This window comes from Protopterus annectens, chromosome 11.part0, assembly GCF_019279795.1.
Source record: "Protopterus annectens isolate FY-2018-M chromosome 11.part0, PAN1.0, whole genome shotgun sequence".
NCBI classification, from domain to species: Eukaryota; Metazoa; Chordata; order Ceratodontiformes; family Protopteridae; genus Protopterus; species Protopterus annectens.
Genome location: NC_056745.1, coordinates 184254177 through 184326265, shown reverse-complemented (window position 1 = coordinate 184326265; position 72089 = coordinate 184254177).

Here is a 72089-nt window from a genome sequence, read left to right as displayed (position 1 = left end):
TTGAATTGCTAGTATTAGTTTCTTCACTCTGCTGTAGTTCACATCTACATTCCTCCTTCACTACTCTTTCATTGAATTGCTAGTATTAGTTTCTTCACTCTGCTGTAGTTCACATCTACATTCCTCCTTCACTGCTCTTTCATTGACTTGCTAGTATTAGTTTCTTCACTCTGCTGTAGTTCACATCTACATTCCTCCTTCACTGCTCTTTCATTGAATTGCTAGTATTAGTTTCTTCACTCTGCTGTAGTTCACATCTACATTCCTCCTTCACTGCTCTTTCATTGACTTGCTAGTATTAGTTTCTCACTCTGCTGTAGTTCACATCTACATTCCTCCTTCACTACTCTTTCATTGACTTGCTAGTATTAGTTTCTTCACTCTGCTGTAGTTCACATCTACATTCCTCCTTCACTGCTCTTTCATTGACTTGCTAGTATTAGTTTCTCACTCTGCTGTAGTTCACATCTACATTCCTCCTTCACTGCTCTTTCATTGACTTGCTAGTATTAGTTTCTCACTCTGCTGTAGTTCACATCTACATTCCTCCTTCACTGCTCTTTCATTGACTTGCTAGTATTAGTTTCTCACTCTGCTGTAGTTCACATCTACATTCCTCCTTCACTACTGCTCTTTCATTGACTTGCTAGTATTAGTTTCTCACTCTGCTGTAGTTCACATCTACATTCCTCCTTCACTACTCTTTCATTGACTTGCTAGTATTAGTTTCTTCACTCTGCTGTAGTTCACATCTACATTCCTCCTTCACTACTCTTTCATTGACTTGCTAGTATTAGTTTCTTCACTCTGCTGTAGTTCACATCTACATTCCTCCTTCACTGCTCTTTCATTGACTTGCTAGTATTAGTTTCTTCACTCTGCTGTAGTTCACATCTACATTCCTCCTTCACTACTCTTTCATTGACTTGCTAGTATTAGTTTCTTCACTCTGCTGTAGTTCACATCTACATTCCTCCTTCACTACTCTTTCATTGACTTGCTAGTATTAGTTTCTTCACTCTGCTGTAGTTCACATCTACATTCCTCCTTCACTGCTCTTTCATTGAATTGCTAGTATTAGTTTCTTCACTCTGCTGTAGTTCACATCTACATTCCTCCTTCACTACTCTTTCATTGAATTGCTAGTATTAGTTTCTTCACTCTGCTGTAGTTCACATCTACATTCCTCCTTCACTACTCTTTCATTGAATTGCTAGTATTAGTTTCTTCACTCTGCTGTAGTTCACATCTACATTCCTCCTTCACTGCTCTTTCATTGAATTGCTAGTATTAGTTTCTTCACTCTGCTGTAGTTCACATCTACATTCCTCCTTCACTGCTCTTTCATTGAATTGCTAGTATTAGTTTCTTCACTCTGCTGTAGTTCACATCTACATTCCTCCTTCACTGCTCTTTCATTGAATTGCTAGTATTAGTTTCTTCACTCTGCTGTAGTTCACATCTACATTCCTCCTTCACTACTCTTTCATTGAATTGCTAGTATTAGTTTCTTCACTCTGCTGTAGTTCACATCTACATTCCTCCTTCACTACTCTTTCATTGAATTGCTAGTATTAGTTTCTTCACTCTGCTGTAGTTCACATCTACATTCCTCCTTCACTACTCTTTCATTGACTTGCTAGTATTAGTTTCTTCACTCTGCTGTAGTTCACATCTACATTCCTCCTTCACTACTCTTTCATTGAATTGCTAGTATTAGTTTCTTCACTCTGCTGTAGTTCACATCTACATTCCTCCTTCACTACTCTTTCATTGAATTGCTAGTATTAGTTTCTTCACTCTGCTGTAGTTCACATCTACATTCCTCCTTCACTACTCTTTCATTGACTTGCTAGTATTAGTTTCTTCACTCTGCTGTAGTTCACATCTACATTCCTCCTTCACTACTCTTTCATTGAATTGCTAGTATTAGTTTCTTCACTCTGCTGTAGTTCACATCTACATTCCTCCTTCACTGCTCTTTCATTGACTTGCTAGTATTAGTTTCTTCACTCTGCTGTAGTTCACATCTACATTCCTCCTTCACTACTCTTTCATTGACTTGCTAGTATTAGTTTCTTCACTCTGCTGTAGTTCACATCTACATTCCTCCTTCACTACTCTTTCATTGAATTGCTAGTATTAGTTTCTTCACTCTGCTGTAGTTCACATCTACATTCCTCCTTCACTACTCTTTCATTGAATTGCTAGTATTAGTTTCTTCACTCTGCTGTAGTTCACATCTACATTCCTCCTTCACTACTCTTTCATTGAATTGCTAGTATTAGTTTCTTCACTCTGCTGTAGTTCACATCTACATTCCTCCTTCACTACTCTTTCATTGACTTGCTAGTATTAGTTTCTTCACTCACTGTTTGCTCTTTGTTTCTTAATGCTATCATCATCATCTACCTACGTCAAGCATGGACAGTGCTAAGATACTGGTACTCTTCATTGTTAGTATTCTCCCCACATACCTCTCAAATATCTAGAATTTCACAGAATGTCCACGTTTGCCTCATATTTTTGGTATGTTCCTCATAAAAGTTTTCTGACAAACCACTGAGGGATAAAGCCATTAAATTATGACAGACATTGAGTTTCAGACTTCATATCCTTCATAAAATGTATGCTAAAACAAATCCTGTTATTCTAGCAACTTTCTAAGTTTACAATAATATTTAAAATTTGTCCCTGTTTTGGGCCTTTGTTCCCCCATTGTTTTTGGCTTTGTCCAGATTTCTTGTGCTTAGAGGTTGAGAGGTATGATTCTCCATCATTGTTTACCTATCCTAAAAAAGCTACCCACCACATTCCTTTTTTACCACTATTATTCCTCACACCAATAATAGTATCATCTTTGCATACATTCAAACAAAGCCCTCTCTACTTGAACTTTCTCCCCAAATAAATTATCTTATAGCCACTCAATCAAACGTCTTAGTTTCATACCTTTCAACCTCTTAGCACAAGAAATCTGCACAGACGCTAAAATAATGATGTGACAAAGGCCCAAAACTAGGTACAGTTTTTAAATATTGCTCTTATAAACTATAGTTGCTAGAATAACATGATTTGTGTTAGCATATATTTTCTGAAAGACATAAATCCTGAAACTCAAATATATATTATTATTTAGCGACTTTAATTCTCTGTGATTTTCCAGAAAACCACAAATTTTATGAGGAACAGTCCAAAAATATGAGGCAAAAATCTGGACATTTGAGAGCTATACTTAGTTTATACTCCCCAATCTCATAATTGTATGTACAAATTATTGTAATAAATTTTCCCATTTTACATATGTTTTCCTTTATATATATATATATATATATATATATATATATATATATATATATATATATATATATATATATATATATATATATAATATGTTAGGCATTATTATTAAGCATTGTTGGAGCTTTTCTTCCCGGGTCTCCACTGAAAATGGGTTTCTGACACAGCCGGACTTTCCTGGTCACCAAATGTCAATAAAGAAATATATAAATAAATAAAAATAAAGTCATGAAGATAATGACTGTTTTCCTAGTCTTCTAAAAGCAAGTGATACAGAACAAACCCTAGCACAACACCTGAAACATTCAATCTCACCAGACCCCTTAAGACCCTCACTGTGACGTATATGAATGCAATCTGCATAAACAACAATTACATAATGCTGAATTAATTGTATTATAAAATGCTGGTTTAAGAATGACTTATGGCTACCTAATCGTTCATAGGTTCATACTAAGCTAACTGCCCTTGCAAGCCATTTTAAGCCTAGCCAATTATCCCTTGTGAGATTCAAACGCTGCACCTTGTGTTTGTAAGGCAAACACCTTAGTCATTAAGCCACCCTCCCAACCCCTATTCAAATTACATTTACAATATTTACTGGCACTAGTCCAGGCATAAGAAATGGAGGGAGAATTTGTTTGTTATCAGTAATAATGCAAACCTATACACCAAGATCATGGTATAAAGTAACAGCAAACCTTAAAAGATACTTACTCAAAATTTTACTTGGAAGTCACACAAAAATATTTATTGCAGTTGTTTGTATCTGATCCCCACTTCACTTAGTCAGACTCAGGTTATACTTAACATAGTATCTGAGTACTTCAGGCACAAAAAAAAGCAAAACTACTCTGATACCTACATGGTCTCTGACAGTACAAGAATAAATCCTACAACCAGTCATAGCTCCACCATAGTTGGCATCCTAACATACCAGGCAAGCTCAGTCTTTAAACATTCTTAACAATTCAGTAGGTGTCATTCTAACTAACAGCTTTTCAGCACTAGGAATGCATGAAAAGTTGCACAATAAGCGCAAATACAAACATAACAACAAATGATGCTAATGTATATTTGACAGTTCCAAACTTTAATCCTTAAACAACTCAGAAGTGAAGCTGAATACAGCACTAAACCAGTTTGGACTAAAGTATAGGCTTCCTCAGTAGTACTGTTAACATCCTCCCCAGTATAGTTAGTAACAGTCTCCCAAATTCAATTACTGGTCGTAACCCAATGTATTAGGTTGTCACTGAAAGCACCCTGGAATTCATTTAAGCTTATCACTGAGAACATCACAAAGGGTTATAAGATGTCCTACTTAGTGAAGTAAGTAAACTACAATAAATGGACTACAGTATACTATATGAATGAACTGACCCAACCTCAACTCTGTCCACATTTTACAACCTCACAACTCCAATACAAGACAATCTGTACCATTTAAAAAAACTTGGATTACAAGGTAAATAAATCCCATGGATCACCAAGGAAGTGGCCAATCTCATTAAATGTAAAGATCTTGTTTGGTATAACCGTAATATTGATCCTGATGATAATAACTCTTACTGCCAGGTAAAGAGACAGGCTAGAATTTATACTAATGTACCAAATGTTAAATATCTCCAACAACTCTAAACAACTTAGTTATGACAATCAGAGCAGCTTCTACACTGAACCAAAACTGTGTCTAACAGCAACATGTTCTAAAATGCTGTCAAAAAAACAACCTCTCAAAATCAGTTTTGAATGACATAAAATGCAATACCTTTTGTCCCACCCTCACACAACACAGTTTTTGTTAACACCACCCTTTATGTCACAGTTCTCTTATGCATAAACTATTTGAAAGCCCATCTTTATAGTTTAAAGCTATCAAGAAATCTCAAGGTAAAGAACTTACAGACAAGACTAATTACATTTTATAACCCTAACGTTCATACCATTCATCCAAAAATTCCACAACTAGGCCCAAAATGTTTTCCTAAAACGTTTTCTTCAGTATACATCCTCTGTCTAACTATTAAATCGGTACTTGACAGCTTTAAGCATACCCTTATTATTCCACTCCCCACTGCTACTTTCCAAGTTTATAAATGATGCCAAATCCATAGTTACCACTAGACAGGCAAAACTCAACATACCACTTCCAATGCACTATAGAATTATCTTTTTTTTCACAACTTGTATCTGCCCACCATAGGTTAGGTAATAGCTGCAAGAAAGTCCAGTATTTTATTTTATTTTAATCTATGCCATACTGAATGGTTAGCCAGTGCATCTAAAACGTTTACAAGCAGGTTCCCTCTTTTAAGATTTTTTTTTTTTTGTTGAAGGTAGTAATGTAGCTACAGGAGAATAAAAGTTACAGACCAATAATGGTTATTGTGGACATAAATATTCTAGATGAGCAGGTTCCTATCTTGACTATGAGATGAAGAAGAAGGTTACTGGCCTTGAGCGCAAAAGGTATTCATTTATTTAGGATGAGAATTCACCAGAAAGAACCAAATCCTAGATGTGGTAATAACCAAGCCTAAAGGTGATCTGATATGTTGAGACAAATGAAATCTTAGCCAGCAGACATCACGTCACTCTGTGGTTTAGAGTGGGGAAGAATATGAAGTCAAGGACAGAGACTTTATGTGGGTATCTGGCAAGCAAATTATGCAGAGCTAGGGAAACGAGTGTAAAGGGGCAAAGGTACCGAACGCAAACTGAACAAGCAGATAAGCTCTGTCCATAGGTTAGAGATGAAGTGCAAAGGGCTATAGGAGCAGGGCTGAAGAAACACGAAAAAGGAAGAAGAGAAGAGAAGAGAAACAATTTGGGTAGACAATTATGATAAAAGTGGGGTCATACAGGAAGGAAGGAAGGAGGAAATAAGGGGAATATTAAATGACGCATTCTGCAAGGAGGCAAGCAAAAGAGTTACAACAGAAGTGAAATCAGTAAAGGTGCAATTGTAATGGGAATGAATGGAAGTGCCAGGAAGGGGATTAATGACTTTTTAGGTATAGATCAGATAGACACAAGGAAGATACAGTCCTCAGTCAAAGTAAGGATAGAAAGCATGTCAGAAATCATGATGACACGAATGAGATGCTGAATGAATAGTTCATTTCAACATTCAACAAAAGGAAGGAAGATGCCTTTCGGGGGGGGGGTACAGCATAAGGAAAGCAGTAGGCAGAGAGAAGTAGAAGGGAGAACATGTGGATTGAGAACTGGCTGTCCTATGGAAGGGCAAGACACATGGACAGATGGACTTCCCTCTGAGATACTCAAACACAGCTGAATTGTTTTTCAATTATTTAATGGAGTGGCTCTTCAGGATAGTAAAAAACTGGACCGGAGCATTGGTGACTTCTCTAACAGATCTTTTCAACAGGTCACTCTCCAGTGGAAACAGCGAATGCTCTTATGTCGAACTGAAAAAATGAAACCACAAAATGTCGAATGCACGGAACAGCGATGTTTTTCCCATACACCCCCAACTTAAATATACCAACTCCAAGATCACACCACAGTGGAGGAAATGGCAAAGTCCCGAGAATGGCCCAGCGATTTTTTTGTCTAGGAAAAAAAATTGCTGTTCCGGCCGTTCGATATTATGTGGTTTTGCTTTGTTGTTTCAGCTTGACATAAGAGCGTTCGCTGTTTTCAGCTTTCACTCTTCTAATATAGACCCTGGAGAACAGCTATGAAACTGAAAGATGGTGCTTGTAGTTACCCTGCTTAAAGGAGTAAGTAAAGAGAACTCAGAAAACTACAGTTTAGAAAGTCTAATATTGATGGTTGTGAAGGTCATAGAAAAAATACACTAAGGGGAAATCAGTTCCTTTCTTGTAAGACATAAACCTTCAGGATAGCAACTATTATGGGTCAATGCCCAGAAGGAACTGTCAGTCAATCTTTATCCAGTTTTATTACTGGATGACAATGGAACTGTACAAGGAAGCACTTGACAAATTACTCTTTCTTTCTGGACTTCTTAGAGCCTTCAGCATGATTCTGCGTGGATGGAATTTAGACAAACTACAACAGGTGGGGCAGAAATTACAGCCACAGTAGAGGTTTTGCTGAAGAATAGAAAACAGATGATGGGGACTGGTGAGAATGGATAACTTCATGCCCAAGTGAGACTAGCAGTACAGTCCTACAGAGTCTATTCTGGGCTGTATGATCTTCATTCTGTTCATTTCAAAGATATCCAATGGGGAAAAAAGCAAACTAGACACCATTGCAGATGAGACAAAGACAGGGACCACAGCAGAGGAAGAGCAGTGAAGCATTAAGAAGACTTTGGAAAGAGTGGCCAGGTATGCAGAAACGTTCATCACAGGAAATGACCGCAACATCTTAGGCAAAATGTATCAGATGGGGAGTAGAACTAAAGGTGACGGAGAGGAAGAAGACAAACAGGTAAAGACTTGTCCATGATGAATAATGTGAGGTGATGTTAGCAAATAGGGCAGTGGGTATAATATCAGGGGGGCAGAGTCCAGAAGTAAGGAAGTAATACTCTCAGTCACCTTAGTGAAAACACACCTTGAATATTGCAGGCAGTTTTTCAGGTCTTGAAGTGAAGTTAGGCATATGAAAGGGATCACTATATGGGTTAGAGATATGAAGATAAAAAGCTATGAACAAGAACTAAGAAAGCTAAAACTATTTTTGTTTGAAACCATGTGAGGTAAAGGAGCCAATATATTGGTTTACAAAATAATGTCAAGGAGTTATGAAAGGAATCAACTGTGGTCACTTCCATGCTGTATCTGGCATAACAGAAACAACGTAAGGAGGTGCTAGTTTCAAAAATTCTTCCCATTGATGGAAATGATGCCATAAAGATACTTAATAACATTTCATCCTACTGAAGACCAAAAGACTGATTCATCTGTTACAAAGGACAGATTTTTTTCATTATTGTGACTATAAAAGGAATCGGCCACAAGAGTCTGTGCATGTATATGTGTCTGAACCAAGTTATGCAGCTAAAGACTACATTTACAGACTTGTAAGATGGATTGCTGATAGACAAAATACTCTGTGGAATAATAAATGAAAAAGAAGCAAATATTCCTCAAACTCTTGAGTTATCTTTTGAGAAAGCTGTGAATACATGTAGAGCATCAGAATAAAACAAACAAACAAACAAAAAACAAACAAGAGAGCTTGTAGAGGATCTAAATGTATATAAAATGAAAATGAAAATGAAATGAAAATCCAATAAAAGTAAGAATGAGTCTGCTGGGGCAAAGTAAAATATCAGGCAGACTGTAAGTCCCAGTCAAGAAAAAAGGACTAGTAAACTATTAGGTCATGATGGTGTTAAAAATAAAAGAGAACTAAGCAGAAGCCACATTGTTCTGGATGCGGTTACCTGCATGAGAGCAAGCTGTTTTCAACACAAAACAAGGAATGTAGAAATTGTGGACTGTCAATTCATCCAAAATGTGCAAGAATAATAGGATGAAGTAAAGGAAGAGAAAGGCTTTGCAAGGGACTGATGCAAATAAATACACTAACTGCTCAGTTGCTAACTCACACAAACCAGAGCAAAGGAAATAATTGCATCTGACTGTAATTGATCTGTTTGCTGTTTTTCCATTTCTACAGAAGGTATTGAAATAGAGTAGTGTTTTCATTTAAAGAAACACTTAACTGAGTGTCTGTCTATTAATGGCAAACATATTAGTTTTAAGCTTGATACCAGTGCATTGTGTAATGCCCTACACGAGACTGTATTCAGAGACCCTTGGACTTGAAAACCACTGAAAAAAGGCTATAAAGCTACACTTACAGCTTACTGTGGCCACAAATTAAAACTGTATTGTGATTAAACCAGCTGTTGCTGTATTGCCTATAGGGTCAGAACATAGATGATTATGAGAAAAGATATGCTTAGATAGAAAAAGAGCTTTTGGCTATCATTTATGGATGTGACAAAGCCTCCCTGCCCACCTTACTTGTGTGCTAACCTTAACTGTAACCCTAAACATACCTCTGCCCCTAATCTTAACCCTGCACATTACATTACTAAAAACACTTTCCATAACAGTATCACTAACAAGATGACACTTGATGTTAATTTTGGAGCTGGGGTTTACAGATATAAGGCTTTTTTTTAGTTGGAGAGAAGTATTCAATGTTTTTTACACTACAAGGCAGTGTGCAGTGAGTTAGATCACCACTTGCACATCTGCACAGGAAATAATTTGCAGATTAAATCAGACAATCTCTTACATGCTCATTAGACAAACAGTTCACACATCTGCAAGTCTTGATTCACACTTTCATAAAAACAGATTCATGAAGCACATAATTCAGACATTCATGTTTTATAGTCCATTATGACAATGAAGCAAAACTTGATGTGCAGTGATCCTGAAGAAATCAAATGAAAGCAAGGATGTCTAATGTTTCATTTCATATATTTGAGCAGAATACTAATTTGCTTACATGACCTTTTTTGTATTCTGGGTCAGTATAATATAAAAATATAGCTGGACATTTTACCAGTTATTAATTTACCAACACTAGTCCCAGCTGCCTTGAGACATAACACAGAGAAAAATAATGCAGTTTGGATAAGGGAATGTGAGCCAAGTACATGGGTGAAATGTATGGTGATAGTACTTATATCAGACAAGACCAGAATATGTATTGATCTACAAGACTTGAATAAACCATTTCTGAGACACCACTACTCACTCAGGACAGTTGGAGAAGTTGTGGCCTTGATTCCCAGAACAAAGTATTTCACAGTGCTTGATGTTAGATAGACTACAGGCAAATCAAATTTGACTCTGCTGTTTTAGAACTGTGTATATTTAATAATCCACTAGAAAGTTACAAATTGATGAGAATGTCATTTGGAATGTTATCAGCACCACAGTTTTTTTTTAGAGAGCTGTGACACAACTCTGAGGTATGGAAGTGTTTCTGAGATTAAAGAACCATGTACACTATGCTACTATAATGTGATTATACCAATTGTTGTATTGCATACAGGTTCAGAGCATTGACTGATTTTGAGAGGAGATATGCTCAGATAGAAAAATACTTTTTGGCTATTGTTTATGGATGTGACAAAGCCCCCTGCCCATCTTAACTCATGTGTGCCAACCCTAATTTTAACTCTAACCCCCACCTCTTCTTTTAGCCTTAACTCTACACATTACATTACTAAAAACCCTTTCCCTAACAGTATTACTACCACAGTGACACATGATCTCATTTTTGTAGCTGGGTTTACAGATATAGGGCTTCCTTAGTTGGAGAAAAGTATTCAATGTTTTGTGATTCTCTCTTATGAGTCAGTCAGTGTTTTGTGATTCACTTTGTTTTGCTCTACCATTTGTAATTCTTTCTTTTGAGATTTCTACTTTTCATGACATAGTATGTATATATATATATGGATTCACTTCATAACACTGAAACTTCAAAATACTGAAAATGTCCATATATATATGTATATATATATATATATATATATATATATATTTATTTATATTAATTTTGCTGTTGGTTATTTTACTTGTTTAATTCAGTTTTTATGCCAGTTATGTCCTCTTTGTTTCCTCTTTAATTATTTTGCCATTATTTTCACTAAATTGTGTTCTTTGCTCTTCCTTTTATTTAAATAAAAGAATCCATAGGATATATTTCAATGAAGTTAAAGTAAGTTATTATAAGAGTATTTATGAAATGAAATCTTACTAATTCATCAAAATAGTTTAAATATTGGTATGAACATACTGAAATTACCAGTCTTTTTACATAAAATTAAATCAAAACAGAACATTTTATTGTATCATTTCAAAGTCATTTTTAAGTCTGAGAATAATATATTTGTATAGACCTCAAATATTTTAACCTAGTATAACCATCATAATGGGAAACTAGTTAGTGTCCCAACTTTAAACAATTTTCTCTTATTTATCACTTAAAACCAATAACTATTTTGTCCCTAGATAGTTATATTCTTTTCATCTAAAACAAGCAGCTACCAATCATTTAATCATGTTATATCTGTACAATCTAAAAACAAACATAAAACTTTTCATTATTATATCTCACTGCAGCACTGCAGTCTACCATTTTTGCAAAGTGAAGTATTATACATCATATTATAAAGGTTTCTGTTGTTTTACACTTACAAATATCTGGGTGACTGCATTTGTTACATGTAGATTATTTACATATCTAGTCATATGGTTATGTGATTAACCATGGTATATCTCTTTATACTAGTTGGAAATAATAATGTGTGTAACTCCCCATATTACCCCTTACAGAAAAAAGGTGACATAAATATTAAAGAACTATGAAAAATACAGTTATTGAATAACTAGATTGTAATAATCTGCATATAATTTATACAGCACAAAATATGTGTAGAACATTAATATGTAGTTTATATTTTCAAACTAATGAAAAAAATGAAGAAATAAAGCATCTAGTATAAGTGTATTACTGAGATATTTTCTATTAATTTAATTAATTATCTCAAGTAAACACTTAATGAGCCTGAATGGTAAGCAGATGTTATTATCTTATCTGCTCATTTGCATACGTTTACTCAGGGGTTCAGTATTATAACACATTCATCTTAACTAACAAACACAGGAAGTTTATAATATCTCAGTTTCACCGTATTATTTAAGGCAATTAATTAACTTACTCCTCAAATCTATAAGAGTTCTTGCTGTTGTCTATTGCATTCTTCCTCCTCTTTCATTTTTTACTTACCTTATATTTTGCAGCTAGTTCTTATTCTGCATAACTGAGACAACTTTACAGTTACAGATCTGAATACACTATAAGAAAGACATTCCTGTAGGCATCAATAAATTGCATCGGCACACTGAACCGCAATTAAAATAAATGCCCTACATCTGTCCTCTTGAATCTTACAAATATGTCAAATCACTAAATATGGCAAAACTCCTGTAACATGTTCATTGTATCTAAACTAATGACATATTAAATGATTTGATAATCTTGCTATTCCAGTGGCAGTATATTTATGCTTCACCATACATTTTAAAGTACAATCACACTTCCTTTGAAGCACTACTCAGTTCTTTAATTCAAATTTCCAACTTCTGTTGCTCTAAGAGTAAATACAACTCAAAGAACAAATTTGTATGTGTAGAGCTATCCTCACATTCATGGATGCCAATAAATGTTTACAGTGTCTTCTACATCTGGCATCTAACATATAGAACATAACAAGAACCAGTCTTCCAGTAAAACAGGAATTCATGGTATTAAAAGTCAAGTTACTCGTTTACAAGGTTAATATACTTTCAACTCCGTACATGCTTTAGTCTATGTTATACAAGCCATAAGGCTTACCTTTCTTATAAATAGAAACTGAAGCTAAATTTTAATTAGTTCTCCCAACTGATTCAGCATCAGTTGCATTGTCTTCATATGTGCAGAGCCTTTCTTGCTTCTGTTCTCTAGATGAATGATATGCAGTATAGTTTGCATTTCTAACCATGCAAGCAAATAAAATCTTAACCTCCAGAGCACTTGGGTCACTCAATTATAATAGCTTGAGTATAAGATATAATTTAAGTCATAAGCTGACTTTGACAGGTAAAGGTTAACCCCTTCATAACTAAACCAAACAAAGAAAATATTACAATGAGCTCATAAATATTTAAAGAGGATTTAGTATTAACTCATTTTAAAGCAATGTACACTTAAGTCAATTTTGTTGACATATTTTTTTCTGAAATATGTTTTATGGAAAGCATTTTCTATAAAACATCATACATAATCATAAAAAATGTATGTGAACAACACACACTGTTGTGTAAGAATGAAAACACTGGATATATATCAATACAGAAATTTTATATTAGTAAGATATCTATCAGATTTAAACAATGATCAAGGAGAGGACTTTAATCAAATTGAACCCTGTAATAGAAACATGAACTAAGTACAATATCATATAGATAAGGATGAAAATTGCAGCAAGAATGTAGTTACTGTAACTACGTGAGCAATTGAATGAACAGTAACAGGAAACCAGTGATGTTTAAAATGAATCTTGGTGAGCTCTCAGTGATATTTAGCATATTGAACTAATTTAACAATTGTGTGTATTGAAATTATCATTTTTGTGGACAGAAGAGTGTTTGGTTGATAATTATAGTGGTATGGTATGCTAGAATGCATACCAATAAAGTTTTAAAAGTAAGAGTAAAGAAAACCAGAGGATAAGGTTCAAAATATGTGCTTAAATAAATAAAAGACAAACAATATAATATACCTCCTTTGTTTCTTAATAGCTATGCTCTAAAACCGACAAGAATTACTATGTAAATTAAAATGACAGCAATACATTTTCAATACAATTGTTGGAACTCCCAAAGACCCACGTATTGAATTAAATAGATAGTTTTATAAGTCTACATACAACAGAGGCAATCAATTAGTTGCCATAGGTGATGGCTAAGGATTCCCATAATAAAACCAGTATCTTCCACATATTTAGATATGATGATACCAATCTTCAATAAGATTGTTGCAACATTTTTATTTTCCATAGATTTCAAGAAGTGATAATGGCCTTCATTCTCAGCCCCCAATATAAGCAATTATGTGAATAGCAGTATATAATCCACAGACAATGACTGCAGTGTAGCCCCAGGCAAATGAGATAATTGTACATTAAATGCAGAACATTAGCAATGCAGTAGGGACAGCCAAACTAAAGTACATCTATTGGAAAGAACAGCTGATCAGAATGCCAGCAAATCTAGTACTAGAGTTGTGCCTGCAAGCTAATGTATCTCTAAGGAATAAAATCACTTCTGTGACTGAATCCAAAGTGAGTGCACATAAGGATGCCAGAAGAAAAAAAGAGACTTCAGGCAGAAAGAAGAAAATATTAGGAGATATGTTAATGTAAAGAGAAAAGACAAGGAACATTCCTTCCACGAAAGCAAACTGCTATGGTGAAGAATGCGTGTCAATGTAAACACAACACTTTATTTAATTGAGAACCCTAACTCAAAACAAATAGACACTGAGGTGTCGTTGATCAGAGGGAGTAATGGAAGGCATCACCAGGCAGTACTCATTTTTATAGTCTTAACATGGTACTGGTAGTAAAGAAAAGGAATGGGGCTTGTTACAGGATGTGAAACTTTCCCAGCAGCTGAAGGTGTTACTGAGGATTTGACTGGCTGACATATATTAATTTCTGAGATATCCTACAGGACAGCCTGTCAACTCACATATTTAAATTACTTTATGTGTGCACCTCTCACTTAAAAGAACAATTATGTTTTTATTCACTGGCATTTGACAAATGGAATATATACATGTACCTAAGTGGGAAAATGTTGTTCTCCTAATCTAATTGTTCAATTTACAGAATTAAGGAAGTTATGGGTATTGTGAAGTAAAGGTAAATGTGAGTTTGTGTTTATGTCATATTAGACAGACTATGATTAAAGCCATGAAAGTTTAGATCAGTAATGTACAATGCTTAACCAAGAATTGACATAGAACACCAAAAGTTTTTACCATATGGTTAAATTAAAATTCCCTGAGCTATGGAAAGTGTTGGTATACAATTTTCATTGGCTGAAGAATGGCCTAATGGTTAAGGTGCTTGCATTACAAATGCAAGGTGCTGGGTTTGAGTCTCACAAGGGATAATTTGCTAGGCTTGAAATGGCTCACAAGGGCAGTTAGCCTAGTTCTAATCTATGAACCTATAAAGTCTAGGAAGTTGGCTTGATGAATCATATATGAAGATGATATTGCATTTAATAATGTTAGCTTGGGTCTATATTATAACAGCGAATGATCAAAAGATTGAACGCTGTTATATCGAACCCAATACACTGGAAACTAAAAAGAGTGAACTAACAGAACAGCAATTTTTTTCTCAGGGAAAAAAAATCGCTGTTCCCCAAAAAAAAAAAAAAAAAAAAAAACACACACTAAGCATTATTTTAAGTGGGGGGCTTTGCCCCCACACCCCCCTACTTAAATATACCAACTCTGAGATCACACTACAGTGCTGAAAATGGCAAAGTGATGGAAGCGGGTAAGCAACTTCTTTCCCAGGAAAAGAATTTGCTTGTATGCCGCTTTGTCATTTTGCGTTTTCGATATTTGAAGTTCGACCAAGATACATTCAACAGAATGTGTCTTCGGTCTTCTGATAGGAACCCGTTAGCTTATTAAATAAATTATAATCTTTGGAAATGGCTGTAGAAAGATTTGAACCTAATGCCAATAATTAAAAAAGAAATAATGTAGTATGTTGAATGCAACTCAGAGACTCTACAGCTGACCCTTTAAGTATTTTCAAAAGGTGTGGTGTCTCAATCTCAAAAATAAAATCCTTTTTGAAACAGAAAAAAGTGACTCAGTACTCCATCTATGTCACCGGGGGGGGGGGGGATCTTCAGCTCATAACCCATCACCAGATACCCATACTGGATTACTTATGCAGGCAAAGTAGTTTTCCCCATAGACTTAAACTAGAATTCCCTGACTTATGGAATGTGTTGGTTCATAAAAATAGGTTCATAGATTACTACTCGGCTAACTAGCCTTGTGGGCCATTTTAAGCCTAACCAATTACCCCAAATAAGAGTATAACCTTGTACCTTGTGTCCATAAGGTAAACACCTTAACCATTATACAAAATCTGGTGTGTGATTGTCATTGGTCAAAGAACAAATCAGCATGTGAAGTCCAGGAAGTGGGCTTGATAAATTATACATGAATTTCATTATGCAGTTATTTTCTTTTCCATTGGCTAGGATATGTTCCATTTATGTATAGGTGAATTTGACCACAAAGATACCTTTTCAGTTATGACCTTCTCATAGGTTCATAGGGTCTATATTACATAGTTGAACAAGCAGAATTTCAACTAACTTTTAATCTACGCATATGTGTCGAAGCTGCATTTCAGTGAACGGCCAAATCATCGATTTCTTTCCAAGGGAAAGAAATGATTTGGCCATTCTTTTAAAGCTGGCCTTTTCCAACTGTAGTGTGATCTCAGAATTAGTATATTTAGTTAGGGGTATGTGTTGGGGCACTGCCCCCCCAAATTAGGAGGTGTGAGGGGCAAAGCCCCCCCACTTTATAGTCTTTGTTTTTATGTGGTGTGTGTGGTTGGCCTATCAATTTCTTTACCTTGGAAAGAAATCAATGATTTGGCCTTTCGATGACATGCAGCTTTGACACATATGTGTTGATTAAAGGTTAGTCGACATTCTGCTTGTTCAACTATGTAATATATACCCAGTTCATAGGTTCATAAGAGATTACTAGGCTGATGGTTTAGGAGCCCTTACAAGCTTAGCCAATATAACCCAATTTTACCTAATATATGGCCTCTAGGGGCAAGAGGATGTCATGGATTTGTGCCTATGCATTGAGTATCTTACAGATTGCCTCTATTAAATAAGGAGCATAGACAGTACCACTGGTGTGAATTTGTGATTCTCCATCCATTGATCCAAGCTGCATTTGAAGAAGGCCAGGGAGGGGCTCTGCTTAATGTGGATAGGAAGTCTGTTCAAAAAACAGGCAATCTCTGAGACACACATATGTATTTCCAGCATGTTTTGTTTGAGTTGCTGACTAAGTTTAGATCCCTAGATTTGGTGAATTTCATGCTCTTTGACTTGCAGATGGCATATGTCACCCCTTAATAGTCGGTAGGAGACAGAGTAAAAGGATAGGGTTTTTAGTTTGTCCACATAGGACATGTTGTTTACACCCTGTATTTTCTTTGTGAGGAAGCTCTGAGGTTGCTCTAGCTGCTGTAAGTGCCTAGTCAAGTACATGCCAAATGGGTGCTCTATACTAGATTATTGGCCTAATGAGGACTTGGTACAGTGGAACTATCATTTCCTTGGATCTGGATGCCATACCTTTACTTATAAGCTGTGTGACATAGAAGGACTTCCCCACCACTGTGGACACACGGCGGTCAAAGTTTAGGCTACTATCTATCTGTATACCTAGGTATCTCACCTTGGAGTCTATTCTTAGGAGTGTGCTATTGATGTTGTAATTTGCACAGGTATTTGACTTCTCAGAAAGTATGATAATGCATTTCTTTGCATTTAGCTTTATGGAATAACACTGGCACCAATCATTTATCTGATCTAGGCCTTCCTGAAGGGTATCTACATTGCTGGGGAATTCACTGATTGCCCCAAGCTTGCAGTCATCAGCAGAATGTGTCATCCAGAGGCCTTCTACATCAGTCTTGACTTCAGAGAAGTATACTCCAAACAGGAGTGGTCCCAGTACTGAGCCCTGTGACAAACCACTAGTAACTGGCCTGTTGCTGGATCTGGATTCACCCACTTTAACCACATGTGTCCTGTCCATGAGCCAACTGGATATCCTTCTGGTGACATAGAGATTTATAAGCAGTTTTGTGAGTTTATTTATAACACCTGAGTGAAGAATTGTGTCAAATGCCTTGGCCAGGTTGAGGCAGGCAGTATGTACTGTTTTACCCTCTACCATGGCCTTAGTGACTTTCTCAAAGAAATCCACCAGATTTGGAAGGCATGACCTGCCCTTGCCAAAGCTGAACTGGGTCGGGTCCAGTATTTGGAGATTTCCTATGTCATTATTTATTAGGTCCACGATTATTCTTTCCATGGTCTTACATATGAAACTAGTCAAACTTATGGGTCTGTAATTTCACAAGTTAATACATGGTCCTTCTTTATGTAGATGGATGACTTTTTCTGTCTTCCACTCTATTGGGATACAGCCAGTCCAGAGGCTTTGGTTAAACAGAGGTCCTAAGGAGCCTGATTAGTTCTGATTTAAGCTTTTTGCATCAAAATAAATAAAACAAAAATTCTGATATAATTATCATAATTCACATTAGAATGGTATTAGGATTATATAGTCAGTTTATTCCTCAGTTCCCAATGCCTTTGAATTTGAAATTGCCTATAAGACATATGCTGCACATTGATCTTAGACCAAGCTGGGTAAAGAGATGAAACAAAAATGTCTACACGAATTATGATTCCATAGTATAGCAGCTAAATTCTTCTTCTTCCCTAATAAACTTTTTTTAAAACTTTGTTGTGACCTGTTAGGGATACAAGGTATTTAAGAGAATACCATAGTTGTGGTTTTAAAACGGTGAAAGTCCTGGATGTAGACTGAAGAGAGAGGTGAGGAATGTTAAAATTATAAACAGATGAGCCTCTTCATCTTAAAGAACTGAAGGCTGATTTTGATTTTAATCCCCGTTTAATTTCTGCAAGTCTTTTTAGGTTTCTAATACCTTGACAGAAATGGACTCCATTTTTAAGTCAAAGTATGATAAAAGTTCATAAAATTAGTATCATTTCAATGTTTGATATTAGACAAAAATGCTCTTTGCAGCACCCACAATGTGCCCAGAAGTGACTCCTTTGGCAATTCATACAGAATTACATGTATTGGTAACATATTTAAAATAAAACTGTAAATTATTTTTATGAGACCCATTCCTCCTACTACTAGTGGAACTGTCTGTGTATCCTTCTTCCACTCCACCCTCATTTCTGCCTACAAATCCTGGTATTTTATGATTTTTGTATCTCTGTACATAAGACGCTGTAATCACTGGTTATAGCAATGTTAATGATCAAGGCTACTTTTGTCTTCTTTTTGTCCATTTTTTGAACTGTTGGTAATGAGTAATCCCATGTAATATAAACTTCAGCATTCTCTACAATGTTTTGTGGTATATGTTTCCAATACTTCTCAGTTACTTCAGTGGTGCAAAGATTGCACACTCCCCAGTGCAACAGTACTTCTACATTATTTAAGTAATAACCCATGCCTGGGTGTGGGTAATGCTGGATTTACCCACGGTTGGTGTGGTTTGGTCATGAGGGCGAAGCCCGAGTGGCCAAAAGGTAACGTGTAAATCCAGCATTACCCACAAAGATTGTTTGCTTATATTATATCTGACATTAATCAAGAAGCATTTTTCTTGGTTTCCTGTCTGTCTGATCCAGTAGTGTTTAGGACTAGTCAATGACCCCCAAAGTGTAAGTTAGAACAGGAAGAGAAAATTGGTTTATAGCTTGGACTTTGTTCTTAGACGTAAGGTCTGTTTTCAGTATTAATTTTAGTCTTATAAAATATTCCTTACTGAGTTTTGTTTACATTTGTTCATGTTTTATTGTTGATCCTTCATCAATTCACAGATATTTATACACGTCCTCCTGCTTAAGTTCCTTTGTATCACATTCCTGTCCCAGACTGATATTTTCTTGGTGCTGAAGCTTTCCTGCTTTAAATGTTGTTTTTGCACATTTATCAAGACCAAATGATGGATATCATCTGAGAAAGTTTTGAACACTTCCAGTTGTGCTTTCAGCTCACATCCCTCAACTTCATAGCACAATAAATCTGGACTAAGCCTAAAATAATGGGGTGACAAAGGCCCAAAAATAGGGACAGATATTAAATATTGCTCTTATAAACTAAGAGAAAGATGTTAAAATAACAGGACTTGTGTTAGCATACATTTTTTTGAAAGAAATGAAGTCTGAAACTTAAATGTAGGTAGTTATTAGTGAATTCAGTCTTCAGTGATTTGCCAGAAAACCATTAATTTCATAAGAAACAGACCAAAACTATCAGGGAAAAATCTGGACTTTCTGTGAAAATCTGGACAGCTGAGAGGTATATTTCAGTTTCTCATCTGATGAACTGGATCATTTTAAATCATCCACAAAAATAAGATGAGAAATCTTTACACTTTGCTGTTGTCTGGGAGCCAAATTGTAACCATGACCTAATCTATTAAGTGGACAACTTAATGGGTTAAGTGCAAGACAAAAGAGCAGCTGTGGAAAAGAGTTAGCCTGGAATATCCGAATTTTAATTTTTATCCCTGGGATAATAATTTGTCCTTTATCATGGCTTAGCTGCAGAGTGGTTTGCTGCTGTTTCATGGTCACTGTAATGTAAATGATCAATGTAGGATATATCTTATACATCTGTAAGCACTCCTTTATCCATAAGTGTAGGTTGCTGTGAAAAGCTTTTTTGCAATCTATCCATGCCATGCTTAGATTCTTCCACTTTTTACAATTCTCCATCATGACTTTATTTAACAACAAATGATCCTTTGTTCCATATGACTTTCTTTTGCTACCCTTTTGTTCTATGGCTATGACTGAGTTTTCTTCTAAATGGCTATAAACTCTGTTAGCATCAATTCCAGTATATAGTTTATAAATTGTCAGAGGACAAGTTATTGGTGTATAATTTTTAGGATAGCTTGCAGGTTCACTGTTGGAGAAGTATTATTTTTCCTGTTGTTAACCAGGTTGATGTCTGCTCTTAGTATCCATATAAATAGTTCTTATGCAGGGCTAAATCTTCATGTAAAGATGTTAATAATTTTAGGCAGAAGTTAGGTACTGCATTTAGGCCTCAGTTTAACAGTTAAGAGCTTTTCTTAATTTTGTTTCAAATTCTTTGACCATTACTTCATCCCATATCGTATCCTGTACATTTGAACCTCTTTTCTTTTGCTTCTTCTATCCACTCAGCATCTTTGTTATGCTCCACATGGTCTTCATAGATATTTCTCCAAAATGTGCCTTTTTCTTTTTTGATGGTGTTTCTATTCCTTTTGCTTTGTTTCTCAATTCTGTATAAAACTTTTTGGGTCATCAATGAGTTGCTTATTTGCCAACTGCTTATAAAGAGTGTTACAATGTTCATGTCTCCTGATCAGATTAAAGTGGCCTTGAATAAAATAAAGATGATTACTTCAATGAGCCCCAGTCACATCTTCTGTGCTATAAAATCTAATCTAGTAAACACATTTTGCATCCTGTTAAATAAAAGTTTCCCCACAGGCTCTATCCAAACCTATGGAAAGGCAGTGATGGGCCTCCAAGGATCATCCTCAAGAGAAGATCTGTAGCTGAGCCGGGAAATTACATGGTCATCTATCTCACCGGTATATTGTCTGTGGTTATGAAGAGGATCAAATTATGGAATTTATTCAGATAAGCAATCTTCTGCTTCTGGATATGAATCAGATGTTAAGACAGGGGCACAGTAAACTAATCTATTATATATAAGGACCTTCACAACTATGAAACTATTAAAGGAAAGCCATGCCTACAACAATTTGTGACTTTGTTGCAGCTGCCCTGCAGGAGGGCTTAAGTGAATACAACATATGGCCCTCAACAGTATCTCTCTATAAAGGATTTACAAATAAACTCAAATAACTCTTTGTCAATGCTTATACAGTTGACTGGATTAAGCACTGGCTTTCATGTCGAACCCATATGGTAAAAATAAAAGATCACCTCTATTCAGTGGTTAAAGCTACTAGTGAGGTGCTGTATGGCATTTCTCTTCATCATCTTCAATAGCCATTGATTCACTGAGTTTGCTAATGATTAAGAATTGGGAAGCATTTTCCTCTCCCCTCATATGCAACAGTGCACCAAGAAGAGTTGGACACAGCCTATAACTGAGAGAAAAATAAGGCCTGGTTGCTAATGTTAAAACATTCAGTAGTCTGACTTTTGGAAAGCAGGTAATCTCTGCTACAAGCTGTATTGAAGAAAACCACTTAATACAGTTCCTATACTAAGGGCCCACTTACAATCATCAATGTTTATTTCATTCACTGTTTGCTAACCTGATAAGTGCAGGAGACATACTGATTTTTTTTAACCAAAGCCAATTACAGTGGCATACCACTGCAGTTTTTTGTTTTTGTTATTGATAATGTGTTTGACACTCGGTTTCTCTGTTTCTTTTGGTGATGAATACAGTAACTTAATAGAAATGACATCCTTCAACATGACATAAATTAAATAATAAATTGGTAACAACAATCTCATTCAATATAATACTTACAGTTCAGGAAAATTTTTAAGTACTGACAATAATATGCACATGGTACAATTGCACATTTACAACATTGTGCAGTTCAGGTGATTAAAAAAGCAGAGCAGTTATTTAGGTTAAATTTTGCTAGCAGGTATGAAGATAGGTAGCAATTAGCCAATGCCCCTAAAACATATTAATTCATTTTGATTGCATAGGCATGTCACATTTGATAATCAGATTGCTGTGGTTGTTATAAAGGCCTGCATTGTGACCATATGATACTTAGATGTTTTAGTAGTCATTCCAAGGCAGGCCACACTTAATTCAAATAATCATACCACATAAAACCACTATCTAGCCTCCTGATCATATATCTGGTTTAGTTGGTGGACAGTCAGAGGTTTCTCATTAAGAAAATACTACGCTGACTAACTTTAAGGCTAATTTTGATGATTGGATAAGTAGGCACATATTTACACCGCTACTGTCATGTACAGCCCTACTCAGTTTGGGAAGTAAGCCCTGTTAAGTGCCTGAAAGGGAGGCACAACCTTTCAAGTGTGTCCACATGAGGGTGTTTTTGGCTAGGCATCTTATGATCATAGTTTTTATTTGCTTGGTATTTGAGGTGTGCCACAACTGGGGATTATAGCCATTGACACAGTTACTAGATTGCATGTAATGTTTTTTCTTAATGCTTTGTCTCTGAAAGTGGATATGACTGCATATGTTTTATCTAAAAAATTAGACAAGGTATTAAAAACCAATGCCTTCAATCATAATCACACTAACACTCCACAGACCGTTGATCCAGTTAGCAGGTACCTTAAAAATGCAAAAAAGTGGCCCAGCAGACACTAAAGTGATAGGTGAACAAAAACCAGAGTAAGCCAAGTACCGGTATGAAAAGCTGAGAATAAAACAAGGGCAATGATAGACCATACTGATGAGGAGCGTTACCTGATCTAGAAATAAATTGTCATGCTAGTGTCTTGGATAGCCTGAAACAAAGATAGTCAGTAATGTACACATTATGGTGGAGAAAAGAGTGCAAAATATAATGACTATGCGATGTTTGAGACTCAGCCTGGAAACCATGTAACTGTTTCCAGGGCAGCTCCATTGTTCAAACACCCATACTGTCACTGAGATCAAGAATGAAGACTTTTTTATTTTTTCTGGACTATCCACTCCCCATGTGAACTCAGGTTCTGAGTGTTCATCCCATCTGCTGAAGAGTTCATCCTGCTGCAGTCATCTTAGTTGCCACAGAGCACTGAGGCTTGAGCTGTCCTGATGGAGAGGAAGATTCCTGATGCTGATAAGTGAGGATGGAAGGAATCATGGGCTCCAGAATATCATGAGGCCATCATATGCAGAATAAGGTATGAGTGTTCAGTAATGCCTTATCTGCCCTACCAAGGTCAGGATACACCAAATGTACAAAGTGAGCCATATAGGAAGCTTAATGCATACACAGTGACACACACACACACACGCACACACGCACACACGCACACACGCACACACACACACACACACACACACACACACACACACACACACACACACACACACACACACACAAAAACAAAAAAGACAAACAGCCCATCCCTGGTTGCTTTCACTGTGATCAAATGACAGTAAGTCAGTTGCTTCAGAAAGAGACTCACCCCAAGTTCATAGGTGTATGCTAGGTTAATCACCACTGGGACCTTTATAAGCCTAGTCATGCTAAAAGAGCCTTAAACTGAAGGGAGAGCCCTCTCTTATCTTTAATTTAATTATACATCATATGTTGAGAAAGTCAGTTCCACCTACCACTACAGTCATGTATACACTCAAATACGCGAGTCATTGCTGAATTCGAACAGTTATTTAAGTACACAATCTAGAGAACATTGTATTAGCTGCACACATCACAAGAGAAGTCTTAAATGATTCTTATAGGTTCATAGGTAAGTACTAGTCTAGCTGCCTTATGGGCCAATTTAAACTTAGACAATTTCTCTTTCAAAGGTAAGAATCAAACCCTATACCTTGTGCCTGTGAGTCAATTACCTTAACCATTATACCAACCCCCAATCCAAAATATTTCTAATGTGGATTCAAACCCTACACTACTTGTGCTGTGCTTCAGAACTTACTGCATCAATGTAATGAACCACTGACATACTTCTCAACTGTACCGAATTCCTCAGAATTTCCGAGTTTTGAGACTAAAATAAGGGGGGGGTGCCACAAATTCCTGACAGGCCCCTTCAAATCACATTTTTTTTTCTTTTTATTTACAATTTTTTCAATAATACTGATGTTATAAATGTGCAGGGGGTGTGCACAATGATGTCAGCATCATGAGACCGTGCCTGACCCCTGACTTCTGTTTAAGAGAGAATGGTTTGTGCCTTTGGAGAGAATAGCCAATGTATTTGAGAACTTGGATTTTCTAATCTAGATGCTCTTTCTGACATCCATCAGCAGATTAATTCTTTAATAGTTTAAGACACATAATATCAGACCGCTAATAGTAATAATCGGTTGTGCAGAAGTGGCATGTCTTTACTTCACTTTCCGATATCAATGGATATGGCTTATTTTCTTTAAGAAAACTTGCTAGTTGTGTCCTTTTTAAAGAATGGATGGATGCTAAAAAGACAAGTACTTAAAAATAAGCTTTTGACACTGTTCAAATGAATGTTAATATTGTATGTTATGATTAACATTATTTAACTTTTTCAGTATTATTGATTTACTTTGCAATACTTTTGCTTCCTTTAATATTAAATGTTTTTTTTTCACAATATATAATGTGTGTTTTTATACTATAATTCTTTCCTGGATTTTTATACATTTGGTTCAGTATGTATTTACCATACGTTGAGCAGCTATCTTAAGTACTTCCTGATTATGAGTCATGTGGTCCCACTTTCTGACAATGCAGTGGGAGGGGGCAACTTATTGTGGGGTTGATTTGCTTTCTTTTTTTTTCTAAATGTTTTTATTAATTTTTTTAAATAAATAACATAGAAATAAATAATAAAAAATTACATATGTAGAAAGCAGATATAAACAATTATAATCCAACAAACAAAAACTAACATGATAACTATTTGCAAGGTGTCTACCCATTAATCTAATAAATCAGAACAGTTACGTAAAAATTTTCTGAAAGAAAAGGAAATCAACTTGTTGTTTTCTTGTTCAGTAGTCTCCCAAGTTTCATCCATGAATTTAATGTAGAGTTCTGTCTAGTAGTTCTTTATTTCTTTGATTGTTAGACTCTCCATCTGACAAGTTTCAATTGCAATGTTGTAAAATTCTCTCAGAGTTGGGCTTGTATTACTTTTCCTGTTTCTTTTTATCACTTTTCTTGCAATTGTTAAGAGGGACCAAAGAAGAGGGAAATCAATTTTCTTAACACGTGAAGGAATTGGGCTGTTAAACAAGATCAATTAATTACTTAAATGGAAATTATCATTGAAAAGGACCTGTAGGAAAGAATTAATATTATTCCAAAAGGGTTTAATTACATTACATTCACAAATTATATATTGCCAATTGGCTTTGACATTTAAATTACATCTCCAACAAACATTTTTTCCCTGTTATCACTTCCATTTTATGCGGTGTAATAAAAAGCTTTGTGCAAGAATTTCCAGGAAAAAAATTTCCATCTTAATGATCTTGTGGTTTGAAAAGAAGATGTAAGTATTATTTTTTTCTCAAATTCACTTGGAGGACAGTCATTTATTGTTATGAAATAATTCCAATAATTATCCTGACAGAAAACTGTTTTAATTTTTATAATTTTATAAATGTTAGATAAATAATTTCTCTCAGGAGGATTATGATGTATTGATAATATCAAATATTCTATAAGCTTTGGAATATTTTTAATAGAATCTTGCATCAAGGATAATCTACTCTCTATAGCAAATCTGCAGTTCTGTAAGTCTATCCATAGTTTTCTGCTTAAGTTAAATTTATTTACTATAAACTCAAGTGAGTGTATATTTTCTTTTTCCATTAGTTGGAATCAGAATACTAATTGCTTTTCTTTAAATTTGTCCATTGTAAATATATTAAATGTGCTAATATTATTTGTGTGTATGTGAAAGGAAATATTATAAAGATCCAAGCTCAGTATTCAGGATCTTTAAAACAAGATTTTTAATCTAGTAAGTATCATTGTGATATATGATACATTTGCTGTTACATTTAGAGATCCTAGCAAACACTCCTTTAATAGCCATATAAAAGTATTATTGTTTATTTTGTTATAAGGTGTGTAATTTATTTGACTATTCTCCATGATTATGTACCTTTGTATATCTTTCCACTTGGCTGAATAATATTTATTGATCCATAAAATAACTATCTTTATAATAGCTGAGGTGGAATATGTTTCAATATTAGGTATATCTATTCCTCCACTGGACCAGCTGCATTGATGATGTTTAATTGCTAATCTAGGTCTATTAGGATACCAAAAATATCTAAGTATCAGAGTATTAAATTTTTTTGAAGTGATTTGGAATAGGGAGAGCTAGAGATTGGACTGTATATAATATTTTAGGTAATATAACCATTTTTATAATTATATATCTTTCTTCAATTATATAAAAGAACTTGTTCCAACGATTTGTAAGTTTTTTGATGTTTTCTAAAACTTTACTTAAGTTTACATTGATTATATCCTTAATATTTTAGTTACCTCAATTCCAATATATTTTATTTTATCGTCAACAACTAGATATTTGAAATATTGTTGTGGTACATTAACAGGGTTAGAATTAATACATAGAATATTTGTTTTATCTTTGTTAAATGTAAGGCCTGATTTAGACTGAAATGTTTTAATGGCCTTAAATAAGAAGCTGAGGGTATTATTATCTGTTAATGTTAGTAAAATATCATCTGCAAACAAAAGTATTTTGGAATTTAAAGTATGTCCCAACTGAACTCCTTTAATATCTAGATTTACTCTTATGTAATTTGCAAAAGGTTACATGAACAAAGTAAATAATAATGGGTTAAGAGGGCAACCTTGTTTTGTACACTTAGTAACTGGAATTGATTGTGAAATATAACAGCCTATTTTTACGTAAGCTAAAGAGTTCTCATATAAGTTAGTTATTAGCAGTATGAAATCGACTGGAAAAATCACACTCCTGTAATGCTAGTGATAGATGATCCCAACTGACTGTATCAAACACACTATTAATATCCAAGCTTACCAATGTTAATTGATCATTTATTTTTTTGGCATAATCCATTATTGTTAAGTTTCTTTTGATATTATCAAACATATTCCTGTTTTTATCAAAACCAGTTTGATCATTATTAATTTAATGTGGTAGAAATTGTTGAAGTCTATTAGCTAAGATGGATATGAATAATTTATAATCAACATTTAATAATGATCTAGGTCTATAGGATATACATTTTCTTGGGTCTTTATCAGATTTCAAAATTGGTGAGACTAATGTATACTTCCATGATGGGGGGATAATCATTAAGTTTTTGGCAGATTGAAATGTATATAATAAAATGTTTAAAGCATTTTTAGGCATCAGTTTATATAATTCTGATATTATCCCATCATTTCCTGGGGCCTTATTGTTTTTTAGTTTATGTATTTGCATTGTAAGCTCCATCATAGATATAGGTTTATTAATTAATTCTAAATGTTGTTCTGTCAATCTGTAATTTGTATCTTTGTTAAGAAAATTTTTATTGCTTCTTTCGAGTCCGTTATTGGATTAGAATTAATAATTTTAGTATAATGTATTTTGAACTTATTGAGTATGTCTTCTATTGCAGTGAATTTTTTTCTTTTTATTCTCACTATATATTTCCCTGATATGATTGGACTTAATTATCATATTGGTTCTAGAATATATTTTACTTAGATTTCTCAGGTTTATTGAATAACTAATTAATTTTATTTTCTCCATATTTATTTTGACTTTATGATTTAGTATTTATAGATATTTGTTTTGCAAGTCAGTTATTGTTTGTAATTAAGTCTTATTGTTGTTTTTTCCCTTTTTTGATATCCAAGTTTTAATATATCAATTTTTTCTTGTAGTTCTTTTAAGTCTTTATCCCACTGTTTTCTTTTTTGTGAGAACCAATTTATAATTCTCCCATAAAGATAAGATTTGAAAGTATCCCAAATGTATGCTATTGATATGTCCTTTGTATTATTAAATTCTAATTATATTTGTATCTCTTTATCAAAAAACTCTTTAAAATCGTTCATATTTATGATGTATGCTGGTATTCTTTTAATATGTGTATAATTATTATGTGTCAGAAAAAGATCAAATAAAATGGCATTATGATCTGAAATTGGACATGAAGTTATTTTAACTTTATCCAAGTATGTGACTATATCATTAGATATAAGAACTCTATCAATTAGAGATTGACTAACAAACCTATTTGAAAAATGAGTAAAATGAAATATTTTAACTAAAAAATTGATTAGTGTCTTTAATGTTAAGTATGTTCATGAACTTTTTTAGTGCTTTTGCAGGTGCTGTTATTTTGCATTTTCCTTTTGAGTTAGTGTTCTCTTCATTTAGTATACAATTAAAGTCTCCAGCTATAATTAAAGCTCCTTTAGAGTGTTGAAGTATTTGGTCTAAATGTTTTTTGGCTGTTTTTGCTCCTAAAGCAGGGATCCAATATATATTTACTAATGAATATACTTTTTATTAATTAGGATATTAACCAGACAAAACAAACCCGTATCATCATTGTAAGTACTTAATATATGTGGTATAGGTAATATATTTTTCCACAAGATAACTATTCTTCTTTTTTGGTTAAATTGAGAATGACCTATCACTGTATATTGTTTATTATTGATTCTGTCTAAATCTTTTGCTAATTAATGTGTTTCCTGAACAAAAACAAACCGTGGTGATAATAGATTTATAAATTTACTAAAACTAGCTTTTTTTACAACTAATATTCAGCCCATTTATATTGATTGATAGACAATTTAGATTAACCATTTATTAAAAGTTAATCATTGAATCATATATGTTTTGTCTTTCATTTCTGACTTGACAGAGAGAAGTAAATGTAAAAAACACTAGAAGCAAGTATTAATGAAAAAGACATTTTTTTAATATTAATGTTAGATAGAAATAATTTATCTGTAGACACCAACTTAAAGACATTTAAAACAAGAACTATATTACATATTAAATTTCTAACCCACTTAGCCCTCATGGAGTAAACAACTCTAGATTCAGATAATATTTCAATCTAAGTCTTACTTTCTGTCTAACAAGCAGAATGTATTCATCTCTACCGTTCAGAACTTAAGTTTTATGTATATGTTTCATTCGTGTCTGTGTTTAAGACAATTTCAACTATGCTAAATTAACTCTCCTATAAGCTTCCCACCAAAATAGTCTGGTCAATTAAGTTACATATAATTTCTATTTCATGTGTTTTAAAATGACCTCATCTTGAAAAATATATTTGAATTAGGTATGCAGGATATCAGTGGCAAATAGTTTTTAGTTATTTGATTCTTATCCAAAGACATGCATCTGGAGCATTTCTCCCCGGGCCTCCGCTGAAAACAGGCTCTGTGGAACCTAGTCGGACATTCCCGGTCAACAAATGTTAAATAAAAATAAAATAAATTATCGTTTATCCTAAAGGAACAGTATGCCAAAAGTGTTTTGAATGTGAAGAGAGTGTCTGCTAGAGTGATGTTTATGAAGCTGGAAATTGATGGTGTAATGATGAATGTTGTTAGTGCATATGCTCCACAAGTTGTGTGTGCGATGGATGAGAAAGAGAAATTTTGGAGTGAGTTGGATGATGTGGCGGTGAGTGTACCCAAAGGTGAGAGACTAGTGATTGGAGCGGACTTTAATGGGCATGTTGGTGAAGTGAACAGAGGGGATGAGGAAGTGATGGGTAGGTATGGTGTTAAGGAGAGAAATGCAGAGGGTCAGATGATTGTGAATTTTGCAAAAAGGATGGACATGGCTGTGGTGAATACGTATTTTAAGAAGAGAGAGGAGCATAGGGTGACGTACAAGAGTGGAGGAAGATGCACACAGGTGGATTATATCCTATGTAGGAGGGCCAGTCTGAAGGAGATTGGAGACTTTAAAGTGGTGGCAGGGGAAAGTGTAGTTAAGCAGCATAGAATGGTGGTCTGTAGGATGACATTGGTGATCAAGAAGAGGAGGAGGAGCGTGAAAGCAGTGCCAAGAATTAAATGGTGGAAGTTAAAAAAGGGTGATTGTGAGGTGGAGTTCAGGGAAGAGTTAAGACAGGCACTGGGAGGCAGTGGAGAGTTACTGAATAGCTGGGTAACTACAGCAGAACTAGTAAGGGAGACTGCTAGAAAGGTGCTTGGTGTGACATCTGGACAGAGGAAGGAAGACAAAGAGACCTGGAGGTGGAATGAGGAAGTACAGGAGAGTATACAGAGGAAGAGTCTGGTGAAGAAGAAGTGGGATTGTCAAAGAGATGAAGAAAGTAGACATGAGTATAAGGAGATGAGGCACATGGCAAAGAGAGAGGTGGCGAAGGCTAAGGATAAGGCGTATGGAGAGTTGTATGAGAGATTGGACACTAAAGAGGGAGAAAAGGACCTGTACCAATTGGCTAGACAGAGGGACAGAGCTGGGAAAGATGTCCAGCAGGTAAGGGTGATAAAGGATAGTGAGGGAAATGTACTCACAAGAGAGGAGAATGTGCTGCGTAGATGGAAAGAGTACTTTGAGAGGCTGATGAATGAAGAGAATGAGAGAGAGAGAAGGTTGGATGATGTGGGGATAGTGAATCAGGAAGTGAAATAGATTAGCAAAGAGGAAGTAAGGACAGCAATGAAGAGGATGAAGACTGGAAAGGCTGTTGGCCCAGATGACATACCGATGGAAGCATGGAGGTGCTTAGGAGAAATGGCAGTGGAATTTTTAACTACATTGTTTAATCAAATTTTGGAAAGTCAGAGGATGCCTGAGGAGTGGAGAAAAAGTGTTTTGGTACCTATCTTTAAGAATAAGGGTGATGTGCAGAGCTGCAGTAACTACAGAGGGATAAAACTGATCAGTCACAGCTTGAAGTTATGGGAAAGAGTAGCAGAAGCTAGGTTAAGAAGGGAGGTGATGATTAGTGATCAGCAGTATGGTTTCATGCCAGGAAAGAGCACTCCAGATGCAATGTTTGCTCTAAGAGTGTTGTTGGAGAAATACAGAGAAGGTCAGAAGGAGTTGCATTGTGTCTTCGTGGACTTGGAGAAAGTATATGACAGAGTGCCTAGAGAGGAGTTGTGGCATTGTATGAGGAAGTCGGGAGTGCCAGAGAAGTATGTAAGAGTGGTACAGGATATGTACAAGGGTAGTGTGACAGTGGTGAGGACTGCAGTGAGAGTGACAGATCCATTTAAGGTGGAGGTGGGATTACATCAAGGATCAGCTCTGAGCCCTTTCGTATTTGCAGTGGTGATGGACAGGTTGACAGATGAGATCAGACAGGAGGCCCCGTGGACTATGATGTTTGCAGATGACATTGTGATCTGTAGTGAGAGTAGGGATCAGGCTGAGGAGATACTGGAGAGGTGGAGATATGCTCTAGAGAGGAGAGGAATGAAGGTCAGCAGGGCTAAGACAGAATATATGTGTGTAAGTGAGAGGGAGGGTAGAGGAATGGTGAGGATGCAGGGAGTAGAGTTGGTAAAGGTGGACAAGTTTAAGTACTTGGGATCAACAGTTCAGAGTAATGGTGAGTGTGGAAGAGAGGTGAAGAAGAGAGTACCGGCAGGGTGGAATGGGTGGAGAAGAGTTTTAGGAGTGATTTGTATTAGACGGGTACCAGTAAGAGTAAAAGGGAAGGTTTACAAGAGAGGAGTGAGATCAGCTATGTTATATGGGTTGGAGACAGTGGCACTGGCAAAAAGGCAGGAGTCAGAGCTGGATGTGGCAGAGTTAAAGATGTTAAGATTTTCACTCGGTGTGACTAGGCTGGACAGGATTAGGAATCAGTATATTAGAGAGTCAGCTCAGGTTGGACAGTTTGGAGACAAAGCAAGAGAGGCAAGATTGCGTTGGTTTGGAAATGTGCTGCGGAGGGATGATGGGTATATTGGGAAAAATATGCTAAGGATGGAGCTGCCAGGTAAGAGGAAAAGTGGAAGGCCTAAGATAAGGTTTATGGATGTGGTGAGAGAGGACACGCAGGTGGTTGGTGTGACAGAGCAAGATGCAGAAGATAGGAAGAAATGGAAAGAGATGATGCGTTGTGGCGACCCGTAATGGGAACAGATGAAAGATGATGATGATCATCATCATCATTAAAGATAAGGACATGAACATTTTATTTATCACTATTATATGTGATGATAATGTATGATTATACAAAGCATAAACTGGATCAATAACACACTGTTTTATGCTAAATAATAAAAATATATAATGTTGATATGTTTAACACTAACATTACTTACTAAAATGCAATGTAGTTAAACTTTTTTGCCAGTATGAATAAGAACAAATATCACATCTTCCCTTTTCATATATTACAGTGATGTATTAGTTTATCCAAATATATTTAGTCAACAAAAACTAAATACAAGAGAATGGTACACACTCATATCTATTCATTTACAGATATAGATTGACTTATTGCATGCACTGTCCACTGAGTAACAATTTTGTGTCTGTGCAAGCATTGGTAACAATAACAGATAAATAAGGCACAAAAAAAGTTTATATTGCGTTGTGTTCGATTCCTTGTTTGTAAATTAATTTTGTCTATATTTACCCAGCTGCCAGAGTAATTCCCAATTCTTAACAGCATCTATTAAAGGAATACCCGGTTATTGAAAGCATTCACATGTCAGGGCTACTTGTTATCTGACTGGCACTCATATGACATGTCCACCAATGCATTCCATTAACAGCCTTGTATATTTAACAATACGTCAAGAATCATGTCTTTGCATAATCCATATCTCCTTTACATATATCAGTCTATTCATTTTGTACATGTGTATGTATATGTAAACATATGTGTGTATGCGCAATGAGAATTTTACATTAAACGGCATCTGATCATTTTCAGACATCAGAAACTAAAACGTAGGTAAAAAACAGATCACAAAGTATACTTCTGTTCTTTACAAGATACTTAGATTCATATTGTACCAGGCACAATATCAATATAAAGTCTTTATGTCATAATGATATCACAGGACAGTATGCAACTATCCTCTAGCATGAATAATGGTAAATGTAATTTATACACGTACAATTGTTAAACAAATGTTCTGCATTTGATTATAAACATTGTCATATGTTGACATCTAGAACTTCCTTTCTACTTTTAGTATAAAGGGCAGCTGTGAAGAAGAGAAAAGAATTCTGATTTTATTGCATAAAATGATGTTGCAGTCTATTTCTTTTGTTTAACATAAAATGGGTGGTTGTTCTAAAAGCATAGTAAATAGGTGTTGCTAATACTCAAATTATATGTTTATGCACTTTCAACTCTATCATACTATTTGCAATTTACATGTTTCATTAATGATTGACTTACCGTATCAGAACAATCCTGATGATAATGCCAGTGTCACAGATTAGATTGATTGTGATTACAACTTACAACATGGCATTGAATAACATAATGGAGGCATTTCTGATATGCAACATAGGCAAGAGTATTTACATCTATGTGTTCTGCCTTAGTTGTATCTTTTGGGTACACGAGCTCACACTCATATACCAACCACTGTTAAGAGTAAGAGTTTGAACCTTCCTGTCTAATACAACATCTAGTCTGTATGCCAGCAATAGTGTAAAAACATCTATTACACGAGAAAGCTGTATAAGAGTCTGATGTCAGCATGAGTCCTGGGTAATCACTGGTGTATATGTGATATTAATATCCAAACAGCAGATGTGTGGATCAATCATGTTGATGTAAATAACTATGTATGAATTATTTTAAATTTATTGTGTATGGTCCTTGATACAAATGAGAACATGAACTAGATTTGCTGTGATCTGTTAGTCCAGTGGAATTCTACTGGGACTAGGACCTGTGATAGAATATTGTCCCTATAGGTGCTATCATATGACATAGTATGACTATCATCCTATCTATATCCACTAGTTTTGTAGTCTATGACTAATAGATTACATATGTTGAGGGAAAAAAGTGTGGGGGGTTATTATTTTTCTACAATTGTTAAAAATAAAGCTTTATCAATACAGTTAATCATATAGATTTGTTGTACATATATACATATGTGCATCCCTATTAAAGCTTTAAGATTTGTGTTTATATTCTTAACACATTTGAGACATAGAATGCACATATACAAATGTCTCTAGACATGTATCAGGTGATAGCTTCCAATGTTCAATGGCATATCACTGGGAATAGCATCTGAATATAGCATCACATTGAATTATAAGCGAGCTTCTGCCAAGAAAATTGTGAGTTTTATTAAATGCACTATTCTTTTCCTGTTCCAAATCTTATTATTCTTTGACAAGTTATTCAAACATAAGATATACCAGAAGAAAGGGAGTAATGATGAGTGTATTAATATAGAAATTATGGCATGTCAAATTGGGCAGTGCAGTAAATGTAAATTAGGACTATTTGTGATGTCTCTTGCATATGCTGCCAGGCTAGTCAACTGTAGGGCAAAAGCTCAGTAGAGTACTTGTCTTTTCTTTTCCACTTGTTCAAGTTATGCTCTAATAAAGAGCATCTGCTTTAAAATTAGTGTGCCGGATCAAATTATTTAATAGTTCAGAAGTGTGCCTATTCTATCATCTGGCCACGCCCCTCATCTAGCATAACCATGGGAATGATCCCCTAAGAAAAAAAAAAGAAAACAAGAGAACTCCCTCTCATCTTGTTTCAAGGTGGGAAAATGTTTAAATAAGCTAAAGCAGCTCGAGCTGCCAGAGAGATTTTCCTTCTAATACAAAATAGCCCTCACCACTCTATATTAACTATCAAGTCTCTTTTGTTCATCACCAAACATGCATATCTTCGAAAAATCCATCTCCACATCAGGCTGAGTTAAACCAAACCCAGAACAGCCAGTAGCAACACAAGAAACACCCACCTAGTTCAAACCCAAGAAAAAAGATCATGATCGATCTTTGTAACAGACTCACAACCAAATCATCACAAAACTATTCCCAAGGCCACATTTACCTTTCCAATGCTTAGTTCATCACCACGATAATTGTAACACATCAGACAGATTCGGAATATCCAGACATGCCAAGCATTTTATATCCTGTTATGTTAGCAATAAAAAATCACATTTTTAACTCAATACAAGTTCCGTTTGAGGCAGAAAGGAGACATTTAAAGAACAATAAAAAAGTAGCTGCCTTTAAACATGACAGTATTTCTATAAAATTAATAGCCTTTATAGTCATTCAGTGAGAGGTTCTGAGATTATGAAACAGCTGTATTACTCTTCTCCTATATGCACCAGTATTTTAAAAGGCAGTGATTAAATAATTTGTACTCGTATTGCAAGAGACACCACAACCACTGGCAATATAAACAAATGAAACTGGTAGTAGGTTGTCATATTAAGTGTGGCTTGCTAAATTAATAACCACAATATAGTTATTTTGAGAGCTGACAAAGGAGGTGCTGTGGTGGTACAAGATTGGAAGCAATATGATTTCTATCTCGTTTATCTTTCTGATATAAAAATGCATTTGAGCAGTTTTGCGCATAGCACAGCGGCGGTTACCAGCTCCACAGAGTCTGTTCTTCAGTTTTTCCCTTAGTATTAGAAAGTTATTCCAGTTTTAGCACTCAAATCAACACTTTCAGACTAGCACTTGCTCAAAAAAGAGACAAAAGCAGAAATAAACTGTAGTACTCGATCCCCAACATTTGTTTGTAGGGAACAGTCAAATTATTCTCCCCCACCAGCTCAACAAGAAAAAAGTTCCTCAACCCATTCAGGCATGTCCAAATGCCAGTTCCCAGTGTATTCTCCTGTACACCTGATGAATCTGGGCATCCTGAGGCAATGTCACAAATGCCTCATGTACACAGACAACCCTCTCCTCCCACCACATGACACCAAAATCTGCAAGAGATGCACTTACACAGTCAAACTTGAGGCAAAGCTCTCTCCAGCCATGACTGGAATAGACAGTCAAGAGGAGAAGGTAACAACCTGCAACATCTCACTCACCACACCTAGCCCCACCACACCTGCAACTGCAAATCCCACACATAGATACACAAAGACATACTCGGAGGCTCTAAATAAAAATCTGCAGAAACAACAATGACCTCCAAAGCAGACACGCAAGCAACCTCCACCCTCAAACACACCGCAACCAACACATAACCTCCAAAACCAGTGTGTCACACAACCACAGCCCATAAGGCATAACATCATACCTAACACACTTGTAATAGGGCACTCCATAGTCAGGCACACTGATGTCCCACTCACCAGGTTGGACAAAGAGAAGGTTACTGTCAGCTGCTTGTCGGGTGCCAGAATCTGCCACATCACGCAGGCACTCAAGTCACTCCATAACAAGTACAAATATGACTCTGTCATTGTCCATGTTGATGTGAATGACCTGAGATGCACCTCCCTGGATTACATAAAAAGAGACATAGAAGAGCTCTCTGATCTTGTAACCAAGGCAGGTATGACCCTAGCCTTGAGGAGCATCTTATCTTCACCAAGAATGAATCCTCAGTACAAGGAAAAAATGATACATTTCAACAATTGGCTAAGCTTCTGGTGTCATTCAAAGGGGATCCAGTATCTGTCTGCCTGGAATGACATGCTCGACAAGCCACAGTGCTTCATCAGAGATGGCTTGCACCTCTCACCCCTGGGATTCAGGATACTGGCCAAGGCTCTTGCCATCCTATATTGCCTTTTTTAGGCAAGGCTCAAAAGACATACCCACCAGTGTAATAAGTACCAGTGACAAAAACTGAGGGTAATGCTGCTCAACACCAGGAGTTTAAACCTCAAAATGCACTCACTCGAGGCCCTTCTCAAAATGGAGAACATCAGTATCTGTGCAGTAACTGAGACCTGGTTCAAGGCTCAAGGGAGCAGCCCAGCGATTCCAGGCTATACCTCATACCACACATTTCGGCCACAAAACCTGGACCGAAACACCAAGGGAGGAGGCGTATCCATATTCATCAGTTATAACCATGCCTCCAGACTAGTTGCAAAGAATGATGCCTCAGAGATCATCCAAGTGCAACTGACAATGGGCAAAACTGCAATCCAGATTGTAGCTTGCTACATATCACCATCCCTGCCCCAAGATCCCCACTCCTCATTCCTCAAGGTACTGAAAAACATCAGGGTCCAACCAAACACACTAATACTGTGTGATTTCAATTATCCAAACATCAACTGGGAAAACTACTCAAGCACTAATACCTTTGCTCAACGCTTCCTGGAATATATTAACTCAAATGCCCTGGACCAGCTTATCAATACTCCTACATGGGGCAACAATATACTGGACCTGGTCATTATCAACATGGGGGACAAGTGCTCCACACCCGAGGCAAATTCCTCGTTGGTTAGATCAGACCATAAACTCATCACCCTCGATATCTACACTAACCCCCCCAGGAAACCACAGTGAATAATTTCTCCAAAGCAAACTTTATGCTGCTTAAAACAGAGGTGGCAAACTTCGGCACAATGCAGAATTACAACTTGGTTGAATCTGCTGTAGCCTACACAAAAGCACTCTACAAGCACATACATGAGTGCATGGACCGTGCTATTCCAAACAAAACCAAGACCAATTCCTCCAAAAAAAGAAAACCAGTCTGGTGGACTCTGGCCATAAACAAGCTCTATAATAAAAGGAAGAAATTATTACAAAAAAGAGTAAAAACCCAGGAGTGGAGGAGCACCCTGACCAACCTTAGCAAAAAGCTAAGATCCCTTATAAAATCCTCAAAGGCGAGCTTTGAAAGAAAAATCGCAAAGGACACCAAAGACAACCACAAGGCATTTTTTCGCTATGTCAAGAACCTAAATGGCAACTCACAGATCTGCTCTGAGCTACAGCATAATGGGTCAAAATTCACGGAACCAACTAATATAGCCAATATACTGACAGATAGATTCAGTGCAAACCTTACCCCATGGCAACAGTTGTCCTACTTTGCAAAGGAGAAGCCACCACTGACCCCAGGAACTATTTCCCTATAAGCCTGATGAGCCTCATCTTTAAGGCCATGGAGAAACTCATAAACAACATTGGGAACCTACAAACCCTAGACCCTACCCAGTTTGGTTTTGTAAAGGGCAGGTCATGTCTCCTAAACCTCGTTGACTTCTTTGAGATGGTCACCAAAGCAATCGATGAGGGAAAGGTAGTCCACACAGCATACCTTGACCTTGCAAAAGCCTTTGATACTATTCCCCATTTGGGAATTATGGACAAACTCATCAATCTAAATATAAACCCCTACATTACAAGATGGGCTGCTATCTGGCTTACAGACAGAACCCATACAGTGAAAATAGGAAGCTCTAGGTCCGACTCCAAACCTGTGACAAGTGGAGTACCCTAGGGCTTAGTCTTGGGACCTCTCCTGTTCAGTATTTACTTCTCTGAGCTGCAAGCAAGCACAGAGGGACTATGGCTAACAAAGTTCGCAGATGACTGAAACTGGGTGCCATAATTGAGACTCCTACTGATGTCGATATCCTTCAAAAGAGGCTCACTGAAACAGATACATGGTGCCAAAATTATGGCCTCAAGCTAAATGCCAAAAAATGCATTGTCATCCCCTTCTGGAAAAAAAACAAGTACCTACAAATTACCACATAGGTGGTAGCTCACTTAACACAGAGAGTGTGAGAAGAGACCTAGGGACCAAGGTGGATAGTAACCTCTCCTTCGATAACCACATCGCTAAAGTGGTTAGAAAATCCTTCTACATGGCCCACCTTATCACAAAAGGATTTGCATCTAGAAAAAAGGAAGTTATTGTCCCCCTCTACTCATCACTCATTAGACCCATTATTGAGTATGATGCCCCATTCGGGATGTACCTTACTAGACACCTGCAACAACTGGAGAGGCCTCAAAAATACCTCACCAAGAGGATAACAGGCCTAAAACATATGCCCTATGCCACCAGGCTAAAAAAACTTCAACTGTACTTGGTTGCATACTGGCTACTCAGAGGTGATCTGTGCCTGACATACAAGGCTATGTCTAACCCCGAATTGCTGGAAATGCTCCACCTAAGGAAAACCCAATTTACCTGAGCTACACGCTCTATGGACCTAAACCTGACCTCAACAATAAACAGGACTTGCTGGAGGGACAGATTCTTTTCCCAGAGACTCCCCTTGCTCTGGAAAAAGATCCCCATATATTTGTGGCAGAGCTCCTCATTAGCACTCTTCAAGACAAATCTTGATGAGTGGATGGGGAACAGGAAATTCACCCCGGGAATCACTTCTGTGGCTCTGCTCAACAGAGGTGCAGGTAACTAAACCATGTGGGAGGCGCAAGCCGGCACAGTTTGGCTAGGCTTAATTATGCCCTAGGGCCAATAGCCTAGTACCTACCTATGAACCTGTGGACATATAGTAATCAGTAAATCAAAGTGAAAAACTAGATCCATGTTATATTCTCACAATTAAGTATATTGTAGAGTTAGCAAAGCAAATTGTACGAAATAATAACAAAGAAATACTGTTCAGAAAGACATGTATATAAATAGAATAAAGAAAACTTTAAAATAATTATTAAAGCATTAATCTACAGAACAACGTATATTCCAGTGTGTCAGACTCGGGTCCTTAGATAGGTATTATGTAAAATTTGATATTAATAGCAGTTTGATTAAATGAATAGAAGAAATAAATATTATATATTTACCTTGTTATGGTTGTTAACTGGATCCTTTCATGTGACTTAAGATATCTTGTGGATATATAATAATGAAGAAAAACAAATGAGAATAAGAAGTAGTAATAGTTAAGTTAGAAAGACTATTTAAAATCACATATCTTCCCAATCAATCCTAATGCTCACAAATCTTTCTATTTTCCTGAGTCTTCTTTCCAAATAACATATAACATTAAATATCTAGGTATCCACTTTGAACATAACCAAGCTTCCATGCTTCAAAACAACCTACTTAAAACATGGTCTATTATACAACAAGATTTACAAAGGTGGAAACTTCTGAATTTAGCTTTCTTGTCCAAAGTAGCAATAGTGAAAATGAATGTCCTACCCAGACTTCTATATCAATTCAATGCTTCAGATATGTTAGTCCCTAATAACTTTTTCTCCAAAATTAACAAAGACTTAGCTAAGTTCATCTGGTTCCCTAAGTCAGTTAGGATTTCTTACTCAAAATTAATCTACCCCAAGGAGAAAGGGGGGCTAGGCCTTCCAAACTTTCAACTGTACTACAAGATTATTTGCTCTAATAGAGTCTGGTCTATTTCAAACTTTAACAGCAAAACCCAAATACACTCTCCATCCTGGTTAAAATTTGGTATCATCATATTATCTCTAACAAAATTAACCCACAGGCTATACCCTTTTATCCACTATTTCTATGAACAACTGTAATCTAGCGCAGTCCCTGAAACATAAAATTAGGCTTTTCAAAGCCTTATTAAAGACATCAAACTTGAAAATATTTTACCTTCTCCAACCACTTCATCATAATCCAAATCTCAAGATCAATAATGAAATGCTTGACCTCACTAAATTCTCTCATCAAGGATCTTAATGTTTGGGATATCCTCAAATATAGGTCAAAACCCTTCCCGAGTTCGGTTAATTCTTGGGACCAATAATAAATACACAGTTATTCTCGACAATTAAGAGAGATTATACTTGCACAACCTTTTAATTTCTCTCCTAATCTTCAGGAAATCAATAAACTAGTCAAATTATCTCTGTAATCTCGAGCACTAAAAACAACTTCATCCTCTTACAAAATATTGAATACCTTGTTATATAACTCAAATTGTCTTTTCTCCAATTATTGGAATAACCTTGGCTCTCCTATTACACAGGATCAAAACTCTTAGCCATAAAATCTACCTTAGAACTCTCTTTAAGAAACTCTTATATACTCAACTGATGCTAAACAATAACTCCTACTACACTCCTGTAATACTTAATAAATTTAACCCCAACTCATCCCCCTCTTGTACTTGTTGTCCTTATCCGAGAGCGGATCTATTACACATTATGTGGTATTGCAGCCACTCTCACAAACTCTGGTGCTCTCTAAAAGTCCGTCTGCAAAAAATGGGTTATTACACCTCCACACTTTCGTGGGAAACAGCCATTCTTCATATTCCTACCTCCAAATTGTCTAAATTACAACTCCACATATTAATTATTCTTTGTTCACTTATTAAACTATACATCACTAATAACTGGTTGGATCGCACCAGACTTTGTTGGAAAGGTTTCAAAGAGATGGCTTATAAACACATTTCAGCTCATAAATTCATTATAAAGGGTCCCAAAAAAAGAGCCTATTTTAGTAAATTATGGAAATATCTTATAGATTTAATCCTCAGTGAATAACTCCCTATCCATGCATTTAGTGCAATATGTATCCTTACTCCTGTTAATTAATGGAGATCCACTGTCAACTCAACCAATGTTATTTTCCTACTTCATGTAATACTCCTGTAGAGATTTGGTAGCATATTATTTTGTAAATATTGTATATAAGTGTTTTTGGCTAGATTGAGTACAATGCTTTCCTTGTGTTTTTCTTTTTCTTCTTTCATGTACCACATTTAAACTGTTTTGATACTCACATTATTCTGTAACAAATCAACGTATTATTTTAATGTTCTTAACTGCAATGTTTTCCATTTTTCTGTATGCATTGTTTCATATTATGGAAAATAAAAGAATTATTTGAAAAAAAAGTTAGAAAGACTATTTAAGCATCATAAATGTATTTTTGCTTGTTTGTAGTGAGGGTTTAGATAAATTAAAAATAAGAAATAGGAGGAAAGTCACGTTTCTTTCAACTTCTTCTTCTTTTCTTGTATCTTCCATCCATTTCTCTCAGCCAATCTTTTCATTGTACTGTTGCTCCAATCCATTTCTTAAGTTTGATCTATTATTTTTTTGTTTTGTTGTTAAGAAGGAAAGGGCAGTGTCTGTGTCTTCAAAATTTTTTGTTTCAACTTGTAGAAATATCTTCAGTCTACCTGGGAAAAGTAGGTGCACTTTGATTTGTTTTTCCTTCAGTTATTTGATAATGGGCAAAAATTATTTTCTTTTAGAAATAACAGTAGGAGAATAGTCATTATCAAACCTAATTATTTTCCCATCCAGTTTGATAAGAGATTTTGCCCACACTGTCTTAAGAATGAGTTCCTTGTCTAAAGACGAGAAAATCTAATAATTACAGATCTCAGGGTAATACTTTTATCTGAAGGAGGCATTGTGAGAGATCTATGTGCTCTCTCAATTCTGAAAGACATAGCTTCACTCAAGTTAAGTATGCTAGGGAGCCAGGAATTGCAAGTTTAATAGGTTATTCACTTCAGTTTTCTCTGGAATCCCGAATATTCTTATATTGTTTCTTCATGATCTGTTCTCCAGATCATCAAGTTTGGCTAAGAGAAGTGTATTCTGTTTTAATAAAAATTCTGTGTTGTGTTCATCTTCTGTCAGTCTTTTATCTATATCATTTAAGGATTCCTCCATTCCGGCAATTTGAAGTTTTTGTTGATTGAGTGTCTCTTGAAGTAATTCCATTTATTGTTAACGAAGATAATGACTTGGACTATTAACTGGTAAAAATAAAAAAATAATAAGATATGAATAAAATTTCCTGTCAAGAATATATCAAGAACAGCAGAGCTGAAGAATTCTGCTTCTATCCCTTCAGCATGCAGGCCACGCCCTGGTTGATTTGCTTTCTGAAGTCAGATTACAACACATAGACTGAGGCACAGCCAGTTGTATCGTCCATCAGACAATCAGCAGTAAATTAATAAATAAAAATCATATAAATTATAATAATTACATTAAAATATAAATGCATTTACAGTTAAATAAAATATAAAAGCAAAGTGGAGCAGAACAGGATCCATAATGAAAGGTACAGAGAGCATGGATTGTAATAACACAGTTATAACACTATGATAAATAGTTGTTCATTGTAGGATGATCACCTTTAGGAATAAAAAGAATAAAACTGTGGGTACCTAAATCGTCTCAGTGATGGCCTGCAAAGCATTAAACTGTGTTTGTGTTTGACCTATGTAGCATTGTGGACTGGAAATACTATTGTACTCTGACTTGTAGTCAGAAAAAAAATTGGTAACAAAAGTGCAAATTTTAAATATGCACAGCCGAGTTGTGCAATCAGCAAACAGACAGTCAATCAGTTGTTTACAAAATATCTGCCACCACACATCAAACTGTCCAGATGGGGTTCTGACATCTTTGATAAGTGTCCTGGTAAACTGTTTTGCTCTGGAGAGACCAGAAAAACAAAAGTTGGAGTTGTAAAAGCTATACTGCCTGCACAAGGCACACATTAGATGCAATGGTAAGTTATAACTTATATGTAGTCCTTCTGATATTTTAGTTTTGTGGTGTTCACATTAGCAGTCCAGTTTAGCTATGACTAAGGAACTGATTGGTATTTTTAACAATATGTAGAGGCTTACCAAAATTATTTAATATTGAACATATTCTTCCTTTTAAAAATACAGTATGTTGCCACTTAGTGATGGCCGTACTTTAGTGCATATCTGTCAAAGTAATGTAGGGAAGAAATGTGGTCTGTGGAGCAACCTACAAGGTAACATATTTTTTTTTTTATTTTTAAATAACCTATTACAACTGATGATGCTGATTGTGTAGCTGAAGAGTGGTCAGTGTGAGCGGGGATCAAGTAGCGGGATTTCTGCATGAAAATACTGTATTGGTCCTTGCTGTTGCAAGATTTCTTTGAATTGGTCCTTGCTGTTGCAAGATTTCTTTGAATTGGTCCTTGCTGTTGCAAGATTTCTTTGAATTGGTGCTTGCTGTTGCAAGATTTCTTTGAATTGGTCCTTGCTGTTGCAAGATTTCTTTGAAGCTGTGTGTGTTGTATGTCCAATTTAAAAGAAAAAGAAAAGGACTGGATATTATATGGTTGACATGCAGCCTGATCGTGGAGGGAGCATTTTTCTTTGGTGTAAGTGTGAATACCTTGCCAGTAAACAGCTGCATCACTTTTCTTGCTGCACTGACCTGCAGTTGTTTTATATAAATAGTCTTAACTCTAAACTATACTGTTATTGCTTTCATTTCAGTATTTTTAGTAAATGTTTTCTATTTCATCTAGGCTGAGCCGGAAATTAGTAAATATTGATCAGAGCAGGAACAAGCGGCATGGTATTTACAGATTGTGTTGCATCTCTTGTATTGTTAGAAATATGGCTGGGAACTAGTCGAGTTGTGTGAGGTGAAGTAGTTCGGGTAATGGTAAGGGTGAAGATTAGGTGTTGGTGGTGAATGCATGCCAAAGCCAAGTAACACGTGAAATCCAAATACAAAAATCACCCAGAAGAGCGAAAACTGTGGTATAAAAGTACTTTTCCTTTTCAAACTTAATGCTTGCGTGTTAATGTTCTCTTGTTTGTCATGAAAAAAACAGTTTAGGTGCCTGGTAAACAATCTTAAGTTAGTAAGAACCTTAGCCACATCTTGTTTAAATTTCAGTACAAATGAAAAGCCTTTAGTAAATAAAGACATATGTACGTCATTAATAGTCATTTGTAAAAATTGTGCACATTAAACCCTTCTTTTGTGATTATTGTACATGCTGTATGATCATCAAAGTCCATTTCCATTGTAGTGACTTCACTTTCTAAAGTATGACTCATCAGTGATAACTCATTAAATTCTATCTCTTCCCTTGATGGTATTGGTAAAAGGAATTCCTCCCTTGTCTGTCCCTCCAGTGTCTCTGATTCTTGTTCTTGATTCTCTGTGACCTTCTGGGGAGTTGAGGTGATTCTAAATAATCCCCGTTTTATGTCTCAATGACAGGTTCATTGTCCCTTCTTGTTTCAAAATCCTGACCAGAATCTGTACTGTTCCGTTTCCCAGCTCCCTCTGTTCTGGGTAAGGGATATATTGCCTTGTTACGTTAATCTTTTGAATCTCTTTCTAATTCCTTTAGTTTAGTTTTGTTATTTGTTCTTCTATAACATTTAACTTCAGTTTGTTCTCTCTCAGTATTATATGTACCAAATCCAATCCTGTACGGTCAAAAAGTTTGAGGAGGTCCCCATGCATAATAGAGCCAACCTCAGTACCATTTGGATATTTCCAAATTCGCAGGCCCTTTGGGACTTGCTGGAGTTCTAATAGGTTCATAGGTTCATAGGTAGACACTAGGCTATCTGCCCTAGGGCATTTATAAGCCTAGCCAGAGTGTATTGGCTTCCGCCTCCCTATTAGATTAGCCTACTGTACCTCTGTAAAGTAGGTCACAGAAGGTACCCTTTTAAGATTAGTTTACTGTGCCTCTGTCTAGCAGGGACACAGAAGAGATCCCAGGGGTGAATTTGCGATTTCCCATCCACGCGTCCAGATTTTGCTTGAAGAGGGTCAGCGAGGGTCTATGTCTAACATGAATTGGGATTCTATTCCAGAGAGAGGGGAGCCTCTGGGAAATGAATCTGTCCCTCCAGCATGTCCTATTTATTTTTGTGCTGAGGTTTAGGTCCCTGGAGCGTGTAGCTCTAAGGGACTTGGATTTTTTGAGGTGGAACATGTTCATTAATTCTGGGTTTGACATGGCTTTGTACGTCAGGCATAGATCGCCTCTGAGTAGGTGGTAAGCAACTGAGTAGAGCTGGAGTTTCTTTAGTCAAGCTGCATAGGACACGTGTTTGTAGCCCATGATCCTCTTGGTGAGGTACTTTTGGGGTCTCTCCAGTTGCTGCAGGTGTCGGGTAAGGTACATCCCAAAAGGGGCATTGTATTCAATTTTGGGCCTGATGAGTGACGAGTAGAGGGGCACAATGACCTCTCTTGATCTAGATGTGAACCCTTTCGTGATAAGGTGGGCTATATAGAAGGTCTTTCTAACCACTTTGGCAACGTGATTATCAAAGGAGAGATTACTATCTACGTTTGTCCCCAAATCTCTAATTACTTCTTCCGTACTTAATGGATTACCACCTATGTGGTAATTTGTGGGCACCTTGTTTTTCCCAAAGGGGATGACTATGCACTTTTAGCATTTAGTTTGAGGCCGTGGCTCTGGCACCAAGCATCCATCTCTGTGAGACCCTTTTGGAGGATGCTTGTGTCAGCTGGAGATTCGATTATGGCCCCCAGTTTGCAGTCATCTGTAAACTTTGTCAGCCATAATCCCCCAGTGTTAGCCTGAACCTCAGAGAAGTATATATTGAACAAGAGAGGTCCCAGGACTGAGCCCTGTGGGACGCCACTTGTAACTGGTTTGGATTCTGACCATGTGGGTTCTATCTCTGAGCCAATTTGCAACCCATCTTGTGATATAGGGGTTGATATTTAAGCTGGTAAACTTATTTATGATGCCTGAGTGGGGCATTGTGTCAAAGGCTTTTGCGAGGTCCTGGTAGGCTGTGTGGACTACCTTACCCTCATCTATGGCTTTGGTAACTGTTTCAAAGAAATCAACTAGGTTTAAGAGGCAAGATCTGCCCCTAACAAAGCCGAATTGGGTAGGGTTCAGTGTCTGGAGGCTCCCAATGTCTTTGTTTATGAGTTCCATGAGAATACGCTCCATAGCTTTACAGACCAGACTAGTCAGGCTTATGGGGTGATAGTTTCCAGGGTCCATTGTGGCACCACCTTTGTGGAGTGGGACCACTGTAGCTGTACGCCATTCTTTGGGTACATATCCTGTAGAAAGGCTAAGTTTGAACAGTGACTTAATGTGAGGGTTCAGTTCTTCTTGGAGCTCGTGTAAGACACAGCCTGAGACACCGTCCGGTCCCATAGATGCTGTGTTTTTTGCTTTGGAGAGGGCAGCTTTCACCTGTGCATCTCTGATGTCAGGGAGGTTACATTCAGTTGGGATAGGCATTTGCTCCTTTGGGGGAGAAGGGGGGAGAAGTTTGCACTGAATCTGTCTGCCAGGATGTTGGCTATGTCTGTAGGTTCGGTATATTTTGCACTGTTATGCAACAATTCAGAGCATATGTGGGAGTTTCCGCCCGTGTTCCTGACATAACTAAAGAAGGCCTTGTGATTATCTTTAGTGTCTAGGGCAATTTTTCTTTCAAAGCTGGCCTTTGATGATTTTATGAGGGATCGAAGTTTCTTGCTAATACTGATCAGAGATGCCTTCCCTTTTTGGGATTTTGCTCTGTCATGTAGTATCTTCCTCCTTCTGTTGTATAGCTTATTTATGGCCGGGGTCCACCAGACCAGTCTCCTGTTTTTGGAGGAGTGAGTCTTGGTTTTATTTGAGATAGCATGATCCATGCATTCCTGCAGGTGCTCATAGAATGCATTTGTAAAGGATTCTGCGGATTGGGCTGTATTATCCTCTGGCCCAGGGGCTTTGAAGGATTCTACCTCAGTCTTGAGAAGTGCAAAGTTGGCTTTTGAGAAATTCTTTACAGTGATTTCCTTGGCTGGGGGTGGGGACGGGATATGGATGTCCAGGGTTATTTGTTTATGGTCTGATCTTACCAATGAGGGGTTTACCTCTGGTGTGGAACATAGAGTCCCCATGTTGGTGATGACCAGGTCCAATATGTTGTTCCCTCTTGTGGGAGTGGTGACCAGTTGTTCCATTGCGTTAGAGTTTATAAATTCAAGGAACTGTTGGGCGAAGGTGTTTGAGCTTTAGTAGTTTTCCCAGTCAATGCTTGGGTAGTTGAAGTCACCCAATAATATAGTGTTTGGAAAGACCTTCATATTCTCCAGTGTTCTCAGGAATGCCAAGTGGGGTTCCTGTAATAGGGAGGGTGTTCTGTAGCAGGCTACAAACTGAAAGGCAGTTTTGCCCGCTGTTAGTTGCACATGGATGGTTTCCGATGCTTCGTGCAGTGCCACTAACCTGGAGGTGTAGGTATCTTTGATGAATATAGATACTCCCCCTCCTTTTGTGCTTTGGTCTGAGTTTTGGGGCCAAAACGCATTCGGGAACATTTCAGGAGCAAATTGTCCACTTGCAGAGCCTTGAATTTTCTAAGTAACTTCTCCAAGGCCCGTAGTGTTCAGACTGTACCAAATCCTTCCCCTTTTGCAGGGCTGTCAGAAAATTGGAACTCTGGTACCTCTAACAAAGAAACAAAACTTGGTGCTGTCACATTTGTAGTTTTGGAGTTAATGTTGTTCGCGGATCAGTTGTTCACCCCAGATCCTTTCAACATCAATCCCAAGCTGTCAGGAGGTGTATGTAATGTTAACAAGTCCATTTGGGACTCGGTCACAATGGACTCTTCCACATTGCCGGTAGTGTTAGTGACTTTATGAAGGAGATGTACACCCTAGTGGGAATGTTCAAAGAAAGAGGTTACCCCATTAAATTGTTGATTAAAATTAGAAACAAAATTTGTGAGAGAAGGAAGGACAGGTTCATTCCCATTTTGTCCACTAACCATGGATTCACTTATGTCACAAGAAACAGCACCACTTTAGACAGTGTTTTGGTTCTTCCCTTTAACAACGAGGCTTTGAAAATTAGATCTATGGTCAATAACACATGGGATTTAGTCTTGGGCCCTGAACTGAAAAACATTTTAGGTATTAAGCCAAAAAGCACTTTTACTAGAGGTGCAAATTTAAGGAATTGGTTTGAAAAACCTAGAAACAACAAAAGGCTTAGATCTACCATGTCGAAATGTAACGTGTAGAGCTTGCAAATACATCAACTCAGGTTCTTATGTGGTGTTAGAGGGGTACCATCATATTATCCCATGTCCTGGCAATTGTAACTGCAACACCAAGATGGTGATATATGTGGCTACGTGCATGTCTTGTTCAGCTTTTTACGTGGGTAAAACCACTAGAAAACTAAAGGAAAGAATTCTGGAACACATTAGGGACATTAATAAGAAAAAGAAAGAAAGTGCACTGTACAACCATTCCGTGAGGTGTGTTAGTTTCAATAAGTTTTTATTTTTCATTATAGATAGAGTGATTGATTATGGAAGAGCTGGTGATTTGAAAACTTATTTGGAAAAGATAGAAATGGATTGGCAGCTTAGGAGTAATGCCACAACACTTCCTGGTATTAACAACAATGTTTCTTTAAGTTCAGTGTTGAAATTAAAGGCAGTGCAGACTTGATTTTACTGATTTTTAAGAACACAATACATTGACAATGTTGATTTTATGTTTTTATGAAATCTATGTCATTTTAGGATGAGTTTTATGCAGTGATTAGTGTTAGTTGCACAGTTACAATTGTGTATTAGACAGTTTGTAAGGTTAGAGGTCACAACCAAGTAATTTAGAGGGAATTGTATTATTAATGAATAAATTAATACTGTGATGTCACTTCTTGTATTTAAAGACGGTTTTAATGAAGCCACATCACTCTGATGAAGCCCGGAGTGCACAGGGTGAAAGCTCTTGGTGGATTTTATCATTATTAAAGTTTCTCCAGTTTTCTGACTGTGGTTGCACCAGTGTGGTGGCATTTTTATTTCTTTTGTAACATGTGAAATGTATCTGAAGTGTCTGATTTTTAAGAGTGAACACAACCTGGGGGTAGTGGCTGTAAGTGCCGCAGTGACTTGCTTATGCACATGCCTCTCAATTTCTCAGATCAAGAAGCCTAGACAAAGCCAAAAATAATGGTAGGACAAAGGCCCAAAAATGCAGACAGGTTTTAAATATTGGTACTGTAAACTCCTATAACTGCTACAATAACAGGTTTTGCATTATTATGGATTTTCTGAGGGATATGAAATCTGAAATTCAAATGTCTCACATTATTTATTACTATTTAGTGACTTCAATCTTCATGTTGGTATCCCACAATACACTGGAGTGGGCAGGGTTACCTGCTTATGTAAGCAAATTTAATGTTAATCAGTGTCCCAATTTTGACCAGATGTACCTATTTTCATGGGCCTTTGCCGAGATTTTTGATGTTTCCAGGTTGAGAGGTATGGCCACTGAGAAAGTTTCCATTTTTGAGTATGTGTACCTAACATATTTGAGTATAATCACACACTCCCACTTGTCCTGGATATTTATAAGCATAATCCCCCTGCCGAAATTCTGTTACATATTTGGGACTCACCCCTGATCTCTGTCATGCTATCGCATACTGTGAACCACCTTACTCCTGTGACTGGACCACCTCTGCCCTGTATCTGCAGGAGAAGACATAGCACTTAGAAGTTCATCCCTTCCACTTCAGCTGACCTTGTAGTAAATGTACCACTAAGAAGACTTAAGATATAAGCCCTGTAAGTGGTTCAATCAAATGATATTAGGTTGGCTATAATTTGAATCTGATGTGCTAGTATATTGTAGCATGTATTGAACTGAGGAAGGGTACACTGGACTTTTGTCTGAAAACCTGCTATTTTATTTAATTGTCAGTAAATTATTTATTTACTATATGCTGTATTGAGTTTCAATGTAAGCACTGTTTTTACTTCAGATATTAATTTAAATGGATCATTTTCCACTGTATAAACAGATTAGCAGATTACATACAATAATTGTTATGGAGAATACTGTATTAACTTGTTTTCCACACTTACAAAATGCTTGCAGTGCTTCTTGTAAAATCAAGTACTAGCTCTGATAGATGGAACACTCAGAGAGTGCTCAGGTTTGTTCACCATCATCTCACCATGCCAATAGTACACCTTTTAAAGTACTGAGTCCTGACATTTCATTCAGCATTTACCGCACTGTTTCTTAGGCATTTCAAATAGTTGACATTCTTTTGTTTATATAACAGAATACACAGAGGAGAGGCTAATGCAACATTTCCACATTTTTACTTAGTTCAGTGCTATGTATGGCAGTTCACTGGGATTAAAACAATACTTTGACAAGGCTGTTATTCTTAAAAACCTGGAATTTAATCAGATTTTCAATGATGGACTTGTTCAATTAACAAAAAGGTGAATACAGTGCTGTTTTTCTGGCACAGTGTGGCTAACATGTTCTGACGATGGTCACTGCAGAGACTTTGGAGCTGATTGCAATATGCAAATGTTGTAGTAGTAGTTTCAGCCCTCTGCATGGGTATATTTTTTGGGGGGAGGGTCTGCTTTCCATGTAAAATAATACATTTTTTTCTTGATTAATTATGTATCTCCTAACAAGACCATTGAACCCCTGTCATTTTATATATAGCCACAATTATGATTGTTCTGGAAATTGAACATGTTCTTTAATTTGCTTCTGCACAAGAATTCCTCTTTGCATTTAGTTTTCTAGTTTAGATATTCTGTGAATGTTGTTGGTAAAGTAATTAATGGAAGATAACTTCATTTTTTGCTTACATTGTTTGTAGACTTGCTGAGGTCAATATTATGCTATTATTTTAATCTAGTAGACTGGTTATGTGTATAGATAGGGAGAGTGTTTTTTCTCAGCAAGTTTCCTAGTTACTTCCTTCCTTGCTATGAATTAGGTATTAACTACCACAGTTGCATTTGTAGTTGGTATATTGCCATTTACAGTTGGTGGGAAGTCATCATGAGTGTACATGCAAATATATGTTATTTGTATTTAGTGTGGTGGAGAAAGAAAGAAGATAATGTTGAAGACTGTGGTGCATGCCTTTTAGGTTGAATATCCAACAGAAGATTAAAGAATATATAGAAAGTTTAAAATTGCTTTTATATGCACAGCAGCACTGATATTGTTATAAGCCAGATGGCTTTTAAAATATTATAGTAGTCATCAAAGGTAATGCATTCCTGACACTAATGCCACTGAAATACCTCACAAAGAGAATCCGTGGCCTCCAACACCTGTCGTATGTGGACAGGCTCAAATCACTATCACTCTACTCGGTATCATACAGATTGCTCAGGGGTGATCTATGTCTCACCTACAAGGCAATCTCGGACCCTGCCCTACTAGAAATTCTCCATATCTGTAAATCTAACTCCTAATGCACTACCCGCTCAAAAGGCCTGAACCTAATATGTGACATTAACAAAACCTGCTGGAGAGACAGGTTTGTCTCCCAGAGACTGCCCCTTCTCTGGAACAGACTTCCCATACATGTCAAATGGAGCACCTTGCTGTCCCTCTTCAAGTGTAACCTTGATGAATGGATGGGAAACCACAGATTTCTCCCAGAGCTCCACCTGTGTCCCTCATTGACAGGGGCAACAGGTGCTGACTGAGGTTTCTTTTGGGGGATAAACTCTTGGCTAGGCTTGTAAGGGCCCCAAGGCCATTAGCATAGTAACCTCATATGATCCTATGATCCTATGCCAAAACAATGGATTGAAAATAAAATACAATAAGGTACAATTTCTCAGTGTGGATAATGATATACAATGGCACTAGCTCTGTCCTTCTCTTTCTCTCTCTACTAGAAGCCATCGCCTCCTACCCAACTATAGTAATTTTCTGGCAATCCAGCCAGGCTGTCTTCTACATGCTGATAACTAAGATCTACAGCAGTGTCAATAGTAGTTAGTGGCTGGCCTTGTATCTGAGGGTTGAGATCAGACAGACTACCTCAACCAAATGTTGCCACCCTACCACCTAAAAAAAAGATTTTGTCTTTTATATCTTTCTGGTTGCGTTCCCTAAAGGTGGTTCCCAGATCCTGGTCTGTAAGTCAGTTTTGCTACTGTGAAACATATTTAAAAGGAAGAAAAAAAGTGATAGCGCATTTCAGTATACAGGTGAATTAATTCATGTCAGTAGTATTGTCTTTGATGACACTAATTGTACCTTATCAAACTAAAGATTAAATAGATGCTGAAAAAATCTTTAATTAGTTCCTGTATGAAAGTTTACTGTATGCTAGGAGTTTCTTAACAATGCATCTGTGACCAAGATGTATTAACAGCTATAACTGACTAGAAGGAAACGTACCCTTTTTGCCATCATTTTGACATTTAGGTTGGCCATAAATAACAGTTTACTAGTTTGATACAGCGTAACTTAATCCTGCGTTACCGTTACATACTAATACAGTATTAATTTCCTTATTGTTATGGATGCTTATCATCTATGTGAAATGAAACACTGGGACACTTGGAATGAACTAAGTAGCTATCACATAACTATAGAAACAAATGATGTTGAATGGGTAGCAATAATCATTCTGCAATTTACCTCCACTTAACTTCTGCAGTTTTAGCAAACATTCACAGCATGCATCACTTGTCTTGGTAACTCAGCAGACATGACAAATAGAACCACACAGAATGAGGAAATTGACTATGAATCATTCTCTTGCATGAAGCCATTGTGAAAAAACATAAAAAAATGAATCTTTCAGGAGATAACAAATTCATATCCTTGAATGAGTCACCTACAGATTTTTTTTTAGTAGTTCAGAGTGCTTTGGGTTACCAAGGAACAGGAATGTGTGGTAGCAGATTATAATTATTCAAAATAACATTACAAAAAAAGCTGCAATAACCTGGAAAACTCAATTATTATGAAGAAAAGCAACCTGCCCATAGATGCACCTGTCAGTCTTGACAGACGAATGAGAAAGAACTAAAGATAGATTTCTGTCTGCTGTAAAGTCCTTGTGAGTTCATTACCTAGCAACCTATGATCTGGAGCATATTTAAGCATTTCTGATCTTGTTTGTATGTTGTTCTGGAGCTAGTATTCATTATATTTTCATGTGTTTCTAAAAAAGAAATATACTTGTTATAAACTGCAGTGTTTTTATACTGCTGTAGATACTGTCTTCCAGTGATAATGCAATCCCCATTGTAACTGGGCACTGGCCCAGACAATTGCTTTCCAAGTTAATAGATTTGTATGACTCAGATTATGCTAAACATTTTTATGCAGGCAATGTCTGATTTGATGAGGCAGTTAGTAACTTTTTATCTTCTATTGTGTAGCTTTATCCCATGATGCATTTTGCCACAAGGGAGCTCCCTAAATCTGTGGCCACACCCATATTATGGATACTTTTAACAAAAATGGCTTAAATGAGCATAATTATGAGACTGAATAGCTGTCTGAAATAGTGAAAGTATAGCTATAGTACATGCAACAGTTATCCCACTCCACAAAGGGGGAGCCACCACTGATCCTGGGAACTATCACTCTATTAGTCTGATGAGCCTGGTCTGCAAGGCCATGGAACGTATCATCATGGAACTCATAAACAAAGACATTGGTAATCTCCAAACTCTGCATCCCATCCAATTCGGGTTTGTGAAAGGCAGATCATGCCTCCTGAACCTGATCAACTTCTTTGAGACAGTCACCAAAGCCGTAGATGAGGGTAAGGTGGTTCACATAGCCTATCTTGACCTCACCAAGGCTTTCGACACCATCCCCCATTCTAGAATTATAGCTAAACTCACTAAACTAGGTATAAATCCCCACGTCACAAGATGGGTTGCCAACTGGCTCACTGACAGAACCCACACTGTAAAAGTTGCACACTCCAAATCTGACCTCAAACCAGTGACAAGTGGAGTACCACAGGGTTCAGTCCTGGGACCTCTCCTGTTTGATATCTACTTCTCTGAAGTACAGGCTAACGCAGAAGGCCTCTGGCTAATGAAGTTCACAGATGACTGCAAACTAGGAGCCATAGTCGAGTCCCCAAATGATGTGGAAATCCTACAGAAGGGCCTCGCTGAGACAGATGCCTGGTGTCAGAGCCATGGCCTCAAGCTCAATGCCAAAAAGTGCATTGTCATCCCCTTTGGTAAAAACTCTGTACCCATGAAATGCTACATAGACAGCAGTCTACTTAACACCGAATGTGTGATAAGAGACCTTGGGACCCAGGTGGACAGTAGTCTGTCCTTTGATAGTCACATTGCCACAGTAGTCAGGAAGTCCTTCTATGTGGCACACCTCATCATAAAAGGGTTCTCATCCAGGAAAAAAAGGTCATTGTTCCCCTCTACTCGACACTCATTAGACCCATTATAGAGTACAATGCCCCTTTTGGAATGTACCTCACAGGACATCTGCAGCAGCTGGAAAGGCCACAGAAGTACCTCACAAAGAGGATTACTGGCCTCAAACAGATATCCTACATTAACCATCTCAAAAAACTCTAGCTTTACTCCATAGCATATTGCCTACCCCGAGGTGATCTCTGCCTAACATATAAAGCTATGTCAAACCCAGAGCTGTTGGACATGCTACACCTAAAGAAATCTCAATCCCTCTGAGCTACACGCTCTAGGGACCTAAACCTTGTCACCACAATAAACAGGACATGTTGGAGGGATAGAGTCCTGTCCCAGAGACTTCCCATACTCTGGAATAGGCTACCCATCTATCTCAAGCAAAGTTCTTCATTAACAGTCTTCAAGAAAAATCTTGATGAGTGGATGGGAAATAGGAACTATACCCTGGGGATCACTTCTGTGTCTCTGCTTGACAGTAGCACAGGAAAATAACCTTCTTGGGTGGCGTAAGCCAGGGAATCTTGTTGGCTAGGCTTATGTAGGTCCTCGGGCTGATAGCCTAGTACCTACCTATGAACCGATGAACCTATGTACTGCTTGCATGCAGTCATACCTGGTTTAAGGCACCAGCAAACCTTGCAGTCTCTGTGGTTCCGTTGGTCCTGGGGGCCCACCAACCAAAGTGAGTTATCTTATTTGGATATTTTGTTACATGTTTTGTCAAACCAACAAAAGCTAGCCAATCAATATTGTGTAATTAATAAATCATGTGGATAATAATACCTCATCATAAGAAGAATCCTAACAACTGGCATATCTTCTTCTAAAATGTTTTGTCAAGTAGCAGGAATCATAATTACATGAAATGATTTACCATGTACATAGTGCCATATATTTAGTTAAATCCTGCTGGTGGGCATTCTGTCCACTAAAACTATCATCATAACCAATGTTAGGTACCCAATACCCGTGGCTGGTGGGGGGGACTGATCATTCTTGACTATCTGGGGGCCTGCAAAAGCTACTACTGGTTGGGGAAAAATGAGGTGAAAAAAATCATTCTCTGATTACATGCTTTATCCCAAACAGGGTTATGATATGACCTGTTTAGGATAAAGCCAGTAATCAGTGAATGGACATGAACAAGGTAAGTTCTAGAAACAGGGAACCCAGAGTGACCAATCTCAGCAATTACTTGGAATTTTAAAAAGAACAAACATTGCCAGTCTTCAAGGATGTTTTTTCTCTTTAAGGAAGTTTTACAAATGCTGGCAGAACACTGGATACTATAGCTTCCATCTTCTTTGCTCAAGAATTCTGGGCAAAGACAAAAATAATGCAGGAACAAAGGCACAAAATCAGGAGCACTTTTAAAATATTACTCTAATTCACTTAAAAAAGTTAATAAAATAGCACATTTTGCATCAATGTGTTTAGGAAAGTCTTATATATGACGTTAATGACTTCTGTAATCCTGAATGACTTGGCAAATAAATGTTATGAGGAACAGGGCAAAAATATGAATCACAATTCTAGACATTCTGTGAAATCAGGGCCATGGCAGGTACACATTTCTTCTCAATAAGGTGAATTAAAGTGACTTACCCCTGCTGTAGTTTGATGACTGCTAAACAACAGTCACTGATTTGGCTTGGCAGTGCTAGTTTCACACAATGTATTGTTACTTGCTGACATCAGTGTAAAACTAGTATTGCCATGGTTTATGCTTGTGAGTAGGTGTGTTTCAGGGGTTGGGCTGCTGTGTAAGAGTAACAACATGGCCATAATTTCTTTCACTTTCTATCATAAACCTCATCAGCGCTGCCATTACTCGTGTGTGTGTGTGTGTGTGTGTGTGTGTGTGTGTGTGTAAGTGTGTGTGTGTGTGTTTGGGGGAGGTTGCACTTGTGTTTAAGAGTAACTAATTGGTCAATTTTCACTTACCATTACAAACATATACCTTACACATGGTTGGGAGTTTGGGCAAAGCAGGATGTGGAGGAAAGTAACTATTCATTTCCACATTGGCTCAGTCCATAGCATTGCCATTTCTCAGTGCTTTGCTGTGGCTGAATTCTTGGCTGCATACAGCTTTTTCTATGTGGAGTTTGGATGCCCTCTTTGTCTCTGTATGGTTTTACCAATGTGCTCTAGTTTCCTCCAGCACCCAAAAGACATGCCATAGGTAAATTGGAGTTCCCTCACTTTCTCTGAAGGTGAGTATGCAATGTGTCTGTGTGTGTTTATGCATCTTGTGATAGACCTGGCCTCATCAGAAGCAGTGACAGTGTGTGTGTGTGTTTGTGTGTGTATGTGTGTGTATGTGTGCGTGTGTATACATGTTGGAGTGTGTGTGTGTGTGTGTGTGTGTGTGTGTGTGTGTGTGTGTGTGTGTGTGTGTGTGTGTGTGTGTGTGTGTGTGTGTGTTTATGTGTGTATGACTTTTATCTGTGGCTATAAGCAAAAATGCTGGGCACTTACATAGGTCTTCAATGTAGCAATATAAATGTGGTTAATGAGTAATTAGTCTTCAAAAATAAGGCATAAAATATATCACAGAACATTCAGACTCTTAGAGCACCAAGGGGACTGTTGGCCCCCAAACTTCAAGCTGTATAAATGAATTTTTTACATGGGCTTAGTGGTCATCCCTGCCCTCAACCACACCTAGTCTAAAACCAGCCCTGCTCAGAAGTGTGTATGGAATGTTTTTGTAACTAGGGTGGAAAATTGTGGCTCATATGATCATTAAATCTTTAATTTTCATCACAAATAACCCTCAGTGGCATGCACAGAAGTTCATTATAGCTTGTGCTGGGAATGGTTTGGTCACTGCTTGTTTTTCTTCTATCATAGATTGTAAAGGTGTGAAAAGAAGGTCACTATAACTTGTGTAGGGGCAGTGTACTCTAAGAGCAACAAAGTGGAACACGTTGACCTGAAATTCATTGCTCTCACTTTCTTCACAAGCACACATCAGGCACATATATAGGTGGCTGTCTTCTGGGAGTAAGGTGAGAAGACATGCCTATGAATGACAGCAATCATTTGAAATAAATGGCTGCAGCCATTTGTGCCTTTGCTTTAATCCCAATCTAACACAAGAAGAATGCACAGATGGTGCATCATCTCAAACATTTGTCTTAATGGTTTTACCAATAAGAGGGTGGGATGTTGGCATAATGGTTAAGGTGTTTACCTTGTAGGCAGAGGGTGCAGGGTTTGATTCTCGCATGGGGTAATTGGCTAGGCCAGGCATCCCCTGGATAAAAAGGTAACCCTATGGCTTCTCAGGGTCTGGTGGCCCCAGTCCCCCATAGCTTAATTCAGATGTTTCCTATACATTTATTATTGTGCTGTATTTGCCACTTAAGGTGTGTTGACAGGGTGCAAGGAAGTATAACGTTGAAGAGTAACACTAAATTCCTTTCCTTAGTCATACGTATTGCTCAGCCAATCATTGGTTGAAAAGGTTGTGCAAAAAAAATGTAAAATAACACTTCAGAGCATCTAGAAACCTGTGGTTTATGGAAAAAGTAACCAGGATGGAGGGAAAATGGGGGAACACTAGAGGACATGTGGGGGATGAAACAGCAGGCAGTGTGCTGAGGCATGCCATGGAGCCCTTCACCTAAGGCACCATTTCACTTAAAGCCACCACTGTACATAGAGGGTTGTAATATAACATCACTGCAACTACATGCAAGTCACTTTGAAGGTCCCTCTGTGAAATGGGCTAGTAAGGTTTAGGATACAGCATATGTTATAATGTAAGACCATTGTAGCTACAGTTTAGGCTATGCAGACTGTCGCTCGTCTGGTCAGGATAAAACAGACGAACATCCATGGGTTCAGCTCAAGCAACTTCATTACACACAAACACATCAGAAATGAGGCTTGTAACTTAAACTTAAATAAACTTATAAACAGACTGACTACCACACTCACACATGTTAACACTCTGGCTGTTCTCTCAAAATGGCACTGCTGCCTGCATGTGCTTACATCTGGAAAAGCTTCTTAAAGGTACATGCACATGCTCATCTACATCCTCCCTCTTTGAGAAATAGTCCATATGCGAAATGAGAGTATTCAATGACATGTAATTTACAGAAATGATCTTTTGACATGCAGTTATACAGAACTAATTATTTGACATGCAGTCATACAAAATCAGGCACATATAAAACAATCATGTCCAGGTTGCTGTGTATTTTACACTAGGTCTGGAAATATGACCTGATCATGTAACATAAAAGTCAGAATTGGGTCTAGCAACAGGGACTGTCTTCAATGTTCAACTCTGGGGAAATCTTGGACATCATCAGGAATGGGAATGGATAGTGAGACATGTTCTTCGGTATGAACATTATCAGCGTTGCTCTGAGATCTCGAGTCTGTATCACAGGTACAATGCTGTGATATCATTTCTGATACAGGAAGAAGATGTCTTTGGTTTCTCCTGTACTCTATACCCACAAATTCTACTAAGTAGGATCTTGGCTTGGTATATATACCTTTCGCTTGACCAATTCGATCAAAGCCTTTCGCTATTTGCATCCTCCTTGTCTCTCCTTTTTTTAACGGATGAAGAAATCTGTTTGTTTTATCATGGCTGGACTTCTGAGAAGAATGCTTCTTAAAAAGTTGGGCTTTGATTGCTCTGTTGTGTTTAGCATTGGGCACCAACAAAGGATGTTCTGGTTTGCCTAGATAGAAGTCTCTGAGCAGGCAAGCCAAGTAGATTGTCACGGGTTATATTTCTGAGACTGAGTAAATTCAAGAAGATATCGGTATTGTCACACTTTGATCTCTGTAGCAATTGCTTTGTGCTCTGTACTGCACATTCAGCAAGGCCATTTGACTGTGGATATTCAGGACTGCTAGTAACATGGATAAAGTCCCACTCTTTTGCAAACCTCTGAAACAATTGACTGGTAAACTGAGAACCATTGTCAGAAATAACTTTGTGTGGACTACCATGGACTGAGAAATGGCATTTCATCTTAGTAATAACAGCACTGGATGTTATGTTAGGTAGCAAATCGATCTCAAACCAGTTCGAATAAGAGTCTACCAACACTAAGTAATGTTGACTGTTCCACTCAAGTATGTCAGTTTACTGTTAACCAAGCTAGTTCAGGAATTTGGCTTAGATGAAGTGGCTCTTTTTGCAAATGCAGCTTAGTACTGTTGCACACTGAACAAGAAGAAAGCACAATACTAGTCCTCTCACCCTTATTTTGGTAGAATCGGAACCTGGGTAGCCACAATGCAAAATCTGAATGTATTCACACTGTAAGGAAGTAGGAACAATAACTTTTGATACCATCTTCCATCAACATTTCATCTCTGTAGGGAAAGTAAGGTTGCATGTCTGGCAGTACACAGGATTGCTTTGATGGCCATCCTGCATTGATGAAGTGGTTGAGCTTTTGCAAAATTGGATCAGTCTTTGTATGATCTCTCAGCTCATTAAGTCTTGTGGTAGAAAAAGTATGTACTTCCATGACCTCAAAGTCAAAATTCTCTTCATCAAGCTGTTTATGGTATTTCTGGGTGATCTGGAGATGGTATCAGCCAGATAAAGAAGTTTACCTTTTGTATAGATCATTTTAAAACTGTACTTTTGCAATTTGAGCATCATTCTTTGTAGTCTTGCTGGAATGGAATGCATAGACTTCTTTAAAATAGTAACTAGAGATTGATGGCCATTTTCTATCTGGATAGCTCGGCCATAATTATAATCATGGAACTTCGAACATGCGAACAGAATTGCCAAAGTTCCTTCTCAGTTTGAGCATACTGCATCTCGGTTAGGGTAAGAGTTCTAGATGCGTAGGCAACAGGTCTGCCGTCTTGAAGAATAACTACCCCAAGATTGAACTTTGAAGCATCATAGGAAAGAACTACTGGTTTGTGGACATCATAGTATCTTAATGTAGGTGGGTTAGCAATTTGCTGTTTGAGGTTATCAAATGCTCTCTGGTATTGTTCTAGCCATGGCCATGCAACATTTTTGCATGTCATCTCTCTCAAAGGTGCTGCTAGCTCACTAAAGTCAGGGATAAATTTGCCCAAATAGTTAACCATACCAAGAAAACACTGTAGGGCTTGGGCATTGTCTTGAGCTGGCATCTCAAGAATGGCTGCTTGCTAAGAAGGATCTGGTCATAAGCCTTTAATGGTAAATAAATGACCTGCATATGTAACTTCTGGTAGTCTGAATTTGCACTTCAGAGGATTGAGCTTTAAATTCACTTCACACGCTTTGTCCAGAACTTTCCTGAGGTTTCTGTCATGCTCTGCTTCACCATTGCCTCCAATCAGTAAATAATCTCCTATTATTGCATATGGGTAGCCTGAAAAATTTGCTCCATTCATGCTGAAAGACTTCACTAGCAGAATTTATTCCAAAAGGCATCCTGAGGAATCTGTATCTACCAAATGGGGTACTGAACATAATCAGTAGTGAAGATTTGCACTCAAGCATTACTTGCCAAAATGAACTTTGCATCTAAGACAGAAAAAAACAGTGGCATTTGGCATGAGGGTGGCAATCTCCTCTACTGTAGCCATAGGATGATGAGGTCTTTTTAATGCTTTGTTCAAGTCTCTTGGGTCAATGCATATTCTGATTTTATCTGAATTTTTCTTATCAGCAGCTAGCTACCATGGAAGACACCCATTCAGTTGGTTCTGTGACTGGACAAATCACACCTTGCTGCACCATTTTTTTCTAACTGGACCTTGACTTTGTCCTGCATATCTATTGGAACTCTTCTTGCTGGTCTGACCACTGGACTGACCTCTGGGTCTACTTTCATGGAGTACACAACTGGAAGTTTGCCTAGCTTGTCGTCGAACATACTGGCATGCTCTGAGAAAATACTATCGCTGAAGCTGGAACTGGAACATGTGCTTCCATGGTGGACTTCTTTGGTAAAAGAAAGCAGTTTCATTCTCAAACTGTCTCTGAAACCTAATAATGACAATACAGGTCCTCAGACTACATAAAATTGCAAGCTGTAACTGTTCCAAACCAAATAACATGAAAGTACTATTGAGCCTTCGGTTTGAATCTCTTCACCTCCATAAGCAACAAGCTTCACACAATTGACCAAATTAAGTTGCTCACCAGCCCTCACTTTAGCAAATGTTTCTGCTGACATTACGTTACACTTTGAACTAGTGTCTACTTTGAGCTCCGTGGGGTTACCATTAATCAGGACATACAAAATACTTCATTCTTTTTCAACAAATGCACTGCATTAACCTTTTCAATGACCACTGATACACCATCTACATAGAAGGTAGGTCTGAAGTGTTCTACATGATCAGCTTGCTTTTTTGAGTGACCTTTCTTAATAACTGAATGAGGCTTGCTTGATTTACAAAACCTTTGAAAATGATTCCATTTTTTACACTTGTGGCATTGCTGACCAAATGCTAAGCACTCTTCTCTTCTAGACTCATGATTGGCTCCACAATTGTGACAGTTAACAATGAGACTTGACTTGGGTTTTGCTAATTCACCCTTATACTGCACTAAGCATGCCCTTTTTATGGAGCTAGTCTTGGAACTTGCTAGAAAGCTACAGGTTCTTTCTGTCAGACCCACAGAGGTTGTAGCTACCATATGCTTAGGCCCTATTTCTGCTTGTGAAGTGTTGCATGCTGTTTACGTTTGCTCTAGAGACTGTTGAAACCATGCTTTTATCACTTGCAAGCATATTTGCATGCCCTTCTGTGAGCTCATGGATCTGGCAACTCTCTATGACTTTGCTTAACATTAAATCACTGTCATAAAGCAAAATCTTTCTCACTGCAACACTATTAACACCACACACAAGCCTGTCCTGTATTCACTCATCCTTCAAGTCACCAAATCTACACATTTTAGCTTTACTTTTCAAGTCAGTGATATAAGCTGCAAAACTTTCACCTGGCTTTTGGTCTGTTGTATAAAATAAGTGCCTCTCTAATGTAACATTTGTCTGGGGGGGTTGCACATTTCTCTAAATTTGCATTTTAAGCACTCTCTTGATTCAGCTGGTATCACAATCTGACAGTTTTCCCCTGCTCCAGCATATACTGCTGCTGTATACACAAATGAACGCTCTCTTTCCATGGCTTCTGATCCAGCTAAGTTAAGCAAAACGAATACCCTCATACATGCATCTTTGTCAGAAAAAGCTGCTTGTATGAAAATATTGTATTCCTGCTCAAATACTCTCTAGTTCTCTGCTATATTATGATTAAACAGAAGTGGACCTTGTCTGGGAAATGCCTCTGCAATATCGACACATAGAAGTGAATGTGCTTGAAATTATGTACGAACATACACACACATAAATATATACATGCCAGAACATTATGCCAGTACTTGTAATTATGTCCAATAGCACAACAAACTCTTTGAAATAACTGCACTTTGCCAAATAAGTCTCCATAGCAAAAGACCACTTTGAAATCACTGTACCCTGTGAAACCACTCATCAGTGTAAGAAATACTGTGAAATAACTGTACTTTGTGAATAAACTGTACACAGTGGAAAAAGCTTAGAGTAAGAAACACTTTGAGATGGATGCACTTTGAAAATAGACTGTACACAGCACAAGAACCTTTCAAAATGGCTGTACTTTTGCAAAATAACTGCATAGTGCAAGAAATACTTTGAAATGGCGGCCTTCTGTGAATAAATGAACAAAACACAAGAAACATTTCAAAATGTCTGTACTTTGGCTGCACTTTGAAATATAACTGTAGTTTGTACACAGTAATTTATTTGAAATAATTGCACAGTAATAAAGCACACATTCTGCAAACACTTTGCACACTCTGAGGTACTTCGAACAACTCTAGTTATGCTTTGAATGGCTTCGGCCAATGCAAAATAGTAGTTTGTGCCCAAACACAGCCTTTTACTAAAAATATACAGTTGCCTTGCTCTTTAAGCCTAATTTGCCATTTTATTGTACTCGTTATGCCCATTTAATCTCTTTTCATGCTCATTATACTTTTCTTGTACCCATTTTACTTTAAACATGCTCGTTATGCAAACCAAAGGTAATTCTAAGCCCCATATGGATATCTCTGCTATTTTATCAAATATCATGGTTCTGAACATTTTGTTTAATTAATAATGTGGTTTGTGCCTTTCATTTGATTAATAATAAGTTTTGTGCTACTTGTTTGATTAATAATGTGTTTTGTACCTTATAAATGTGCCTTTTCATTTTCTTTGCCAAATAAATCATTTGTGCAGTTTTATTTACCTTAAGTTCATTTCTGGCCCTTTTTCATTTGTCTAAGCTCTGTTTCCCTCAACCAGCTCAATCTGCCTTCACTTTCAACTCTGCACCTCATGGCTTGAAGAAGTTGTTCTCTTAATCCCACTTCTGACAGCATGTCGCTCGTCTGGTACATCTCACACTATGATCTACACAGACTATTCCTAAAACTCTGCACCATAAACTAAAATATTGCTTATGATGGGTGACAGTTACAAGGTGATACTTAGAATGGAAGTGTCCGGGAGGACCACAATTTGACTCATGTTAGCAGCCCTCAAAGTGCTAACACCAGCCCTGCTTGTATTTTAATTTTAATGCAGTTGCAGTTTAACAAAAGTGCCTTTTGTAGACCTGGGACTCATATAAGCATGTGCTTTCAAGAAAGTAGGTGATGTCCAGTCAGGCTTGATCTGTTTTTAATTAGAAGAATGGCCATGCAGTCTTAGGAAGAACTGTTAAAAGCAGCTATATATACAATCCCACTATTCTACTTGATTCCTGGGTGCTACATAACTGGCAGATATGGAAGATGGTCTAAAATCTGAACCAGTATCTAGGCTACAAAGAAGAAAGACTAATCAAGTTCTGGAGTAACTATTTGTTTAATGTGCTCTCCATGCTGTAGAAATATGGAGGGTTAGCTATATTGCTCTTTGGATAACAAGAAATACCACAGGACAAAATATTTTATTTGCTGGTTCTGAACAAAAAATATGCAATTACACTTAGAAGACTTACTAATGTACATAAAAGAGCTGAAAAATCTAGTAACTCAGAAGCTGTATTTATAGACACACCAATATATAAATTAAATAATTACCCATTGACCATTTCTTGACAAATGATCAATAGTTAATAGCTTAACTGATGTATTAGACTGTCCATAAATACTGCTCTTGAGTTAGTAGAGTTTAACCAAGAAAGCTTTGCTGTGTTATGTATTCTTTTATGTGTTTAAGATTCAAATAAAGTTTTTTTTTATTATTTCAGATATTTTATACCTATTAATAAAAGTTATAATTTGCATTAGTTTATCAGAAGAAGCAACTTTTGTGGCTTCAAAAGGTTTGTATTCTATCTCTGTATTACACATGTTTTGGTCAATTAAAACGGACAGCACTTGCAACAGTTTTTGCTGTCTGCAGTGACATTTTAAAGTATAGATTCTAGTGCAAGATGCAGGAACTCCTTTTTTTGATTTACATATTGAGATGTTGCCATCTCAGCTAACAGTCAAGTTGTTAGGTTCTCAGAATATGAGAAATGTATTTTAGAGTAAGTTGGACCAATTTTAAGCATCTGTATTGATAATTAGTCATTGCTAAAAAGGCAACGATGTTACCTGTGCCAGTAGTGTAAAGGGATAAAGTCCTGTCTACAGCCCAGGTGACCTGAGTTCAGCTTGGGTTCTTGATGGCACATGAATAGTAGATGGGTGTGCCCATCCTGAATGGAAGGGACAGTGGTTGCCATGTGACTTGTGCGGTGGCTCAAATAACATGGCCTCATTAGAGACTGGAAACTTAACATGCAGTGTGGGGATGCAGTACATATAAATATGGGTGTAATTACCCAAACTGGTGATGGTAAGCTCTGTGGGTGTATGTGAGAGAGCATGAATGCATTCACGCACTGAGGGGGCATATGTGGACCTTTCAGAGATATGAGTGCTCATGTCATCAGTGGGAGGAGACGGGATAGGGTCATATGTGAAAAAAATGCACTCACTACCAGGATGCCAGTCAGAGCACAATTCACCCTCATAGTTGCCTGGATGATTGCCCTTTAGAGATGATTGTCAACAGACATGGGGGCAAAAAAAAAAAACTGAAAGGTAGATTTTCTTACAGCAAGTGGCAAATGGCTTTTCTGAAACTGTATCAATGAGAGTGTTACAGTGGCGAGAAGTCTAACCAGAGTTCCCAGCAAGACACTTGGGCTCAGAGTGCATGTAGAACAAAACAGTGAAGACAGCTAAAAAAGCCTAGAAGCAATGCTTAGGAATCAGGTCTCATTTTTCAGTGCAGTACTGTGAATCACAAAATTTAGAATGGTACATTTGAATCTGCAACAACCTTAAAAAGGCAGGATTATGTTAAGGAATTATTGACAGAAACTGCACATTTCTGTTTGGATGGACTGTAAGCTTAAGTCTTAGAGAGGATATGAAATATGTGTTCCTGAATTAAGAGGCTCTTTGCTGTATGGAATATCCTATAGAAACTGTGTTCTTCCTGCTCATCTCTTTAACTTCCCCTTATTTAGGGTTACCGCAGCTGATCTGTTATGGTCTGATTCACTCAAAGTATAAGCAGAACTATGTCTTTCCTGACATGGGGAATTATTTCTCATTTGGCCATATATTTAATATTTGTAATAGCTTACAATTTAAAGCTTATGTTTAAGTGCCTTATCATTAACTAGTTCATGATAGAGACTGGGCCTGAAAGTTAATGTGAATATTTAGACGGCATCAAAAATGGTACCAGTGCACTCTCAGCAATCTTTATTCTTTTATCTGGCATGTCCCTGTTTACCTCTGCCTTCCCATCTTCTTTCTGCAATAATCAAACATTAATTTTTTGAAGTTGCCAGAAAAATTAGTTTAATATTTGTAAGCATTCAGCCATAGCAAAGCAATGAGGAATGGCAATATTTGTAAGCTCTTGTTATTTACTGTATGCATTTTGAATGACTGCAAATTGTGACAGTTCCTGTAAACATCTCGGAAATGAGACAGGTAGCAGTAATGCTTCACTGAGGTCCCCCTGAACAAATATCTGACTCACAGCAGTTCACTCAGAGTGGTGCCATCAAAGTAGTTATACCTTGGGAAAGTCCTGCCCCCTCCATCTGGAAGATCGTCCAGACATTAGCCATCAGGAAAGGTAAGCTTCCTGCTTGTACATGGTGACTATAACGAGATATGTGTGCTTGTTACTGCTCTCCTTTGCCTTTATACTACCCTTAAGAAATGCAAATTAAAGTACTTGCATTCATGGAAATTAACGCCAAAATAAATAAAGCACATTTTGGCACAAGATCATTTATATAATATGTATACTGAAGCTAATTACTCAGAAAAATAATGCCTTAGGCCTTAGCATGTGCTGCCAGGATTTTATACATTCTTGAAATGTTCTTTGCATATTAACTTCTCAAGCCAAACCTGACAAGATCTGTATATAGAATAATTCATTTTAAATCAGTGCTTGGTGATTCATAAACATGCAAAGTCTGAAGGGTTTATACAGTCTTTTCTCTGTGGGAGTGTGTGAAAAATTTCTTAAGAATGTGTTCTTATTTTTTTTTTTTTATAATCACTGAAGCATATGGCTGCGCTCAAATGTAAAACGCAAATACCCCAAACACTGCAGTATTGCAGTATGACTCATGTTTGTTATTACATTTCATTGCTCTGAACATCAGTAAGCTAAGGAGGTCTTCATTTACTATAAAGGATTTCTCACCTACAAGGAAACTGGGGAGTGAGTGTGAGTGGAGGGGCATACATTCTTAGTTAACAGCATCCTTTCTGTATTTTATGAAATATCATTTTGACTGTGTTATTTGTCCCAACAGGAAAGCAGATGCTGTGTGACAGAGATGTATTGTTTTACTGCTGTGCATCCAAAAATAAGTTATCACAGTATTTCAGGCTTTGCAGATTCCTTTGGTAATTTTCATCTCAGAATCTGCTCAGATATTTTGAGTCTTTCTAGCATCACAGAATGATTTAACATTGCTTATTGATTCAGTACTGTTGCGTGTACGTAGACCTGGGAATAGGAATGCTTCAAATAGAGCACTTTGAGGAATGTTAGCAATCCTTTGAATTTGGTGCACATTTTACACAGCATTTAAGTGGTTAAAATGAATGTTAGTTATTAAGACATGGTATTTATTTTTTAGTGTTTATTTTCCTACATGGTAGATCCCTCAACCTCATCACAAGAAATCTGGACAAAGTAAAACATAATGAGGGGAGAAAGGCCTCTTCTTGTATAAAGTTAGAAAGTTGTTAGAATGACAGGATTTGTGTTAGCATTCATTTTTCTGAAGGAAATAAAGTCTGAAACTCAAATTTCTGTCATAATTTAGACTTTAATCCTCAGAGATTTGTTAGAAAACCACAACTTTTATGAGGAACAGGCCAAAAATATGAGGCAAAAATCTGGACATTCTGCAAGAATCTGTATGGTTGAGAGGTATATAATTAATGTCTGTCTTGTATGTCATGTTTATATGACTATTATTTTCATTTGAATCCCCAATACACACTCCTTTGTGACAATATTGGTAAAAATAATGACCAGGCAGAAGTAGTGTATGAGTATGTGTATTTGTGGGAACGTGTGTCTGCATATGTGTGCGACACCACATGTGTTCATGCACGTGTGTGTAAATGTGAACATGCCAGGTGTGTGTGTATGTGTGCCTAGTCTGTGTGTTTGTTTGTGTATGGACATGTCTGCATGTGTGTGTGCCAGTATATAGATTCACAGGTTCATAAGTGTGTACTAGGTTAATGGCCATAAGGGCCTTTTTAAGCCTAGCTATGAATCACAAATTTCTGACAAGTTCTGGTACCTTAGATAAGCGTAAACAGGGGCTTGGGAGATAAAACAGTTACAGGCTGCCTGTGGCCATTAGAAACATACATGCTAAACCAGGGATGAATTTCCTGTTCCCCATCCATTGTCCAAGTTACACTTGAACTAGGTTAGGGAGGAACTCTGCTTCACATAGATGGGGAGCTTATTTCTGGGATACATACCTGTCCCTCCAGCAGGCTCTATGTATATCACAGGCAAGGAATGGGCAGTTCTGGTGCTGTTTGTTTTGTGGATATACAGGAGGTCCATCAGGGTAGGGTCTGACAATGCCTTGTATGCCAGGAATAGATCTCCCCTCAACAGCCCTCAGGAAACAGAATGCAGTGATAGGGCTGTGAGGTGGTCTGCATAGCACATGTTGCTTATACCCTGTATTATTTTAGTGAGGAACCTCTGTGAAAGTTCCAGTTATTGGGTGTGTCTGGTTACATACATACCAAAGGGGACATTGTTCTCAATGACAGGTCTGATGAATGCTGAATACAGTGAACAATGACCTACTTGGACCTAGATGCCATAACTTTGTTTATAAGTTGCATAACATAGAATGATTTTCTCACTACTGCAGACACGTGATGGTCAAAGGTTAGATTATTGTCTATATGTGTCCCCAAGTCCAAGACTACTGAGTTAGCTATTAGGCATGTGTTGTCAATATGATAGTTAATGGGGGGTGGATGACTTCCTGAAGGATACTATTATGTATTTTTTGGGATTTAGTTTTAGTTCATGGCTCTGGCACCAGTTATTTGCCTGTATCAGCCCTTCTTGGAGAAAATTTGTGCTGGTTGAGGATTCTGTGACTGCTCCTAATTTGCAATCATCTGCAAATTTAGTCAGCCAGAGGCCATTGACATTGGCCTTGACTTCAGAGAAGTAAATGCCAAAAAGGATTCATGCCAAGACCAATCCCTGAATGACTCCAATTGTGACTGGCCTCTTTGTAGCAGTGGACTCCCCAATTCTAACTTCCTAGGTCCTGGCTGTGAGCCAGCTGGCTATCCACTGAGTGACATAAGAATTTATATTTAACCTAACCTCTTGAGTTTGTCAACAATGCCGAATGGATTATTATGTTAAATGCCTTGGCCAGGTCAAGGTAGGCAGTGTGAATTGTTTTGCCCTCATCCATTGCTTTGGTGATCTTCAAAGAAGTCCACAAGGTTGAGTGGGCATGACCTGCCCTTGACAAAACCAAATTGGGTTGGGTCCAGTGTTTGGAGGTTTCCATGTCATTATTGATCATTTAAATGATGATTCTTTCCATGGCTTTATATATGAGGCTAGTGAAACTTATGGGTCTGCAGTTTCCAGGGTCTGTTGATAGCCAACATTTGTTCAGAGGGATGACTGTTGCTCTTTTGTATTCATGAGACGCAAAGCTTGTTTGAAGGCTATATGTAAATATCAACTCCAGATGGTCTGATAGGTCATGTTTTATGCTATTTAGAAGGCATCCTGGGAGGCTGTCTGGGCCCATTAATGCAGTGTTCTTGGCCTTTGCCTTAGAGAGAGCATTAAGGACCTGCTCTCTAGTGATAGTAGGGGTAGTTATATTTAATAGTATTTCCTGAGGGGAGGTTGGGGGGGGGAGTTAAAGTTGGAGCTGAATTTGTCAGCCAGTAAGTTTGCTATATCTTCTGGCTCAGTGTAGGTGGCTCCATTAACACTGAGCTCTTCACACAATATTGTATTGTCTTTGAAGCTTCAGACGTAACTAAAAAATGTCTTATGGTTTTCCCTTAGCCTGGGAGGCCAAAATCACCTCAAATTTGGCTTTGGTAGACTTTATTTGTCCTCTGAGTTGTTTGTTTAGATGAGATGCTTTTATCTTGCTGATTGCTATACTTACTAGTTTTTCTGTTATACAAACTATTGATGTTCTGATTCTACCAGGGTAGCTTTTTTGAGTTAGTTCTGTACCAGTGTTTTCAGGGTTTATGGGGGTTTAAAATTTTGTCAGGTTATTATTTAATAGTAGGAAGTTAGCCTTAGAGTAGTTCTTGAACATTCCAGGGTTAGCTGGGGCTCCAGGCTTTATTTTTACTCCAAAGGAGACCATTTTGTGGTGTGATATTACAAGAGAAGACAATCCACTTAGGGGTGTGCAGCACTCACCCATATTAGTGAGGACCAGATCCAGTATATTTTCACCCCTGTTTGGTATATTGACAATTTGGTCCAGGGAGTTAGTGTTTACAAAATCCATGAATCTTTGTGCCTGCACATTTGACGTATATGATTCCCAGTTAATAGTGGGGTAATTAAAGTCCCTCATGAATATGATATTGGGTTGGATGTTGAGGGTTTCCATTAAGTTTAAATACATGTTATGGGTTTCCTGGGTCATAGAGACCTATAACATGCAAGGAAGTTGTATGGGATTTTGACTATGGTAATTTGAATGTGGAGAAGCTCAAGTGCATTGCCCTTTTTGACCAGCCTTGAGGTATATTTATTTTGATGCAAATCAAGACACCTCCACCTTTAGTCCCTGTTTAGCAGCTGATCTAATTTTGTGGAAGGCATTATAGCCTTGCACTGCTAGTGTGCTCTCCACAGCTTTAAAAAATGTCTCAGTGACCTTACAGTCATCAGCATTCTCTAGGGTGAGGAGAGCTTACAGGGAGTGGAGTTTTTTGTTTAGATACCTAGCACTGAGCAGTAACACCTTTAGATATTCTTGGTATTGATTTGCTATGTCAAAAGTACTTTCAGTTTGACATTGCCTAAAAAGGCACTGTGGGGGAGGACAATGTTTCAGTTAATATAAAAAGGCACTACAGGAAAGGGCAATGTTTTAGGTAATATAAAAAAGCACTATGGGGGGAGGACAATGTTTTAGTTAATATAAAAAGGCAGAAACA